This window comes from Coturnix japonica, unplaced genomic scaffold, assembly GCF_054131305.1.
Source record: "Coturnix japonica strain WE unplaced genomic scaffold, WE-NBRP24 Scf048, whole genome shotgun sequence".
Taxonomy (NCBI): domain Eukaryota; kingdom Metazoa; phylum Chordata; class Aves; order Galliformes; family Phasianidae; genus Coturnix; species Coturnix japonica.
The window spans coordinates 942,237-1,003,424 of NW_028188951.1; the positions used below are offsets into that span (position 1 = coordinate 942,237).

At 46.6% G+C, this 61,188-nt stretch overlaps 1 protein-coding gene across 7 annotated transcripts; it reads left to right on the plus strand.

The window, feature by feature from the left end:
• Positions 1-2,902: 2,902 nt before the first annotated feature.
• On the plus strand, positions 2,903-46,266 carry KLHL3 (kelch like family member 3). 7 transcript variants are annotated; one of them, XM_085532084.1, is made up of 15 exons: positions 2,903-3,042; positions 12,287-12,403; positions 14,854-14,960; positions 18,872-18,993; positions 25,022-25,184; positions 28,149-28,258; positions 31,471-31,587; positions 32,561-32,710; positions 35,373-35,490; positions 36,141-36,338; positions 37,073-37,174; positions 39,205-39,333; positions 41,288-41,428; positions 41,586-41,729; positions 41,982-46,266. In XM_085532084.1, exons 2-15 carry the CDS (start codon positions 12,366-12,368, stop codon positions 42,008-42,010), a joined length of 1,668 nt encoding a protein of 555 aa, XP_085388210.1. In that variant the 5' UTR covers positions 2,903-3,042; positions 12,287-12,365; the 3' UTR covers positions 42,011-46,266. The 7 variants fall into 7 exon arrangements, 5 of the variants coding, with proteins under 5 accessions (XP_085388210.1, XP_015731168.1, XP_085388212.1 ...); XR_014940698.1 differs by lacking the exon at positions 2,903-3,042 and adding an exon at positions 6,149-6,363 and having other exon boundaries at positions 37,045-37,174; XM_015875682.3 differs by lacking the exon at positions 2,903-3,042 and adding an exon at positions 6,149-6,363.
• Positions 46,267-61,188: the final 14,922 nt, after the last annotated feature.

Genomic DNA, 61,188 nt, shown 5'->3' on the forward strand with positions numbered 1-61,188 from the left:
CAGCTTTCAGTGCTGCATTCATTTCTGCTCGGAACTACTGTGTATGTAATGAATAGAGCCTGCACAGATCAGTAGCAGCACACCTCTCTGTTCCGTTTGCTGATGGGGAGGTAGTTTGGAATTGAAGCAACAGCTGAGACTGCTTTGATGTGCATGGAACTCCGTAGGTCACCAACTGTGGTACAGCTGTGATTGCTGGAAAACTCTGCCCTGCCCTTTGGGTTTAGAAGGCTTCAGTGGACAACGTGTGCTCTCCAGAGCTGAAGCTTTCAGGTCTGTGTGGTGTCCGTAAGTAGCTGTAGGCATCGGGCTCCCAGCTGTGGGTACTGGGCTGTTGGGACAAGGAGGAGTGCTTAGGAGATGCAATTGAACTGCATCAGACGCTTTGTGCACCTTGAAATGAGTTAGAAATACTGACAGTGGTTACAAATGCGATTTAAAGTTCTTAAATGCTTTATGGTGTGTTGTTTTTTTTTCTCCTCACAAAGTTGAATCCCTTCTGTAAAATGAACTTTACTGTCATTTAACATTAAAAGTGCATAGTGTAGGTTGGAGCACGGGTTTGCTATCCTGCCATGCCAGCTGATACTCTTGTTGCAATATAATGGCGTTCCTATTGCTACTGAACAGGGTCTGAGCGGTGTCTGCATCTCCTTAGGATGACTTTTCTGCCTGTTATTATATTTCATTACACAAATCAAACAGTTGCACCTCTGTTTCCACTTCACAACTGGAGAGCATCAGCAGGAGCTTTGAGCCAGCCTGAGCTAGCACTGCTTGCTGCTCTTGATGGGCTTTTTTAGGTGAAATATTACTTGTATTATCTCTGGTACACGTGTGCATACAGACATGTACAGAAACTCTACTGCTCACCTTTAATGAGTAACTTATTTCTAGTGCAGTGTGAGTGCTACTGCTGGCTGCTGGAAGGTTATGTCTTACAGCAAAACGAATAGGCTTTTGGCTGTGTATCTTTGCTGAGGTGTTTTCTGACTTGCTCACCTACACGCTCTTAAAGGAGCCGGCAGCATCGGGTGCTTCCCTCCTTGATGTTCCCTTGGCAAATCCTTGTCTTCTTTGCTCCCAGAACTCTTTCATTTCTGCAGTATGCAAAGGGGAGGAAACATGTATAGAGAGACATTCTTCAGATCCTTTTATTTCCCTAAGATCTTCTTTCTGCTGCATAGATTGAGCCCAGTTCAAAGGATTAAACACTTCAGGTGCATGGTAGAAAAGGGGGGAAAAAGGAGGAAAGAAATCAAGGTCTCTGTTCAATCTTTGCCTGAACTAAGCTAAATGGTTCAACAGTATTGTCCCAAGTGTTCCCAAACACAGCTGATCTTAGCAACCAAGAGAGAAGTTGTGCTGAAAGCCTGTTCGGTGCTGTTGGCTATTGGTGTTACAGAGCACAACGAGCTACGAGCACTGGCTGGTCTCAGATTATCAGCTCTCCAACCAACCAAAGCTCCTTAACTTTGGAATCGAGATGCCGAGCCCTGTCAGACTAATAGTGCCATCTGTCTGCAGCATCTGGGTATTAACCCTCTTAGCCTGAGACGCAGTTTCATTCCCGAGTGCTTTCACAAATGGAAAACACAGTTCTGGTAAGAAGAGCTCTTCTTTGATAACTTTGATACATACTGCATTAATTAAACAGCTTTGGATATCTCATGTGCAATGCAGCAAGGAATCAACACCAATTTAGAAAGCTAGCTGTGCATGTGGCAAGGTGCACGTTTGCTTACAACCATCAGTGTATCACTGATGAACACTGCAGGAAAAACTTCCTAGCAGCAGAATAAGCTGATGCATCTGAACACATTTCTATACTTAAATCTTCCTCCCCCAGCCATGCACCCTGATGAACGGATGATGACAAGGGAGGAGGCTGTGCTTACATAGCTGCTGAATGGAGGCACAGCACTCTCAGCTGTGTTTGGAAATAGTTTACTCCTATTTCATCTTCCAGGTCCCCCCTCCTTAAAGAGGCTGCTCCTTGGCTGGGTTGCAGACACCCTGTGTGATCATCTAATATCCTTTTCAGGTTTTAGCAGTCCTTTAAGCTCACTGGCCTATTTTGCTGGGTGATTTCATTTGGACTTGTTGAATTCTGTCCACTGTTGCTGGAATAACAATGCTTGTTTTACCTTAGAGAGCTCCTTTGAGTCCTGATGGCAAGTTCAGGGCTTCTCACCTGCAGGGTGGTTGTGGTTACAGTTGCTAAAGCGTCTAGTGTGGGATATTTTGTTAAGTGCATCCTACCAGAAAAGTAATGCTGAATTTTCAGTGTTAGAGTATTTTCATGGGTATGTATCCTCTCAAAAAAGAGAGCTCCCCATGAGCACAAGGGAGGGCTCAAGTCTTCATAGCAAGTGAGCTGCAGCACATCACTGTGCATCTTTCCTTATAGTCTCACTCATCTGTTATTTTATTGAATTTAATAAAAAATATATATTTTTTTCTGTGACTTTTGGGAGTTGTTATTGGGAAGTTGTTTCTTCCACTTGCCCAGCACCAGCTGGGATTGGGGCTTCTACTCTGAGGGATCACATTGGTTTTCAAACCAATCTTGGCATGAATCAGCGCCACATGTGTTTTGGAAGTGTTGGGCTGGGTTTGTGTGCAGCTGATGGCAATGGGAGCTCTTGTTTGCCGTGCACTCAGGAGCTAACTGAGAGAGCTGGGAACCATTATCTCTGGAAGGAAAGTTAAGAAGGAGTTGGCCCAGAGCAGCTCTAGCACTAAAACATGTGCCAAAAAGTAGCAAGGAGCTGGTGCTCTGCGCTATCTACCTTCTCTAAGTGTGTGCTTTTTCCTCCCCGCAGGGTCCACGTCTTGGGGAGAGGATGAGAAGATGGAACCCTAAAAAGCTCACTACGAATGTTCAGTAAGTGAACAGGAATCCCAGCAGAATCGCAGTTCCCATCTGGATATGCTACGGAGACTGAGCTGAAAAAAAGGCAAAGTCTCAAGCAGGACAACTAAGGACAATCCGTTATGTGCCAGGAAGCCACACTGCAAGAGGCTGCTTTTTCAGTTCAGGTAAAACAATGTGCCTGTGGGAAGCAATCTTGCCAGTTTTTTCACCTGTGGCATCTCTGTAGTTCACTCATTCTTACTAACATTGCAGTTTACTGTGTTTGAATACCTGTGCGATAGGCTGCATTTCTTGGCTTTGCAAAGAACAAAAAGGGAGATTTTTGAACAAAATTCAAGAAGAGAGTGAGTTAATGGGTGTACAAGGAGCGATAAGGAACAGACCTTGGTTAGCACAGGGAGCTCCTGAATTAACATGGGCTCGTTTGTGCCAGTCTCTGTGTTACAGTATACAAATATTAATCAAGCTATGTAGCACGTAGTTTCCTCTTATTATTGAAGGTAGTCATGAAGGAAGAAAGGGATATATTAAAAAGAACCACATTAAAACAATCTGTTTGCTTGGACCATAGCTTAGATTTTTGCTCAGGTTCACACGGCCACCCTGTAGTGAAAACAGGACGATAGAAATGGGAGGCAAAACCAAGGACACATTAAGCGGAAGGACCCAGCAGCATTTTGGCCACCTGAATGCAGGCCTTTACCTTTGTTTGAATGTCTACAACAGTTGTTTGTACAGCTTTCTTCCTGAATGTTATGTTTTCCCTTTTGTGTGCTCTATTCTAAACCACAGAATCTGTCTGAAAATCTTCCAGCCAGTCTCTGACACAGACGTGAGGTGGTACGAGGCAGGAAGCTGCTGCTGCTGGTGTGGCTGGTGCTGCTGGTGTGGCTGACTGCGGGTGACATCAGTGTTTTGTGCTACAGGAAAGAACAGGGAGGTTGTTTTTACTAATGGTCACTGCTGGGCAGGCTGAGCAATTCAACAACTCCTGCTCCAGAAACGACAGCCTGGGGTGAAGGTGTCCGGTTGTTAACTGTTCTGAAGTTGGCAACGTTATAATGAAGCTCTTGGAGTAAGAACTCTGTTCTTATAGGAATGGTGATTAAAGGAAAATGTATTTTGTAAACTATTTTGCTGGCACGTGGCAGATGGGAGCGGGGAAACAGCAGAGCTGCCAGTAGAGGGCTGCAACGGGAGGAGACAGCACGAGGAGCACCTGTGCTGGGAGCAGGACTGGGGCTGGTGTGTGTGCTCTGCTTCTTGCTAACAGCATCATCCTTCAGGGAACGCTGCTCCGCAGTGACTCTAAGGCTTTCAGAACGCTGGTGATCGCAGCTCGGGGCAGGTCCCTGCTAGGAGGTGTCCCAGAGCTTCTTTTTGAGCCCTGGGTCCTTCATCCAATGCTATGAAACATATTTATCTATCCATCCTTTAAAAAGTGAGTACATGATGTAGGCTGAGAACACCCAACCCTGAAAAGCTTACATGGCTGCAGTGCTTTGTCTATGCCCTTCACAGCTCTTCAGTGCAGTAGCCGTAGTGTTTTAAGGAAGCTGAGAAATAACGTGATTACACAACTAAAAAGAAGAGCTGCTGAATATATCGGATATATCGGTTTTGGTATGGAACTTTGGAACCTGTGCATTGGTATATACATGGAAATGGGTGCATGCAGGGGGGAAGGGTTACTGAATCACTCAGTGTTTGTGCGGTATTTGAACTGTTTGCACCTGTGGTTCATGGCTCCTGTCCTTGGCCTTGCAGAGCCAGAAGGGCGGTAATTCTTTTTACAGCCTTGTTGCAGGGAGAAGTGGAATGTCTTCTGCTGGGTCTGGGCTGCAGAGACCCTCCTGGTTCTGCTGAAGCTTTGGAGTTTGATAGGGCACTGTGTGTGTGTGTGTGTGTGTGTGTGTTGGTGCCAGGCACAGAATTAAGTTCCCAGAAACAGCAGGTGCTTTACTTACAAACTCAGGGTTAAACAACTTGCCAGGCTTTGGGCTGGGAGAAAGGTTTAGATCAGATTGGCAGGGACTGTTTTTATTCCCTCCCTTCCTGCCATTTTTACTGAGCAGTTCCTCACTGTTGTGGGCTCCCTGGCGATGCTCCGACCTCTCCTCATCTACCCCTGTGGCTCATTAGAGCTGTGGGGTTTGGTCATCTATTGTAGATCTGAAGATCATCACAGGGATCTGGGAAGGTTTTGGTGGGCTGGGGTGTGTGGTACAGACTGGCTGGGTGTTCTATGGACCTTTCATAACTGAGTGTTGGTTATACAGGTGGCTGGGAGCAGATTAACTATCCCAGGTAGCACTACATTTCTGCTACTAGGAAAAATCCCACGCATTGCATGCAGTTAATCCCTTTGCTACTACTTTTAGTATACTTTATTCCTGACTTGAAATCTCACCTTGTATTGTTACATGTTGTATATCCAAAATGATCATCCGGGAAAGGTCTTTGAGGATCTGGGTGTGTTAAATGGATCAACTGGGATCCTCAAAGGGATTATATCATTCCTGTTACCTGAGGAGATGTGTGAGGTGTGGCTTCACAGCCTGGTGCTTATGGGAGAACTGCCAGGTGGTGTTTGAACAGCAGGGCTCCAACTCTCCATCCCCATACAGCACCGATAAAGTCCTTTGGCCTCCGGATGTTCCAGGTTCTCTTATCAGAAGAATGGCAACGAGGATTTCTAACAAGCTTTTTAACTTCTGCACAGGGTGCATTAGAGTCTATGAAATCGTTATCACGGGTAGAACTGAACATATATGGAATTTAACTTGGTAAGAAGGATGTGATTTGAGGAGAAAAGTGAAAAGCTGGGGTGGTATTTATGGGGAGAGAGGATGGCTTCTTGCAATAGGAATTACTGACACTTCTCCAGACTGTTGCACAAGAACATTTGGTGAATCCTAACGTAACAAAGCAAGCAAACCTTTCCTCGTCTTTATATCCTTAACCTCTAGGGCCTCGATATGGCACAGTAAGGTGGGTTATTTCACCCGCTGGGCTGCGGGCTTTGTGCTGGCAGGCGGGAGAGGTGCGCTGTCACAGGCTGCTGTCAGTTACAGGAGGATCCCAGCTGCGATCCCGGCTGCTGTTCTCACTCCGTGCAGTTGGGATGGACGCCCTGTTGGTGCCCGTCCCGGGGGGGGGCACGGGGCAGCCCGGCCACGCGCTGCCAGCAGCGGCAGCCCCGAGCCCGGCGCCGGGCGGAGCATCGTGCCGCCCCCGCTGCCGCCGTTGCCCGGAGACGAGCGGCGAGCTGGCGGTGGGAGGAGGCAGCGAGGAGGCGGAGGAGGCAGCGAGGAGGCGGAGGGCGGCGCGGGTTGCGGCGGCAGTCGCTGCGGCGGGGCGCGGCGGGGACGCAACGCTCCGCAGCCGCCCAGAGGAAGCGGCCCCGGGGCGGGGGCGGCCGCTCGCAGCCATGCCGGGCCCGGGGCGCTGAGCCCGCCCCGCTGCCGCACAATGGAGGAGGAGAGGTGGGTGCCGCTTCCAGCCTTCGTGGCCGGCCGAGCGGAGCGCTCCGGACACAGCCCCGGGCCGGACGAGCCGCGGGAAGCGGGTGCACGGGCACGGAGGGGCGGGACGGGGGTCGGATCCGTGGGCGCGGGGCTGTGCTGTGCTGTGCGGGGCTGGGCTGTGCGCCGTGGGACCCGGCAGCCGGTTGGGGTCACGTCTGAGCCGTCCCCGCTGCGGGCTGTGCTGCCGGTGGGATGGGCGGCTTTTGGGGCGCCCTGGGGCTCGTCGCACCTTTGTGTACGTGGGAGCCGGGCAGCAGCGGATGCTGAGCCGTCCTCGCGCCGTGGCTGGGCCGTGTGTGTTTGATCCCTACAAGGTGACGCTGTAGCTCCGAAAGCTGCTCTCAGCGGTGCCCTCCGAGCCGTCCCGGTGCCCGCTGACCGCATGAGGTTCCGCTCGGGGCTCCGAGGTGCTGCGTTCTGCTCCTCCCAACGCCTGGGTGCCTTTCTCACACCAGCACCACACTTGCACGGCTTCAAACTACACGCGAAGCCGTTTCTTTTCTTTCGTATTTCTCTTTTAAACAGGATCTGCCGGGTGCCCCTTCTCCAGCCTCCAGCCCTGCTGCTGTCCTTGCAGGCAGTGTGGGGTGGGCTGGGGGCTTGGCCGGCTGGTAGAGCTCATCTCCAGGGCTTGGCACCGGTTGTGTTTAAATGTGGTCCATTGAGACTGAAGTGGGGTCAGCCCCACGTTGTGTGGATTTCCCTCTATTGAGGTGCAGCAGTGTGTCCAAATTGCTCCCCAAGCTCTGGAGGGCAGCTCGGTACCCTTAACCAGCCCCATAACTGCAAGGCTTCGTGTGTTCAGCTGGCAGCACGCAGCTCTCACCCGCCTCATCTCTGAGTTGCTTTAAAATGGAGCTCACGTTCTATGTAAGGGTGTGAATGGTCAGCTATGGATGTAAATCCAGACGTCAGTATCCAGGTGCTAATTGATTTCCAGTGCCTTGAAATCTTGTCCTCTTAACTATTAGCCTAATGTTTGAGGGGCTGCAGAGTGGTCAGCTGGGTGCCCCAGGCTGTGCTCCTCCTTGGTGCTACCACGTTTTATCTCTTGCCATGAGACAGCAATGGTCACTTCAGAACGAGTCCTGGGAGGTTTAACGAGCTGACCTTGCTTGATGAGTTGCCATTGCAGCGAGCGGGCTGGTTCTGCTCCCATTTTTGTACTTTTTTGCGTTTCAACCCAAATATATGTCATGCAGATTAGGTCTGAAATTTTACATGCCGTGTCCTTTGTGACAGCAGAATTCCCCCTCGTTTTTAATTTTCCATTTTTTGTAGCTCATGAGGAACGTGTTATTGGTGCTTGTATCACCTCTGACTCTGGTCCCAAGCCGGCCGGGACTCAAATATCCTGCTTATTCCTATACGTCTGGGTTGTGCAGTGGTATCGTGTGCCCACATCACTGCACATGGGCAGAAGCAGCCGCGGTAAGGGGGATTTAACCTGCAACCTCCACATCTGGCAACGAGTTCTCTCAGACCCCTGATTCTATTTTACTGTGCTGATAAAGGCTTTCATTTGATGGAGGAATTGCGTAATGGTGTCTGATCCAGCAAGGAGGTCTGAATCTAGATGGGAAAAGATGTGTAACAAAGTAACAAGGTAACAAAGGCTGGATGGTTATTTGTTAGAGAAGTCTTACAACCTGTAATTTCGGATCTCTCTGGAAGTGGGAACCTTCTCATCCAGCTGGAGGCTCTTCGTAGTATTGGTCTGAAAAATACCAAGAAAGCGCATAGTATTCCTGTCACACTTGAGTCATTTTGTGCTGCTTCCATTATTGTCAGTGAAGAGTTTTATTCTCGGTGGTTCCTGAAGTCTCTTTAGATATAAATTACCTTGGGGAGGAGGGTCTCCTGTGTGCCTGTCATATGTTTGTCTAAGCAAACGTCTCCATTCCCTCAGAAACCATCCAGGTATTTGGGCTCCTTTAGTCACATTTTTTACCATCTTTGTATACACCTACGGAAAAAATCAGCAATTGAGGTCTTATAAATATGTAACTACAGCACAACCTTTTCTTGCCGCCTGTCTGCCTCAGGGAATGACACTGCTGGCCATCATTGCCTTTGCTCCGTGATTTTGAGACCCACTTAAACTCCTTTCCTTAAGAATATATGAATTTTTAGCTCTTCCTTTGTCTTTATGGAGGTGTTTTAGATTTGAAGACCAGTAACTGCTGTTGGGTATCCTTGAGATTTTTAGATCAGAGCTATGTGGCACCTGTCAGAAACTTGAGAGTGACATTGCACAGTGATGTTCGTAGTGCATCCTGGAGAGAAAATGTGTAGCTGGCTTGTTACTCATCTTGGAAGACAGAAATGAAGGAGGAGGGCAACTCACTGAGCCTGGGGAAAGCCAAGGTGCCAACAGGGGGCTGTGGCAGCACCCAGAGCCCCCCTAGCACTCACTGTGAGGACCCAGCAGGTCTCCAAAGCTTGGTGTCCCTGAGGACACCAGGTGCTGGAATATTAGCAGGAGCTCATCCTTTCCTATTCCAAAGCAGAGCTCATTTGGAAACTGCTCCTCCTTTAGGGTGGCTCAACTAAAGCCGGCATTAGAATTGATTTTGGCAGAGGCGTGATTTTTGTTCCTGTGGTTTACTAGCTCTCTACATGGCAATAACCTTGCAAGGGGACAGTTTAGCTCTAAGGGAGGCTTTTATTCTTTAGCACAATCTACAAAGACATCTGTAATTACTGCTGGTAACTAAGGCAACCCAACTTTACGAGTGATGCCTGCATGCGGCGGAGCTGTGGGTTATGGGCTGTAAGTGCTCTCTGCAGGCTGGGACGTGGCCCAGCTCAGTCAAAGGAGCTGCTGAGCTTGAGCTGAGCCTGCTGAGCTTGGAGAGGGGGAAATGGCCGTAAACAGTGCTCTGAGCTTCACTGGCACAGTGTGGGGCTCTGAAATTGGGGTACGTTTGTTCCATTTGGGGATGGCACCGGAAGGCTGTGCAGAGGGACAGCAGCACGGTTGGCGTGCTCTGAAAGGAAGGACTGCATGGCTGGGCTCAGTCCTGCTGTGTCCCTAACGAGGGTGTTCATCTGGCTCAGGGAAATTAAATCATTTGTCCATTCACTCGCTGCACGGCTTCGGGTGGCCCAGGGTGGGACAAATTGCTCCTGGCACCCGGCCTGCTGTGTGCTGGATGTCAGCTCCTGGCGCAGCTCAGGGATGGGCAGGATGGCATGGCCCACTCTGCTGCGAGGACTTGGTTCTCTCCTTGGTTTTGCTGCCTTACTGAAATAACAGAGTAATTCTGAAGTGTAACAGCTCTCTGTGTAGTGGGAGAAGCAGGGTTACGTAAGTGGGCTCTGTGGTCTGTGCAGCTCAGTTCTTTGAGGCAGGTTGTGTTTGCAGGCAGTGGAGGATCCTTGTGTTTCTGATGTTAGGAACGTGTTGGTGTTATCTGTGAGTTTGTGTGGGGGTGTGAAATCTTTCTCCTCTGTATTAATGGAGCAAAGTTCTGTGGAAGCTGACTCAGTTTGAGAGATGAGTTAAAGGCAATTGGCCATTAATTTTTTTTAAACTTTTATTTCACATTAGTCATTTGGGAAGAGCTTTAAATAGCATATATTGATTTTACTTATTTACTTAAGCGAGTTGCTACCCAGATAAAATGCAGTATTTTCCTATGGCGAGCTCTTTGGTATAATATGAAATTCACCATTTCTAGTAAACCTGAGAACGTTCATCAGGATGCTTTAGAAAGAGCTGCTTTTCATGCTTTATAGGAAGATCTGGTTGGTCTTTTTCAAAAAGAACAAGGTTTTGGCTTTTAAAATACACAGACCAACGTGGTGCAGTGGAGGCTCAATGGAGGCGTGTTGTTCTGACCTTTACTTTGGTGTTCAGTAGAACTTGCTGTGTCCTCTCATCTGCATCTCTTGCCTGCTGGGAAATAATGAGTCTTTGGATGCTGGCATCGGAGTGCTAACAAATAAATCTCAGTGGCACGCTGCTCTGGATTAAAGAAGCTGTGTGATTTTTGTGTGCAGTGCTTGGTCTGGGATCCTGCAGGGTTGGTCTCTGACTGACTGTAAGCAGCATCCAATGGGCACAGGTGTCTGCTCACCTCTTTCAGTTTCATTTTCCCTTTATTTGTTTGCTTCCTGTATGTACTTCTGCATTGGAGACTGAAAGCTTGGAGAAGCCGCTCATGCTTTCACATCCCTGCTTTGCCCCGCTTGGCATGGCACAAGGGAAGGCTTGGCTGTTTGAAAAGCAAGGCTGAGATTTTAGAGCTATGGTCAAACTTCACTAGGCCAAAGGTTTCAACAGAGGGTGTTGATCAGTGCAGGGTTTTGATCAGTGTAGCACGGAGGTGCAGCTGAACGTGGTCACTTCCCAGTGGTGCTCGGAGGCTCCTGGCTGCGGTGGGGCTGGATGGGAGCTGGATGCTGTGTGTACTGTAGGCTCACTGCTTTCCTCAGGACACAAAACCTGGCTGTGTCATTGTCTGCTGCCAGCCCTGTGAGTGCTGAATGTTTAACAAGGGGTGCCCTCCCTTCTGGCTTGTCATCTGGCCGTACTGGGCTACTGGGATGAAAACCACAAGAATGTCATGTTTGATAAAGGGAACACATCGCGGGCTGTAAATAGTTAATAATTGTGTTTTGTAAGGGAGAAAATCACTGTGTTTGAAGATACATATAATGTACAGGCATTGGCAGGGGTCAGCAGGCTGTTCTGGGGAATGACCCTACCCTCTTTGCTGGCTTTATACCCTTCTTCAGAGGCCGCCTGTGGTACAGCCTGGATGTGCAGCTGTTGGTTTAACCAGCTTCAGCTTGTTCTGTCCTGAAACAAGCACAGTAAGAAAGGCGACAAGGAGAAGGGTACGAAACCTGAAGCTGATGGGGACCGTCCTTTGGAAGGAAAGCTCTGAGCAGGGCTCCAGGCTGCTGGGTGGTGGTGATGGGGTTACCTCCCAGAGCCAGCCATTCACTTGGAGCTGATATTCAACAAGGATGACCTTGCTCAGCTTGTTTTATTTGCTTTTGCCTGCTGGAAGGCTCGAGGTATGAGCTGTAGATTTAGTGGAACAGTTATCTCACTAAAATGCTGCTTTGTTTTACAGGTGGGAACCTTAAGCTCCGAGTGATTTTGTGCGTTTTGGAATCATAGAGGTGGTGATATTGACCTTATGTCAATTCTGTGCAAAGAGCCAACACTCAGAACAAAGTAATGAGGACACGTATGTGCCTTAGGCACCTGTTGGCCTGGTTAAACACAGCACAGAACTGGGTGCATCTGGTTTTACATTACCTATACAGCCTGTAGTTCTGCTAGGAAAGCCAAGTTTAGTAATTCTTTCTATACATTTCAGTGGCACTAAATAGACCTATTTCTAGAATGGAAACGGAACGTGGCTGCTGCAGAGCTAATGCTTGGAAAATCTGCAGGTAGTTTCAATAGTCCTTTTCTATTTGCCTCTATGGAAGAAGATGTATTGTATGTGTTGTTTTTTTAGATGAGATGTGAAAAGGTAAAACTTCTCTTTCTCTACAAAGTATATCCATGGAACTCCTGCAACTCCCAGCGCTGGAGTCTATTCCGATTCAGTCAGGCAATTATGTTCTGGCTTGAATTTCAGCTTACGCTGCTTTCCTGGACTGCAGCCTGTAAGACTGGGCTTTGTCCTCGAGTGTTTGGCACTTCTTTTTCTTCCCTGCTGATTGGGTTGTTTGGCTTTCCACATCAGTGCAGAGGTAGCTGCGTTTTGTGACGCTCTTCATATGGCAAGCCTGGTTGGACTAACAAATGTGCAAGCAACTCCATGAATAATGCTCTGTGCTGCAGTTTTATGATACCTGTTAGTTTTGGAGCATCACAGAATCAGACTCTGTGCTCTTGTTTTGTTCCTCTTTCCAGCATTAAGCAGAGTTCCCGATCCTCTGAGGCAGGTGAAGATGAAAAGGACCAGCGCACAGTGACGGTCAACCCCTCACACATGAGAAAGGCATTCAAGGTCATGAATGAATTGCGGAGGTACGTTTCTGACTTAATGGGCATCCTCTCTGATTTAGCAGAAAGGTGCTGATTGAAATATAAAGGCTTTAAAATAAATAGAGAACTCTAATGGTTGCATGGAGGGTATTGATGAGCAAGTGGAAAGAAGCAGCTACAACATAGCTGCATTGTGGTGGGGTGCTGTGCCCATTCTCGCATTGCCTGTCTTCTGTCAGAAGGAAGCCAACAGCAGCTCAAGAAGTTATTTGAGTGATATCCTTCACTGTAGTGATGATAATTCATGTAGCATTTTCCATTACTTACAGCAAATTTAGCTGTAAACTATGTTCTTAGCTGGGCTAATGGTCTGAAAACCAGTAACAGAACATTGCAGACAGAAAGACACCTACACATAATTACAGACCAGGGATTATGAATGTACTGTTCTTATTCCGTTGAACCGGGGCTGTTGCTCAATCTGGGCTGAGCACTTCAAAGTAGGAAAAAAGCCCCACTAACAACTCAGGTCTCTATGTGGAAATTAAAAAAAATGCCATTGTCAGTTAAGAAGGAACACCCTGGTGTCTTTAAACAGCTGTGTGGGCATAGGGAGAATGGGGGCTGAGGAAATGTAAGCAAGCACAGTCCTTACGAAGCAGTTGCTGGTGTGATGGCAGTAGTTAAAGCTGTGCTGGTTTTCAGCTGTTCCCCCAAGAACCAGGCAGAGGCTCAGGGAGTATTTCTAACAGCAAATTCATCTGACTTGTTTGCCATTCCAGCAGTCACTTGAAAGAAGTCCTGTGAAAAAATACGTGTCGTACACATTTGTGTGCTCCCTCTCTCCAGATGGCACGATGAAAGCAGATAACAGCCTTTACTCTTTCTGCATGCTCAGAGTACTCCGAAGAGGCTGCTGTAGCACCTCGCTTCTGTGGATTTAGTAGTTTCCCAATGTCTGTTTTCTCCAGTGCAGAGAAGGGTGAGAAATGTCTTCTTCCAGATGTCTCATAGGGATTCTCAGTTGCGTAAGGAGCAGAAAATGGAGATGTCCGTCCCTTGTAACAGTTAAATGAAGCAAAGTATGGTTTTTTAATATTGGCATCCTTCTAGTCGTCTCTTTGTACTGAAAGCAAAAGATCTGAAAATAGAGGTTTGTGTGGCTATATTCAGAAATCTATTGTGCTCCTGTTATTCCTTTGTTAATTGAAGCACAGTGGGAATAGCTGGAGACTGACAGTGTTTCTCAGTGCCTGCAGTCAGCTAGGTCTTGTGTAATGGTGAAGGGATAAAACATACAGGATAGAATAGAAAGCTGCCCTTAAGAACCTATTTGATGTTTTCTTTTTCTAGGTACCCTCCTCCTCAGCCCCTGCTGCTGTTCTGGAATATACAGTTCTCATGTCTATTACACTTGTGATCCATTAAGCTGTCGATAGTCAGTGTTAATAGCTACCTTGAATAATTGTGCCTTAGGTCAAATGCACAGAGAAATCCCGAGTGGAGATGGAGCAGTCCCAAGCTGAGGGTCACCAAGAATCTTGCTGAGCCTTTAGCCTATTTGCAATATATTGCTCACTTGGAATTTTTAGCTTTCAAATGTAAATTGAATTAACTTTAACGAGCCGTACTTTAAATAACTGTAGTCCATAGAGGAACTGAATGGGGCATCTTTTACATAAGTTGAAGGAAACGGAAGCTTCCCTTAAGAGCCGATTCAAAGAGCTCCCATTACTGCCCTCATCCCTTCCAAAGGAGGATGAAGGTAGAACAAAGATTGTCAGTTCCTACTTTCATTCTGTTTTCCATCAGTAACCCTCCATTTCACAAATCATTTTGTTTACTTCTTCCATGGAGTAGGAGGAGGAGGAGACATGCCAAGACCATGGGGAGTTTTGTATGTATTTATTTGATGTGTAGTTTCCCGGGAGAAAGCACAGCATTTTGATAAGCATTTCTGATGAGACGGCTCCATCTAGATTTGCAGGCACTAAACTTTTTTTTTTTTTCAGGCTTAACATTTGAAAAGAACGCCTTTATTTTTGCATTTGTATGCTCAAACATCTTAAACCAACTTATTGGGAGGCTGAGCACTCCTCACTGTCTGCATCTCCAATCCTTGTACAAACATTAACTAATGAATCCTCAAAGGACATACGTGGGGCTGCTAGGAAAGGTCACTGATTAATGAAGTGGCTTTTCTAAAGCCATACAGTGATTCAGTGGGGAGCATAGAAGTTATTTGGTTGTGTTTGGAACCCGTTGTTTTATTCCTGTGACTCTTAATCCCACCTAAGTCATGGGGTAGGGAAGTTCTCAGGCCCAGGGGTAAGCTGCAGGCCTGACTGCTGTCCCCTAAAGGCTCAAGTGCCTTGTTCCTAGCAGTAGGACTTCTGCTTGCTTCTTCAGGCATAAATTGTACTTGTTGTGTTTGGGTTTTTTTTTCCTTACCAGTTCTGAAACAATCTTTGTCTATTCTGGTGTTTTTCCAGCAAACGACTGCTCTGTGATGTAGTGATTGTGGCAGAAACTGTGGAGATGGAAGCGCACCGCGTGGTCCTGGCAGCCTGCAGCCCTTACTTTTGTGCCATGTTTACAGGTACTCTGCAGCAGACCCTGCACTGGGGCACAGTAAATGGGCTTGGGGGTGGCATCAGGCTATGGGGGAGCATGCAGAATATCACTCACAGGAAGGTTACTGTGGGGCTTGGTTTGCTGTGGGTGGTTTTTTATTCCTCAGCAAATGCTTGGGTCGTGAAACCACACATTGTTAACATCAGGCACACGTGCTGTGCCCTGTTCACATCAAAGAAGCTGCTGGCACAAAAGTTGTAGTTTTGAGGCCCAGCCCTGCAGATGCTTATTCGTGGTCACGGATGTTTAATCTCCCATGGCACTTGTTGCTGCTGCCCAAAATAACACTGTGGTTCTCTGGATCCCAGTGTGCATTAGTAGCTCTGTGTTTTTACTTTGTTTTCTTGCAGGGTGCATTGTTACAGCCCAGTGTATTTTGGTAATGGCAGATGCAACCTCAATGTGAAGGGAAGGAGGGGGCAGAATTCTGGCCCCGATCACCTGATCCCTATAGGCCATGGCTGTCAGTGGGTGGGACAGCAAGAAGAGCTGTGTTGGTCCCAAGGCAGGCATTAGCCAACTTATTTAGGTCCTTCTGGTAATGTCAGTATGGTCAGGAGCACCTTTGCTTCCTTTCCTTTTCCTTGTCCTCCTTTCTAGGATAGGAACTGACATAACCAAGGTAAATGTATGCTGCAGAGAATGGTTGCCATGGTCTCAGAGCTTCAGCTCTTTATGGTGTTTGCGTGTGCTTTGTACTCCTTGGTCTATGGCCTTGAAGAGTAGAGAGTAGAGAGTAGAGAGGTCCAACAGGGTCAGCTTGGCATTGTGGGTGCTTCTTGCTTTTACAGACCTTGGGGTTATGCTTGGTTTTATTTGCCATACTAGAAGCAAAAAGTGGAATTTCTCAGGAGAAAGCCTCTCGTTTGTGCATCTTTCCTTCCCTTCCATAATGGAGGGGGGAAGAAGCTTAAGTGTGAACCAATGTCTGAATGTTAGACAAGATGTGAGGTTTGCCATCTGTGTGGGTACAAAGGTAAATGGTACTGCTGCTCTGTGGGGAGCATTGGCACTGGGTGCTTTGGGGAGGGGAGTGTTTGTGATGCTGGTTCCTGACAGGAAGGTTTAGAAGTAAAATATCACTGGAGAACCCTCTGATCCTTAGAGGTCACCTGACAGGAATGCAGTGGTGCAGAGCAGGGCTGGGGCTGCTCATGTTTCCACGTAGGAATTCTCCAGAAGTGTAATCCCTCATGCAGCAAGTTAACCAGTAATCAGGCCCCGCAGTCACGCGGCTGCTCAGTGTGCCCTGGGATGGGTGGCAGCCGTGGGGCCCCAACACAGCCCTGCAGGCAGTGGATCGGGCAAGGACCAGTTGTCCATTCAGTTCTGATCCCAAATTTCTATGGACTGGGTCTTCTTGCAAAGCTGTGTTGGTTCAGTTTCCAAAGGCCAAATGTTTAAAGTCTCAGCTTGGCTATTTGTTGGGATTTATTTTTCAGCTATGTATTGCACATCAGCAGTGTGACTTGGCAGCTGCACCTCTGTGTGTGCATGCTTGCAGAATGGATGCAGGATGCAGGGGTGCGAGCAGCTTGGGCACACTGTCCCTGCTGGAGGAAACGCTTCTTGGGGAATGGGGTGGATCCTCTGGTCAGGATAAAGCCTTGAGCAATGGGAAATGAACCACAGCTCAACCCCAGTGTCTGATATTGAATGCATGTGTGTCGCTCCCTGTAACTGGCCTGATCTTGGACTAATGGATGGCCTTCTGATGATCATTCCTTTGCCATCTAGTGACCTGTGGTTAGGCCTGTCTCTTGACGAAAGCCTTGGGAAGTCCTGCAATAAACAGGCACTTGTTCCACTTGCATTCTCCACTGCTTGAAGGAGACACAAGACCTAGCACTTCCTATTCTTTATTGGTTTTCTTGAGTGTTTCAGGTGCACGGTCCTTGTTGGCACCACAACTGGGGGTGATTGGTGACAATAATTTCCATCAGTATGGGAAAACAAAACCACAGTAATCATCTCAAGAAGTACTACAGATACTATGGAGGTGGGGCTGTTACTATGAGAAACATGGGAGGATTTCAGCATTGCTGTGGGAGGAGGCATCGATGCATCAATCACAGAATGGCTTGGGTTGGGAGGGATCCATTCCTCTGCTTCCAAGAACTTAAGGGCTGAGGTTTTGGGCCTTTGTCTTATTGTTTTCATTAGGACATGTGGCTGGAGGGCTCAGGTCCCAGCCCCACTGCCCCTGCCCTGGGACACAGCGTGACTTTCTTTGTGGCTGTGGGATGTTATCAGAGCAGAGCCACTAGAAGATGTTAGCATGCAGGGCTGGCAGCTTGCTGGTGGGTGTAGAAGCCCACACAGCCTTTATTTTTGTTGGCTGTGTCACGTGAGTGCACAAAGACAACCAATGTTATCAGATCAGTCCCTCTGGGCTATTTCTGCATCAATCCTAGAGGAGAGTGTCCCAGCCCCTCTCCTGCCCACTGGTCCCAATGGGCGCTGTCAATGCAGCTCTGCTTTGCCCCTCACTTGTGGGATTTTGACTGGGTCCTTCCAGGCGGCTCCAGCTCCATGTGGGCTGAGCTGAGCCCTCTCTTCTCTGGATAGATTTATATATATATATATATAAATCTATAAAATATAAAAATAATATATACTATATATATATATAAAATTATTTATTTCACAGGGTGGGGAGAAGTTTTGGGGCTGAGAGGTTTATTTCACCAATTACAAAGCCCGACTCGTATCCCTTTGTATATTTGTATTCATGGGCTTCTCTTAATAAAACTGTTATCAATTAGTTTTAAAAATTGAAGTTGGAGCAAATATTATTTCAGCCCGTGTTTCCCTTGGGATGTTGTTGGCCCTTCTCATGCTTATGGTTGACCCAGCTCCTGTTATCTGCCTCCTCGTTGGTATAAGTGAAGACCCAAAGGTTTAATGTCCAGGACCTGGGCTTTGCTCAGGGTCAGCCCCCTGTTAGCACCCTGCTCCATGCTGTGTGCTGTGCACTCAGTGTGCCTGGACACGTCCTGTGCTCCGTATGGAGCTGTAGGCTGTAATTACTTCTCACTTAGGCTGCAGAAACTATTTTTCCTCTTAATCCCACAGCAGTATTGAGTCACCACATTTCTTAGCGTAGTGATTATTCATGCTCTGGTTTAAGAATTAGCATTTATTCAAGCTCTGTTTTGTTTAGATTTAGTTTTTTGTTTATTGTTTCCTTTTTGCTTTGGAGCTTGCTCTTTCTGTTCTGTGCTTCTTGGAGATCCTGCTGGCCAAGCCTGGGCTGGGTGATGTCACTCTGTGCATGAAGGCTGGAAGGACCCCAGGGGGTCCACTCTCCTTCCTACAGCACACTCTGTGCACACTGGATGTACTCTTGTTTCCTTCAGCAGGTTTCAGGTTATTCATCAAGGAGGGCAACACTACCCTGCCTTTATTTTGTGCAGCATGCCACAAAGCACCTGAACGTAGCTGGTGCAGCTTTACTTATCTACCTTTATACATGTATTTATTATAAATAGTTGAATAAAATGAGCCCTGCTAAGGCTTGTCCAAAGTCTCTTTGATCCTGTCTCTGTGATGAGACACAGCAGAGGGCCGCGCTGCTTTTTCAGTCCCCATAGATGTTTAAATACAGCTGAATTTGGCAGGTTGTTTTCCTGCAAAACATCAACCTCTTTGTTCTTATTGATGAGTTTTATCTTGTGTAGTGTCTTCTAATGTTGAGATGCTCTTTAGGTGGCATTAAGAGGCTTCTGAGAATCTCAGTCTTCATCTTTAGATGGTCAGGAAAAGGGTCAGGGCAGTCATTAGGTACCAGCAGGATGTGCTGGAGGTGGGGGGGAACAATGGCCTGAGAAGAGCTCCTGCACAGCAAACTGACTGTCCTTTTAAAATACATTTCAGGAGACATGTCTGAAAGCAAAGCCAAGAAGATCGAGATAAAAGACGTGGATGGGCAGACACTGAGGAAGCTGATTGATTACATCTACACAGCTGAGATAGAGGTCACGGAAGAGAACGTGCAGGTGAGTCTGCTTCAGCCTCTCCTGGAAACCCAAGTCAGAAGCTGGCACCTCAAAGGCCTTTGGGAATGAGTGATCTCTTCAGGCTGCGGAAAGTAAAAGGTTGAACTTGAAAAGAGCTCTTTCCAGCCTTGTTTAGTCTTGAGGCAGTTTGCTGATTTGCCTGCACTTAAGTCTTATTGCATTTAGCTTTTGTATCAAGCTCTTGTAATGAGCTTAGGCATTTGCCTTCCAAGAAGCTGTGCTGCCCTGTGGGTCAGTCTGTCAAAGGTCAAAATACACTCAAACAAGCAGCCAGTCAAATGTGGCTTAAGGTCATGGCAGAGGAATCTGGCTGTTAGTTTTTAAGTTCTTCTGGGGAGTTTGAATAGTTTGGCAGAGCTTTGAGTGGAATATATTGTTAAAATGAGGGCATTCTTCCCTTCTTTGTGTGCATTCTGTCTTGCAGCTCTTTGAGGTAAATATTATTCTGGAAGTGGAAGGAGTAATTGAAAGGCAGCCTACAGACAAAGCAGGATGCTGAGGAAGAGTGTTTTGTTGTCTGTGTCACATGGCTGTGGCTACTGGTAAAGCTTTTTCTTTGTGCTAGTATTTATGAGAAGAAAAGGGCTGTGCACTTAGCTGCTGATGTCTGGAGGGGTTGCTGGGAGCTTGTTGCTTGTTCCTCATTCCTCATTTTTGTTTGCAAGTGACAGTTGGAGCCTGGTGTCTTCCTGCTTGTGATCTGAGCATGGGATGGGATATCAGCAGTCATTGTCACTGGAGAGGGAGAGGAGAAATGCCACGTTTCTGTTGACCTAATTAAGATAGCAAGGCTAGACTAGTTAGAAACCCATTACTGCTTGAATGCAAGTTACTGCTGTGGATGGGACATGCTCGTCTGCTCCAGGCCCCTGCTGTGCTGTAGCATGTGGCTCTTCCTGCATGAATCTAACAAGTACTGTTAAACCAAGGAAGTCAATGCTTAAACCTGTTGCAGATCCTCTCCTTCATTGCAGTGTGTAGTTGAGCTTGTAGAGATCTGAGATACCACATAACATCAGTGATTTATAGTGGGAAAGTGAGGTGAAGCTCCTTAAATTTATGGTGTCCTCCATTGCTGGAGGAAAAATGGCATTTATGCACTATCAAGCTGGCATTTTCCTTGGGGAAATGTGAAGCCCCCATGAAGCATCTGCTTTCCTTCCATACTGCTTGTTGGTAGGTGGCCAGAAGCACCTACTCAGCACATGGAATGGGCTGAGCTCAGGCTGCTGTTTTGTGTGCTGGTGTCATTCAAACTGCTGAATGGAGCTCACTGGAAGTTACCATGCGTGCTCCAGCTTTCCTTCATGAGAGCATCGCAGTGCTCGTGTGCAGCTGCACCTGGCACAAGCAGCATGGCATCTGGGGCAGGCTGTGGTGCCAGCTCAATCCTGCTCTGAGTTGGCAGGAGAAACCAGCCTCCAAAGCCCAGATGTTGTATTTTCTGATCAAACAGAAAACTCAATCTTTTTTTTCAGTAAAACCAAACGATATCCTGCCTTGCAGTGGCCTGGGGATTACAAGGAGTTGAAGTAAGAGCTATGCAGGTCTTCATATTTTGGCTCTCAGCTCTTGGACAGTAAAATCAAAAGTATGTTTGGTGAATACTAATCTTTAGGCATAGAGATTTTTCCAATCTAATAAACCAGGTTTTTTTCTCTGTGATTTATTTAAATAACCACCTTGTGAGCAACTGTAGGCTGGAGTTAAATTAATTCATGAAGACTAAGAAATGAAGCTGATCTAGGGCAAGATTAACAGACTAATCTAAATTTTATTATGTGTTAAAAACGTCTGTGCTTAAAATGTTTTATGGCATTTAATATCATTTTATGAAGAAGCCCATCAACGTTTTAAAGAGAAGTTTCCATCCTGCCTGTGGGTTTTTTGTTGCTGAGCAGATTGCTGTAAGTGGGTTAATTTCCACCTGTGGCCACAGGAAGGTCAGCAGAAAAGAATTTTCTCTTATTCTTTGGAAAGGTTCACAGCAACGAAGGCAAAGCAATGAAAGGAAAATGGAAGAAGCGATTCCTGGATTGATGTGCCAGTGAACTTCATTACAGAAATGACAAGAAAAAAGATTGCTAAGTGGCATGAAATAAGCAGATGCAGCCAGTATATCAAACACATGAATAAATGGGAAGGCCTTGTCAGTTCATTCAGGCAAGAATGGCTTGGGTTGGAAAACACCTCAAAGATCATCTAGTTCCAACCCCCTGGTTGTGAGCTGGGTTGCCAACCACTATATCAGACTGCCCAGGAGCCCATCAAGGCCTTGGACACCTCCAGGGGTGAGGCATCCATAACTTCTCTGGGCAGCTTGTGCCTCACTGCACTCTGTGAAGAATTTCTTCCTAACACGTAACCTAAACCTCCCCTCTTCCAGTTTAAAACATGGGTGAGAGCCAGCCTGACCAGCTTTATGTATTGGAACCTTATTTTCAGAGGGATCATGAGGTGATACAGGCAGCAGTGGGATGGCTCAGGGATCACTGAGGAAAAAAGCTGTGTGGTGCAGTTTGTGCAAAAGTGAGGAAAACTGATAGGAGTGAATTAGGGAAGTTCACTGATGCTCACTGAAGCCCTGTTTGGGCTGCAGATGTCCAACAGAGTTGACCATGGTGAATACTGCCCCTCTTTAGCACGTCATACCCGTTCTTCCCAATGACACTTAATTACTTGCAGGCAGCCTGAGAATTACCCTCCCAATTAAGAAAGTCGTTACCATTAGGTTTGTAACGATTCCCTGGGAAAAGTGCTGATTAACCCGATTTCACAACTAAATGTTTACTGATGGAGCACAGAGTACTGTATGCACGGTGTGTCCTTGTCTGCTGCCACAGTCTGAGGCATGGCTCAGATGGAAAAGAAAATGAAGAGATGTCTGGAAATCGGTTTACTGGGGGAAATAGATGTTGAAACTGCCAGCTTTGCAGACACAGCAATCATAATAAAAAATGACTTGAGAAAGGAGGAATAAAGCTTTGCTGGAATCAATAGCGCTTCCTATTCAGAAGCGTGTTTCTGCACCTCAGGTTTCCCAAAGGACTTAAAGACTTCAAAAGAAAGGAAGGAGAGTGTCTGAGGTAGATGCAGTTTCAATACAGTCGCAGTACAGGGGTGCTAAGTGGGTCATTTCATCTCCCTTCCTACTGTGTGCTTCAAAAGCGACAGTAGGTTCAAGCCGAGGGTAAGGCAGACAGCCTTTCAGCTCAGCTTTAGGAAATGCAATGAACTAGGACTGTTTTCTCTCTGCTGCAAATGCTCCGTGATTGGCATCATCCTCCCGGAGTGCTGCAGGCCTTCAGCTGCAGGCTGAGCTCTGCTGGCCTGCTGTTCTTCCTATGCCTTCGGGAAGTCTTCTAGGTTGGATTGTACCTGTGGCACCGGGGGCTGTGCTGGGAGCCCGGCAGGTGTTCCTCTGCTTCCTTATCTCACTTCTCACAGAGAAAAACAGCTCGGCTGTTCTGTGTGAAGTCGGAGAAGGTAGATCAGGAGGGAAGCTGCAGGCTGCTCCCTGTTTTCCCTCTTACCTTTATATCCCTTCTTATGCCTGTTCTTGGAGGTTTCTGGCTTCCTGATCCCACATGTGCTGCTTTGGCTGTGTCACCCAGGTGGAGCAAATCAGCAGAAGCACTGTTGTTCATACTCAGCACTACGTGGTAGCAACCAAGGAATGGTAAAGGTTTGTTGCCTTCCTTACACTGAAAAGCCACGTGACTGTAATGTCATTTTATATGTCATTTTATCTCCATGTTCCGTGTGCAGTGTAGAGCTATATGATGAAAACTGAGTGTTTAACCTGCCCTGCAGATGCAAAATCTGCTTGTTTCTCTGCTCATGACTTCCCCTTTGAGCTGTCTCCCTGTTTGGACAGATGTGCGATCCCAGCTGTGGCTCTGGATGTGCTGCTGAGGATTACAGCCAGTACCCTTCCTGCCTTCCAATTTGACTAAATTGTCAAAGCAGCTTAAAAGCTTTAATATCTTCCTTTCCTTGGGGAAGTGCTCCTCTCCCCATCTGCAGAGGAGGAATGCTGTGGGTTGCCTATTGGCTGAGGTTACGTGCAAGCTAACTTTGGGCTCTGAAGTCCAGCGTTAATGCCCTGAATGTTGAAAGAACCTTACAGCAGCACAGATCGCTTTTGATGTCGCTAAACTAGAAACATCTTTCAGCCAAAGGTTTATGAAAGTATTTAATAGCACAGACAGTGTTGTGTAGAATGTGAGGCTGGTGCAGAGTCTGTAGAGAGCACAGCTGGAGAAATAGATGGTTACTGCTGTTCAGTGTCACAGATGAGATTCTGGACATAATGTATTTAGCAAGGAAATCAGTCTCAGTAGTATAACACACGATTTTGGTTCAACTACAAAAGACAGTTGGATTTGGTAAGGAGGTTGAACAGTATTTGTTCTAAATTGTTTGCAGTGGTTGGCGTTCAAATACTAGGAGCTGAATTCAGACCCAAGTGAGTAACTTGCCTGGGTGTTAATGAGGCTGGAGTTGGGTCCTACTGCATGATTAGGCAGGGCATTTCCTCCTGTTATTTCTAAAGGAAACAGGCATTGTGCTAGCGGATATCCTTTGCTTGCTTTTCGCCTTCCCTGGTAAAAAAACAAGTAGAGTGGTGAGATCTTCAGCTGGGAAATGAGAAAAGAAAATCTACTCATCTGTTGATAAGCTATTTTTATCCTTCTTTTAAAGGGTTATATGATAATGCTCCTTTTGAAATAACTGCAGTGGTGTGAGGTTCCTTCCCTGCTGCCCAGCCAGGCAGCCTGAAGCTGCAGTAGGAGAACTGGGATGTCCGAAGGGATTTAGACATGGGTATCAGTGATGAGCATCCTCCATCCTGAAGGCAGCACCCCAAACGTTTGAGCTCTGCAGCACACCTGTATCTGCGTAATTAATAGGCAGAGCATGTGTAGAGGAGTCTTTGGTTGTGGGTGGTTTGTAGGCAGGTCAGGCACTTGCCTTTCTGCTGATAGGAGATGGTTCAGCCAGATAGTAAGTTGCTCACAGCTAGGTTCCAAAGCCACAAGAGCATTGCTATCTTGATTTAATCAAAACCACAAACTAATCTCCTCCTGGCATCGAGAGGCTTGGGCCAAAATGGGCTCCCAGGTTAATTGTTTTCTTTTTCTATTTACTGTTGCCCGTTGGAGTGGCTGGTGGCAGCACTCAGATAACACAGAGCTGGGCTGGAAAGTGCCAGGGGCTTAAAAAACACCTGGGGCAGGCTATGGATGTCCTGCCATGGTGGGAAATGGGAGTATGGGGGGAGGTGAGCGGGGAGGGCTTCTTCCCTTCCCTGGCATTGAGATCCAGGGAGGTGAATGTTGCTGACCTACTTTTTGTTGAGCAGCTATTTGATGCAGGGGGTTTTCATGGTGGGTTTTTTGTTGTTATGTGTGTGCGTGTGTTGGAAACAATTTTCCAGAAATCTGTGCTCAGATGGTGTGCACAGATGCCCAGTTTGAAGGCCACGTGCAGAGCAGAGCTGCGGAAGAGCTGGGATAAGAAACGTCTGCAGTTGCTGTAAGACGTAGGAAAGGAAGTACCTGATGTCACAGGCTACAAGATCTTGACCCATGTTGTTCTCTACTTCCTGTCCTTGCTCACTGACCTCCAAGATGGTCTTTCCAGCGGATGTTGCATTCTTGATCCATTTTTGTCTTCTTTTTCTGCCTTTGATTCTGTAGGTACAAAGCAGTACCTCACTTACAGATGAGCAGTGCTGAAGCATCTACAGCATTTTGTGGGGGGTGGGATAGGGGCCAGGCTGTTGATTTGAATGGCTGACCATGTTTTTCCTGACAGCTCTGCTGTCACCAAAACCTGCTTGAGCTTGTTGCAATCCCTTTTCATACTGTGGGGTAGTTTGGGCACCTTGCAACGTCCACAGTGATGCCTCTCTGCCTGGAGAAGGGATTACATTGAACTTCTGCAAGTTGGGTGTCAGATTTTCTCTGTTGCTAACTCTAGTTTTCCTTTCTTGTTGTTGCAGGTATTGCTGCCAGCTGCTAGTTTATTGCAGCTGATGGATGTTAGAAAAAACTGCTGTGACTTTCTTCAGTCCCAGCTGCATCCCACGAACTGCCTTGGAATTCGAGCCTTTGCAGATGTGCACGCGTGTACCGAGCTGCTGCAGCAGGCAAATGCTTATGCAGGTGAGCAAAAGGTCATCCCTTTGTCAAGTTAAACCTGCTTGTAGTCACAGCAATTTGTAGCTTGAGCAAGGTGTGCATATTCATCACGCTTCTAGTATCAGACCAGCAAAGGAAATTGTCTGTCCTGTTATTGATTTCTGACTTCTTGTGATACTACAAATGATGAAATGTAGTTTGGTGGCAGGGAAACCAGGAGGTGAAATAAAAGCAAACAAAAAAACCCAACAAATGAAACCCCAAACTCTGTATCCCAGCTCACAAAGTGTAGTTCCTTAGTATGTTCCTCTTTAGCTCTCTGGCTTCCTGCTGAGCAGCACAGAGTTGGTGTCCCATTACCCTCTCAGAGGGTGGATTGCTGCCTGTTGAATGCAGCAAGCTGTGGTTGGGGGATTTGTGTGTTCTGTGAAAAATTGTCAGCGGGCAAAACTAAATCTTGTGGGTGGGAATGGGGACACTCATCTGAAACAGACTGTTGTGCAACTTGAGCCTCTGGTCTGCGGAGCAGTGGCAGCTTAAGCTGTGGGTAGGTGAACTCTTGTTTCTTTAATTCCTTGTTAGTGGGTGTTTGGTTGCAGTAAGTAGGTGCAGGCAGAGGCTTTCAGCATTCCTCCTCTACATTGTAAATGTGAATTTGTTTCAAGCAGGCACGTGCTCTTTGCTCTGCAGCACTTTCCAGTCTCCTCTGGGAGAGTTGCCCTTGAATTTTGCTTGGGATTTCTCTGCTCAGTTTGTTTTTCTGTGTTTCTGTCTATTTATATAGGCAAAAATACACCTGCTCTCTCCCAGAGCACCTGCTCTGTCCTGCAGTGTTTTCCTCGGTGTGTTTTTTGTCCTTAATTGGGCCATAAGTAGGCTCAGTGGGATAAAAACATGCCTACTGAGTCCTCCCCTATTCTCCTGCAAATAAAAGTAAAATCTTTTCAGCTGCTCTGGCTGTATTATCCCCTAGAGGAAAAGGTACCCTGGAAGGAATGGTTAATTGTGTAAAGGCTTGCTTGTAGTATCTCATTATCCTTGCTTCCAGGCCCTGTTTAATCTTTAATTCAACAAGCAGTGCATTCACTGTATATTTATTTGGTTGTTTGGCAATTAGAAAGTCTGCTTTGTTGTTTTATTGGCCTTTATAAGTCCCAGTTAGTACAGTAGCCCATGTAATGTTAATGGAACTCCATTAATAAAAATGCCATTAAAATTCTTTTTGCTATGTTGTTTATGCAATGGCCTTAAACCAAGACAGAAGTCTCCAGGCTCCAGTGTCCATGTGTATGTGAACTCAGTTGCTTGGGCAGTGCTTGGTTCTGCCCAAAGGAGAATTTCAGTAGGCAGAGGAGTTGCCTTAATGGAAGCAGGCACGAGTTACTTTATTAAAATACGTAAACATTTTTACTTGCTTCCAACAAATAATAGAGTTCAAATATCTTTCTGCTTCCAGATGCCAGTCCAGAATGAATAGTAGTTTGTGTCCAGAAGTCAGAGTGCACACAGATCACTGTGTCGGGAGCGTTTCCTGTTTTTTCAAGTATTTAAGGCCAGAAGATCAGTAGATCTTGTATGTTATTTCCAGCATAACACAGAATATTAAGCTTTATCCAGATAGTGATATCTTTAGTCAGAACCTTTGGCTTAGCTGTTGAGTTTTAGCGCCCATTGGGTTAAGTGGAGTCTATGACTGGGGAAACCAAATGTCCCCTGCAGCACCGGCATTGGGAAGGCGTGGTTTGGGTGAGTTCTGCAAGGAGATCCCCTCTGCAAGTTGTGCCAGCTTGTGTCCATGTGGAGCTGCTTTTTGGCAGGCAAAGCTCTTTGCAGAGGTGAAAACAAGAAGCAGGTCCCGCTGCAAAGGGAGCTCTTTGGGTATGTGAGTGTGAGCTGCTCCAAGCTAAAGAGCTGTGTTTCAGTCAAAGGTAAATGGGATGTGGCAAATGGCAGGATTAAATTGGTGTAAATTGTTAGAAATTATAGGAAAACTAAAATTGCCTGCAACTGGCTGATGGCCATTTTGACCTAGAAATTCTTTCCTAGAAAATGCCTTTTGGTTAGATGTAAAGCATGACAGATGTGATAATGATCCCTTTTGGATGTGTACTGCAAACTGAATTCTTCCAGTTTAGCATTACAGGCAGAGATGTGAATTGCTGTATTTTAAGTGGCTCCCAAAGTTACAGCATGGAGAGATTTGGAGGCATAAAGGAAGAAGAAACTTGTACATTTGCAGTCTAAGTGGAAGGAGGCAAAACTGCCCAGGAAGGTGGGTGATGAGGGTTTGGAGGAGGAAGGTGAAGTTTATGCATGCCCAGAAAAAATTAGAAGGTAGAAGCAGAGAAGGAGATCTGATCCCATTTGTGTGTAGGGGATGAGGTTCCACTCTTGCCCATCTCCCTGTGTTCCCCTTTGCACACACAGATGGAGCTGGATGCTCTGGGTCCCCTCACTGTTTGCTACTGACATGTATCCGCCAAACTGACTGTATTTGGCTGATGCATGTTAGAAGTGGGCTTTGCTTTGAATACCTACACATGTCAGGGACCCTTGCTGGAGTCTCCCAGCCCAAGTATTGGGCAGGTTTGATTATGTCCAAGCTGCTGAAATGGGTAAGAGTTGGCTCTCGGGGTAGCTGGGTTGTTTACTTTTCTTATGGAAGATATTGACACTTATCTCAGTTTTTACCAGTACTCAAATTTACCCCTGGAAGGAACTTTGTGGCTTTGCAGAACATTAAGTTCTAGTTTATGATTTATTGTTATTTATGAAAGAGTCTTGTGGGGCTTGTGTTACTTTAAACAGCATCACATTTCTCAACCTCCATGCAACTGTTTTCTTTTCCTTGTGCCACCATTCAGATGTGGTGTATTGTTTGTCTTGGTTGCTCAGAGCTGTAATAATAATGGTTCTTCTGAATGCTGCAGTCCTTCCATTGACTGAAATCATTATAATTTTCTGTTCCCCTTTTCATCTGTTGAACAGAGCAGCACTTTCCTGAAGTGATGCTAGGAGAAGAATTTCTTAGCCTTAGTCTGGACCAGGTTTGCAGTTTAATATCAAGTGACAAGCTCACAGTCTCCTCTGAAGAAAAGGTACAGTAAATTGTGTAGCAATGTTTAAGAGTGTTGGAATGTTTCTAGATTTTTACATTGGAAACTGTTCTTGCATTATGCTCTTTAGGGGCCATTTTCCAATAGGGCTCATGAAAGGAAAATTAAAAATAGTGCAAATCCTTAAACCACATTTAAATGACCTTCAGTTGGTTGTTCTTTATAGAAAGTAATGATTCTCTGATCCGTATCTCTTCCAAAAGCCCTGGGGGACAGAACTGAATTCCAACCTCCCATCTGCTGTTGGTGCAAAGCTCATATTACCTGCTGTAAAACCTCAAAAATAGGTGAATTGCAGTAGGCCAGGGAGGAGTGTTGCCTTGTGTTGCACTTTGGACAGAACAAGGAATAGAAACCCGCAACCAAAATGGATGGAATGTTTTCCTGACATTGTCAGTTGTTTTAATGGAAGAGAAATAAACCACTGTTGTGGTTGATGTTTTGTGGTCGAAATGTTGAACTCATCTCATGCAGTCTGCAGTACTGGATAGGAGCGGGAGCAGTGGGTTATGGCACCTGGTTTGTTCCATGTGCAGCCCATTTTCAGCCTGCAGTAGGGCTGTATGTCCCAAGGACAGGGAAGTGGGATGCCTGCAGGGGCTGCAGGAGAGCTTGGTAGTTACCTGCTTTGGGCCTTCAGGCCCTCTGGTGAATGCCTGTGTTTTGGTGGGGTTGGACCCTAGTGTGTTGGGCACTGCCATTCTGTCCTCCAGTTTCACACCCATCCACCCCAGCCCATCAGTGCTGCAGATGTCCATGTACTTGGGCTCATATGGTCCATGTAGCTTGCCAGGAAACCTGCAGCACAGAAGGTGTAGATGCACATAGACCTCATTCAGATCCCAGCCTGCACACTGGGAGCACGGAGGCGTTTCAGCAGCGTGCTGCTGCTGCTCACACAGGGCTGGAAGGGGAAAACAAACCACATGAGCTCCTGGCAGAATTGCTTTGTATGAGCCAAGCTGTGTGCAAAGAGAAGTGCACGTTTACTAACCATTTTTTCCCAGTCTTCTGCAGCATTGTTAAAAAGCTTTTATTGGCCTTGAGCCCAGAGAAATCAAAGTGCTCACTCCCTCATCGCCACTTTATACAGCCATGACCAGTATTTCTTTAGCTGGTTCTAAACGTTGAATGTGCAGATTGGTGGAAGGAAATAGAAGCATAAGCTGCATGTTCCACACAGCGTGCTAATAACAGGAGATAAGCAGAGAACAGGGTTTGAACGTAAATGTGAAATATGTGCTGGAGTCCAGTGAAGTGCTGAGAACTGAGTGCAGATGGGCACTGCTTTGGATTAGCTTCACTATGGTGGATGAGCATGTGGACAAGCAGTTTTCCTGACCTTTCCTATCTGCTGATGTAATTGATATATCTGTACCTGTACATGCATGTACACCCGTGTGTAGATAGGTAATTATTTTTCAGCAGCAAAATATAGTAGATAAGTACCTGAAACGTTTTAGGGCTAAGTTGTCCTAACAAGACTTAATGAGAGGCCTTCATGCTCCTGTACTTGCTGTGTCCCACTCGTCTGCCAGAGCATCACCACCTCTCAGTATCACAGCTGAGCCCTGGCAGGGCCAGAAGGCAGCAAAGGGTAGGGAGAGCATTGCTGTTACAGTGCCTCAGGTCCATGTATGTGTTCTCTCCTTCTGCCACCCCTCAACTGATACTAATTGGCTTAATAGATTGTACTCCTTAACTCTTGGCATGCTTGCATCCCTTGACTCTCATGACTACAGAAAATTATTTGCAGCAGGGTAGTGTAGGTGTGTGCCTACCTCTGTATTGTTCACCAGTGCCGAGGTGGTTAATTCCTCATACACTCTTGCTGCTTTACCTTCCTTTCAGAATATTTTGCTGTCATGTCCCTCTGTACCTGGATTAATTGCTCCAGTGCCCTGTTGGGCTGGTGCAGAATAGGTTAATGCCAGCATGTTTGTGAGCTAAACATTGCTTTCTGCTCCTTCCACGCTCATTTGCAATTAAAAATCTGGTAACAACCTAGTTTCCATTTTAAATGCCTTGTAGCCAAAGTGAAATTGTTTGTTTGTTTATTTGCATTTGAAAACTCTTGAAGCTTCTGCAGTGTTTTCTTCTGCTGATCGCTGGGGTTTGATTACCGGGCTCCCTGTTGCTTGTTGAAATCCTATTGCAGCTTCCTGAATTCCAAGCAGTTCAGCAAGAGCATTTGTTGGCATAGGAAATGAGGCTCCTGCTTTACTGCTCACTTTGTTTTTTTTAAGAGCATAGTTGAGCAAAGAGGAGGAAACCCCTCTGCTCTGTGTGTCTGTCAGTGCCTCCTGCAGATGCACTTACTGCAACTACTGGGGAGCGAGGTGGTGCCCTTGGTTCCTGTTATCAAGTTACTGACATTGGGACAAAACCAAAAGGTTCCTTGGGAAAGGATGGGAGAAAAAGAAAAGTGTCTTTAGAGATTGCCCTGAGCACGGGGTGACCCTGGTGAGCAGGCACTGGACAAGGGCAGCTGTGCAGGGCGATGCTCCCAGAACCTCACCAGAAAGCAGAGTGGGGTCACAGCTGTAATTTTTCAGTAGATGCAAGCTGAGTGTCAGACTGTCATTTGGACACTGGGATGCTCCACTGCAGAGATCAATATCCTGCTGTATTACAGCTGAGACTGCACTCCTAGCTGTCCTGACTGCTCAGCATGCCCTTGTTTCCCTGTGCCTGTCTTATCTGGGTATTTTTAGATCTGTCCTATGGGTTTCTCACTCTGGGGGACATGGTGTGTTGATTAAGCAGAGAGGTGAGCACAGCAACTTGCTGTTGGAGCTGGCTGCTCCAGGAGGGGTATTTGTTATCGGTGGTAATGGTTGTGGCTGATTTAATGAATAATGTCCAGTGCAAATGTCAGAAGGCCATTTAAGTTTCCTGGCTGCCTTCCAGGAGCTCTGTGCAAGAAGAGGTGTATGATTGTCCTGGACACATGCTCAGCTCAGGGAATGATACAGCACAGCGACATGGGAGGTGCTCGTTAACCTGCATGCTTAACTCACCTCTTGGCTACTGAGGTGATCATATTAGCTATAAGCTGTCCCCATTTCTTCTTCTGTTTGTTTGGTAGAGGTCTTGCATCTCCTTCAGTATTGCAGAATGCAGTGCTTCTGATGTGGGCGAGATGACTGCAGGCTTGTTTGTTCTCTGCATTCATTGTGTTTTTATCTGCGTAGGTCTTTGAAGCGGTTATTTCTTGGATAAATTACGAGAAGGAGTCTCGCTTAGAGCACATGGCTAAACTGATGGAGCATGTTCGCCTCCCCCTTTTGCCCAGAGATTACCTTGTACAGGTCAGTCTGCAAATAAGTAATGAATATTGCACTTAAGCTTCTTAATCGGTGGCGTGGCTGTTTGCTTCTGAGATGGCTAATTTGGCGTGAAGCAGAGTCTGTCAACAGCGGAATAAAAGGGAAAACTGGGTGGACTCTGAATTCTGTGTGTGTTTGTGTTCATGCATGCAGAAACCCTGTATAATGTGACCTGTGCTCTGCCCAGCAGTGCTAGGAGCCAAGTTCCTGCCAGCCTTGGTGGAAGCATTTAGAAATAAATATATTGGGATTTTTTTGCCCTGAATACACTCAGGTGGTGCTTGTACAAGGCTGCATGGTTTTCTCAATGGTGTATGTGTGATAATTTTGGCTTAAGAAGAGTCCTGTGCAGGAGCAGGCTCTGTGGAGGTGGGTTTGTCTGGTGGTAGGTGAGATGTGCTCTTAGTCTGACTTAGAGATTGTTCTTGACAGCTTAATCCCTTGGATCTGGGCCTCGATAATGAGATGAGAATCCCCAAAGAAGGGGTTGGATGTGGGCTTTTAGACTGCTCTGCTTTCATCTTCTGTCTAAAAAGTCAATGCAACAGGAATAAAATTGATATACAGAAGATGAATGCATAATGTCTTTTTTTCTTCCTTTTTAACTGTATCCTCTGATGCAGGAACAGATATGGCCTTTTCTTAAAAATTATGACTCAAAAAGAGGAATTACTCATTTTATATGCAGACTCCTGCTGAATTCTCCTCTGCTGAGATATTAGGTGTCTGACAGAGGGTGATAAAATAGAGGGAGAGCTGCTGCTCTTTAATGATTCTGGAAGAAAGGGAGCTTGGATGTGAATGTATTTGTTTCTTTGGAAAGAGCTGGAATTCTCTGCTTGTCTTCTGTATTGTTTGTGTTGGTGCTTTGGAAGAGAAATTCTGGTTTCTGTGTGCTCCTTGTGGCCACTAAGTGCTTCGCTTTAAATGACCTCTGGTGTGTGCATGCTCTCAGACAGTTGAAGAAGAAGCGTTAATCAAGAATAACAACACATGTAAAGACTTCCTTATCGAGGCCATGAAGTATCATTTGCTTCCTCTGGATCAAAGGCAATTGATCAAGAATCCCAGAACAAAGCCGAGGACTCCCGTCAGCCTGCCGAAGGTAAACCGAGTTCCCTTCCAAACACAGGAGGGAAGTTGTCACCGTGTCACCTTGCACAATATTACTGGTGGCATTTTCTGTCTTTGAAAGGAGCTTATGTGCTTTTACAATACTTTCTAACTCTGAATTGTTTGCATTTCAATTGCTCTGAGCCTATTAGAGAAAGTCCCCTAGCTGGATGTGAGCTGAATTTCCACTGTCTTGCAGCCAGTCCTCAATGCTTCTCTTGGGTGAGCAGAGCAGGGGAGGGAGCTGCTCGGGGAATGTGCCATGTCATCATAAAACTGGTGCTGCTGCAGACCAGGGGTTAGTGCAGGTGAAACGTTATCATCTGATTCTGAGCAGAACTGCAGACACAAGCAGAAATCAGCTGGGGTCAGGTGTCAGTGCAATCAGTGAAGACACCAGTTTACATCAGAAGAGCAGAAGTCATTGCTGCACATGGACAGCGTCTGTCACCTGTGTGACAGTCACTGTTCGCAATACTTTGAGTTGCTTTACTGCTTCTTCTGGTGCTGCGTATGCCCATTGTGGGTATGTAAAGAAGTTCTGAGACAAACTCTCAAAGGAATCAGTATCTCTGTTCCAGGGACAACTCTCTGCTCTTAGAACATTTTCTCATCCCTGAGTGCTCTCGGGGAGCGGCTGTGGCTTCGGAGCTGTGGCCTGAGTGTCACTGACCGCGGGCTGCGGGCAGCTGCTGGGAGCTCTGCTGGATGTGGCACAGCGCTGGAGCCTTGCTGAGGAAGATGGTCTCTGCTGCCTGTTGTTTTTCTGTCTCTGTAATCAGAAGACAGGAAACAGTGGCACCCAGATGTGCGAGCAGGAAGTCTGAAGCAGATTCCTATGAACATGGAGCAGCTACTGAATAAATAATCCTTGTTACTCCCTGCATTTATCCCAGAGGCATGCGATGCTTTCACCTCCACTTTGTTAGTGAGGAGAAAATGACAACAGAAGCTGTTTGACCTGTGCTCCAGAGATAAATGCAGTTGGTCACTGTGCCTCTCAACAGAGTGCCTCTGAAGTTGGTAGAAAGCTTTTCAGTGATTGTAAGACTCCAGAAGCGCAGTGTATTATTTGTCTAAGTACAAATCATAGGCAGTCCAGTTAGTGAGTGGGATGTGAGATCTGTGCTATTCACATGTTCAGACTCTGGAAAGTCTCAAGGAATTGTAGTTCTGCAGAGCACATCAGTGCATTGTCTGCTCCTCCTGCAGGGACTGAAGGGATGTGGGTAGAAGCCTTGGGGTCATGAAGGGCAGTGTGACCCTTGCTCAAGGATTAAAGAAGTTAATGAGCAGTGAGTCAGTGACTTCAGAGATTCTCAGCATCTACTGATAGCACAACCTATGAGTACCAACCCAGATCATCTGTGGGGCTGTTAACCCTTTTTTTGTCATTCCTTCTTTTTATCTGTAAAGAAATGGGTGAAGGTGATGATCTCCCAGCAATCCAGTTACTGGGAAACTTTCATCTCATCCGCTGGTCCTGCTGTGAAATCTCTTAAGTCTATAATCACGTGAGGCTCTGCAGTTTTCCATGAGAGGCTGCTGCACGCTTAGTGGTCGGACTGCTAATTTAGGCTGAATTTACCTCCTAAGGTCACTGCTTTCATACTCTTGTAATAACTTAAAGCATTGTCTAGCCCTGGACTTTGGTGGCAACTGTGACAGGAGTTGAGCTTGTTACCTACTTGACCTCAAGTGATGTCTCATCCCCTCAGCTGCCCACAGGTGCCTTGCAGAGGCTGATGCCAGTATCATCTTCCCTTTAACTACATTTGAAGCCCCCTTATGTCACTCGCTGCTCAGTGGCCTTGTAAAAATCAGATTGTCGTAGTGTTTGCTCCTGTGATAAGAGGAACAAATCCTCCCTCTTGATAGCAGTGGAGAGACAGAAGGAAACATGTTCAGACCAAAGTGCAGGTAGAGCTGTTTGTGAATGCCAGAGTTTTGGATGCTGTGTGTGCATGTGGCTGTGGGCTGCCCTCCAGAGCTGAGGGCTGGCAGCAGGCAGGGCAGGTTTGTGAAGGACAGAGCAGAGCATTTCTCAGGCTCCTGAGATCCACTGTTGATCAGCTTCACGTAGATCTTCCCTTTCTGTGTGGAGTTTAAGGCTTAATTACTAGATTTGCATGAACACGTGTAGCAGCCAGAGGCTTTAATGAAGCTGACAACCTACTTCCTTCAGCAGCACTGGGTCTAAAGTCCTGCTTTCCTCGAGTGGCATCTTCCTGCAGGTGACAATATAGCTGGCAGGTTTAATTTGTAAAGTGGCATTGCTCATTTTTAGCACCATCATGGGCTGAACAGTGGGCTGGCTGTGGAAATTATGCTGGGATCTCCTTCATTTAAAAGTTCTTCAGCAACAAACTTTGTATGCACCCTGCTACAAACTAATTCTGTGTTTCATGGCAGGTTGCCTGCTTGGGAAACAGTGAGGAAGGAGTTAATGGGGGTTGTCACATTTAGCGTGCCTTAAAATGGGGATAAAGTTTTTCTTTTGAAGGATTGACTGAAGTAACTTTGCAGAGGCTTCCTGTGGGCTTACAGCTTTTGGCTGGCAGCTTTTATAGACTGGGGTGGGCTTTTGGTTTCTGTTCAGAGCAGCTGCCCAGGCTGATGTCTGAGGTAGCCCAGCTCTCATTTTCCCCTTCCAGGTAATGATTGTGGTCGGTGGGCAAGCGCCCAAAGCCATCCGCAGTGTGGAGTGCTATGACTTTGAGGAGGAGCGGTGGGACCAGGTTGCTGAGCTTCCCTCCCGGAGATGTAGAGCAGGTAATGGGAAAGCTTGCTGCAGCTTTCTTTGTGTCCAGCTCTTCAGGGCCAGATGGATGTGTCTTCAGTCATCACTTCAGCCTTCCTCTGAGCCTCCAGCCTCAAGCCGCTTTCTTTTTGCCATTCCTTCTCCTCTTTCCCTATATATATACCCTTGGTGTTCAGGTGGATGCCCTGCACTCTGCAGGGGTTGCTCTCTGCCTGTCTGCTCCCCTTGGCTACTGTCCCCACAAGTATCCAATTTTCTGTGGTTTCCTAGTGAAAAAAATCAGAGGAGCTCAGTGAAGCCCTCTTGGTCTGTTAAGGGTCAGTGGAGCTGAAAGGGGTCTGAAAGCTGGGAGCATTCTCCTGAAGATACGGGGTAGATGTGAATGTGGATCACCATTTGGTGTCCTCTGTGACTCCAAAAAATGTTTCATTCAGATTTGAATCCATCTGTGCCTTATGTTACTGTGTGTTTATGTGCATCCTTATGACATGTGTATTTTATCATACTTGGCTCCACTGCTCTTAACCTGCAGAAAATGGCTCAAGACTTGCCCACGTTGTGCTCTTCCCTGCTGTCTTAAGCATCCTGGCAGCCATGTGATAATTCTTGGTTCTTCATCTGTTTGTAAAACCTCCATAAAATGTCTCTCTTCCTTTATCAGGTGTAGTGTTTATGGCTGGCAATGTTTATGCTGTCGGAGGCTTTAACGGCTCGTTAAGGGTACGCACCGTTGATGTGTACGATGGCGTGAAGGACCAGTGGACATCCATAGCCAGCATGCAGGAAAGAAGAAGCACTTTGGGTGCAGCTGTGCTCAATGATCTCCTGTATGCAGTGGGCGGTTTTGATGGCAGCACTGGTAGGTGGCTGAACCTACCCAAAGCAGTGTTTTCAGAGACTGCAGAGCTTTAGTGAGGTTCCAGAGCAATTCCTTTATAATTTTAGGGAAGGAGCCAGAGTCTGGGTGGGTGCATTGTGTGCAATACCAAACATGTGCACATTTGGACCATCTGGTAATTGTAGAGTATCTCATCCTGTTTCTTTTTCTTTAGTGATATGGTTCTTTCGGTCTTGTTCTCTACATGAACATACTGATTCTAACAAGGGATTTTTCCTGGTTTTAGCTGAAATTTGCACAGCAACATGAATGAAATGTGAACAAGGCGTTTTATGGGAGTTCTGTTGATAGAACTGCATGTTTAGCTTCACACCTCTGCTGCAGGGCACTGCCACCTGGTTTAGCTGTTTCAGCTGGTGATGAGTACAGTGCAGAACGCTCTGGGGTAATTTTTAATCCTTTGCATAGATGTAATACTTGAAAGGATATGAACCTTTGGGCTTGGGATCTGGACTCTGCTCCACCTTGGTGCCCCAGGGCAAGGGGCCGTGTGGTGATTTTTGCAGCTGCTGGAGAAGTAGAATTGATGTGGTGCACCCAGCTTGAAAGGGAAGGAACTGGAAAATCGGGTCTCAGGAGTGTGGGGGGAATTATGAGCTTGGGTGGAGGTGGAAGGCAGATGAAAGTGCAACACCAATCTTTTTCTCTTCTCTTTTTTTTTAATTAGAAAACCTGTGTATCCCCTTTTTAACTAGGTCTGGCATCAGTTGAGGCCTATAGCTATAAAACCAATGAGTGGTTTTTTGTGGCTCCCATGAACACAAGAAGAAGCAGTGTTGGAGTTGGAGTTGTGGAGGGTAAGAAAACCATCAGCCATTTCCATCGTTTCAGTGTCAAACAGAAGCCTGAGTGATTTAAGTGCAATAGGAAGTAACTGCAGGACCTGTTCTCTACACTGTCTTTGATTGGTAAAGATTTATTTTATCAGACCTAATTGCTGCAGCGTTTTATGTTCTCCTTTATATATAAAGTGAAAAATCATGTGCTGCTTTCCAAGAGCCTCAGACCTGTACCAGACCAACCTGTGCCTTCTGTGAATGCTCTTAGATGTGTGCAGGTTTCTCTGAATCCTTATTCTTCATGTGTTGCATCTGATGACAGCAAGGAGTGTTACGCAGTTCACTGTTGCCATTAGCAGACAGTGTGTGGATGGCGCACCTATCACAAGAAATGTTCTCAGCAGAACAGGAGCATGGTTCATCCCACAGCCCCAGGCTGGTGTTTTGGCAGGAACGTTAAAACCAGGCTTTCAGGCACGTGCAGCATAATTTGCTCTGGTTTGTAAGTGAACAGGGGCTGATGATTATGAATGCTGATACTGGGGCAGCTCTCAGGAGTGGGGCAGGTGGTGCAAGGGATCATGAAGTACCTGTTGGCACAGAGGTGCCAGCAGTCAGCTGGAGTGAGCTGGAACCAAGCAGCTTAGTTTGCAACTTAGATAGGAACCTTTAGCAAAATCAGTTCTGAAGCAAGGGAAAGTTCTTGTTTGACCTTCTCTTAAACATGGCGTAACAGTTTCCAATTAGTACCCTGTGGAGCAGCCAGTGGCACAGAGCTTGTTGTGTACTGTGCTTTGAACTCAATTGGTTTGAATGGGAAACGTGTGAAGTGTGTTTGCGAGGAGAGGAGGATGGGGTAAGTCAGAATGATGTGTGGGGGTTGTGCTAAATCTGCATGTTTGTTAAAATAAGCATCTCATTCAGAACTGGCCCATTCACATGCCTGTGGAGTGCTGGGCTCCCAACAGGGTTTTGTTTTGCTGAAGAGGGTCATTTGAATTCCAAACAAATACTTAATATATACCTGAGAAATACGTTTCTGTGAACTATTTTCTACTGGATGCATATGAAATCCTTTTGCTTTGTTTAAAGTGTGAGAAAGTGTTGCAAGTGTTGGAGTTCACAATAGTAAATCAGTGTGTGATGGAGAAGGAAAGCTGATTATGATAATGTAGGGAACAAACTGCAGCATGCATTTAACCCCCAGTGCTCATCTGAATAGGGTAGAGATTGATCCAATGCCTGTGGGTAGAAAAAACATCTAAGAATTGATGCCTACCAGGGAACTTTTATCTTGTCCTGCTTTGTCTGGCACTCTTGCCTTGGTTGATTGAGTAACAACAAGTGGCTTCAAACAGCAGCCCACACAAGAGCTTGAGGAGGCTGTGAGTGAAGCTGTGACCACAAAGGCAGGACCACATCATTACCCTTGAAGCCCTGAAATATCAAAGTATCAAGCATAAGACTGTAGGTGATAGCTGCTGTTGGGAGGCTTGGATGACAAAGAAGTGCACAGGACAGACATACTGTACTATTTCCCACCAGATTTTTGTGTCATGGTCTCTTGGCACGAGTGAACAGAGTGGCCTCAGCTGTAGTAGAAGCTTTGGTTTGCCCTGGTTTGTCTTAGGATCTTCAAAATTGCGTCTACATTTCCATGGAGGTAGTATATTAAGAGGCTGTTGCAGATTTATTGCTCATTGTAATTACTATAAAGTATTTATCTTTGTCAGCTCACCTTGCAAAGTGGCACCTGAACAGGAGGAAGTGATTCAGAAAACCCACAAAGCTTTTGGCTTCTAATGAAGCTGTTGTGTTGTGGTGGTTCCCTGTCTTGGATGGCAGCTTTAAAAGCAAACATGCCCACTGTCTGTGATCCTGCTTCAGATCCTTTCAGTAGGGATTGCCCCAGGCATGCCAGGAGGCTCTGGCAGTTCTAGCAGGGCTTTCCTAGCCAGGATCTGACCTCAGTGGGGCTGCCAGGCGTGGTGGGAGCATCATACATCAGTCATAGCTGTGATGCTGATGCCAACATGTATCTCTTGCAGGTAAGCTCTATGCTGTGGGGGGTTACGATGGAGCATCTCGCCAGTGCCTTAGTACTGTAGAGCAGTACAACCCGGCCACCAACGAATGGACCTACGTAGCTGACATGAGCACTCGGCGCAGCGGTGCAGGTACTGGCTCTGGGTTTGTTCTTATAAGAAATCACAGGGCTCTCCTCTCTTTGTGAAAGGAAAAGTGTGTTTTGGCAAGTGAAGTCTGTTATTTCCCTCCCCTCCCGTGAGGGGAAAAGCCATAACTGCTTGGAATCTCTCAGCATCTCTTCTGACTTCATTATCATCTTTCAAATTGAAATTAATTTCTGTATTAGTGAAATAATGTCCGTTGTTTCTATGTAGCTTCGCTAACAGATGCATCTCAGTTGTATGCTGAGAGTTGCCTTTCCAAACTGCCAGGTGCAGGCTCAGCTGGGCACTGGGAAGTCAAGCTGCACTGCCTTCTTGATCCTGTTCTTAGGGGGCTGTCAGATGCATTTTCATTTTGGATCCCCCCAACTCTCCCAGTGCAGCACATCCTCTGCACTGGGTTACACATGGATCAAGGAGGATAACAGAATTCAACTCAGATGGCCACTGCTAAGCCAGGTTTTAGTGTACCTTTGCCTAGAGCTGATGATCTAGAAGAGGAGAGGAAAGGACACATTAAAGGAAGTCTTGATGGCTTCTAACTCACATTATGTCAGGTAGGCACTTGTCTTTTCTGTGGCTGTTCATCTCCTACAGGGGTAGAAGCTCCTAACTATTGCATTTAAAATAATCTTCAGATGAAGATTTCCTTCTGAGCTGGGTGGTTGCACACAGTCTTTCTTTTCTTACCCTAATGCACTGTCTTTAGCTCTTGCTGAGGCAAATACAGTCACATGCTGTTGATTTTAATTTAGTTGAAGAGTTTTATAATACTGGTTTGATCATAAAACCTATCCCAAACCTATAGGAAAACACTGAAAATCTCACGTTGTTGACGGTATATCAAAATAGAGCAAAAATGTGCCAAGCAACCTTGCAGCTTACAGTTCCCAAACTGAGCCGAGCCCATCAAGTGGTCGTGATACAAACACTTGGCATGCATCCCTCCAGCAAGCACCAGCTGCCACATGGAGAGCAGAGAGCAGTGCTGCAGCGTGAGCTCTGGTACAGCTTGGGAGATGAGAACCTGAGCTCCCAGCATTGCTGTGCCCATGCTGACATCTAGCGGAGGTGAGGATGAGTGTCCTCAAATCCCTGCCATGACCCCAAAGCTGGCAGCAGGGCTGTGTTGGCAGCGTTCTGCTGGAGGAATGGCAGTCCCCTGGGAAGGGACAGCTCTTTCTGTGCCCCCGACCTCAACATATATGGAGTTATTTCAGGTGGAGAAGCCATAGTGTTCCCAGCCTTTTGACTCTCCTACTTGCTTAAATTGGCTTACTGACTTTTTTATTTTGTAGTATAAATCTGTCGTAACAGCTGAATGTGGTCAAATGGCAGGGGGTTGCAAAGCAGGTTGGATGGGCTTAGACATGGCAGGCTTTCCTTGCCAGCTGGGTGAGCTGCCACTTTTTCATTAACTGGGGTGTGCCTTGACAGCCCTGTGGTCAGATCTCTGCACCTTTCTCTAAATCATCAACACGAGACCATCTTTAGGTCCTGGGGGCTGTCCTGCTGGCTAATGTCATGCTCAATATGATGCAATTCAGATTCGTGTTTCTGTTTTACTCCAGTTTGAGGTAGGAATGGTGAGGGGAATGGGGGAAACAAACCCAGAGGCAGTGTGAAGAATTGGAGTGAGCCATAGGTTGCTGAAAAGAGGAACGGCGTCGAAGGGATGAAGGCACAAAGGCAGCAGGAAAAACAAAAATAGAGCTCCTGGAACTGAAAATCAGGCCAAATGAAGAGAGACCAGTGGCAGAAAATATCAGGCGGACAGAGATAAAGAGGGGTGAGCTGCAGCAGTCTGTAGGGTTAGGTGAAGCACATATAACCTATGTTCTAGAAATGTCATGGAGAGACACCCGTGCAGATTCCAGTAGCAGATCCAGGCACATGCAGCCTTTCCTGTGTACAGCTGGCAATGCTGGGCTCTGTTTGGCAGGTGTTGGTGTTCTCAGTGGGCTGCTGTATGCGACGGGAGGGCACGATGGTCCCCTGGTCAGGAAGAGCGTGGAAGTCTATGATCCAGGAACAAACACCTGGAAGCAAGTAGCAGACATGAATATGTGCCGAAGAAATGCAGGTAAGCACAATAAGCCTGTCTTTGGCGCTTGGTTGCCTTTGTCTGTGTTTTTTAATGTGGCTGTTGTTCTAGTAATATAAGTATACAGTATTACAAACAAGTAAGAAAATGGAAGATGAGAGAAGTTAGCCTGTTTAACTCTGTGCTCTGCTTTGAGGTGTGTGTGCGGTGAACGGTCTCCTCTATGTGGTGGGAGGAGATGATGGTTCGTGCAACTTGGCCTCTGTGGAATACTACAACCCCATCACAGACAAGTGGACATTGCTGCCAACCAGTATGAGCACAGGGAGGAGTTATGCAGGTAAAGAAAGAAATATTTAAGCATTGGGAACAGCTTGGGTCATTCATAAATGTAAGGGCTGCGCCTCCTGATGCTTTAATCTTAAATCCGTATGCCCTTTATTTGGTCTTCAGTAGAGGATCCCTTCATGGGTGCAGTAAGCAGCTCTCTGCTAGCTTGCTGCTGGTGTTAGTTCTTGCAGCACGGTCTTAGCTACAGGGCAACCAGGAGCTGCTCCTGTGATAACAGCGTGTCTGTGCATTCTTAAAACAGGTGTTGCTGTGATTCACAAACCATTGTGACACATAACCAAGCCATTGCAAGGAGCAGAAGTGAAGTGGATCCAGCTAGGTGGTGTTGGGAAGATGACTGACCTCTGACTTGACCCGTCTCATTGCTGTTACCATCTTCACGTGACAAGTGCTATGTTACAAACATCATCTGCTCTGCAGTGGATTGCGTAGCGAAGCGAAAGTCCTTCTGGGGACACGTTCCATGCTAGACACGAGGTGTTGCTTGTTGTCTGTGGTGCAATCAACTGTTTTTCTCAATGGCAAGTGTCCTGGGATAAACACGGTGCTTGAACTGCAGGCACTGAATTTCTTGTATGAAACAAAACTGCTACATTTGGGCACGTGAGTAAAAATGAACACTTCTGGATTTCTTCACTACTGATGCTCCGTACCCACTGTTGGTTGAACTGTTTTCTCACTGTACCCAGAGGGCAGACCTTACTACTGACAGTGGAAACTTCTGAGTACCAACTGAGAAACGCAGTCAGCAGGAACGGACTGGAACAGGGTGCTCTGGCTTGAGTGTGACGCTGCCTGTCATACGTCTGTACATGCCACTGGACTACTGTATGTGTCCCCGAAATGCGTGTCGTATGGTGGAAATAAATACCATGTGATTTTTCTACTCGCCATGAATGCTGTTTCCTATACATGCTGGGCTATGCCTTCCCTGGGGCTGATATCTCAGCAACACTACGACACAAAACCTCTCAGCCCCACAGAAAACGTGCTGCTCTGACAGGGTTCATTGCTCCTGTGAAACAAATACCGCTTGAATAGAAACTATTCCCTACCCGTGCATCTCCCCAGTGCTGCCAGCTGTGCTGAAAGCCCCAGTTCTAACTCTGTCCAGCATTTCAATGCCATTTCATAATAGAGCGTTTAGATGTCAAAAGAAAGATCTTATGGTGCCACTGATGTAACAGTGATGCCCGTCTTACAGTCGGGCAGTGGTTAATGAGCATGGTAACGAACGTGCAGTGTCTTAATGTTTCCAGAGTGTGGAGATCTCTCTAATCACTGTCATTGTAACTGTTAGTTTAATCTTCCCTGTACTGAAATTGTTCTGCTGTCAGTACAAAGAATTTATATGATTATTCAAAGCAGACAAATCTAGATATAGCTGTGATGCGGTCATCTTGCTTACATCACAGATTCTCTTTTCTGTTTAAGAGGTTACTTGACTTGCAAATACCTTCATTTGCCTCCTAGTAGCTCTGACATACACTCTCCTGATGTATTTTTTTTTTCACTCATTTTCCATGTGGATCAGCTGAGGTTCTTCCTGCTGGGGGCAGTTGGCCTGCAGGACCATATCTGCTTGTATTACTGTTGAGCTCCAGCACTAAGTGCTGTTCTTTCCTGGTGTCTTTCTCCATAGATCTGTCTAAAACATTCTAGGCAAACTTCTGCAGTAGGAAAGAAAATTACCTAAAAATCGATTTCAGAGGGATCTAAGGCTCAATCACCTTGTGCAGCTTTAGTAGGTGTATATGTTAGTTCTGTAAATAAGCACATTCCAGTGTGTGAGTTGACATGGTCCTTGTACCATGAGCACCTGCTGTCACTGGGGGAAACAGTGCCTGCCCTTGCTGCTTCACCACCTCCCACAGAGGAGGCCTAACAATAATAAGTCCTTTTTATAATGTCCTTTACGTCTCATGTTGGGTTTTACAATTTGCCATGAAACGTGCCAAAATAATAACATAACATGCTGCTCTTTTTGATGGCTGGTCTTATTGCAAAAGCTGTTGATGTTGGTGGCAATGTATCCCAGGCTGAAGCTGGCTTCATATCAGAGTCCTGAGATACATCGTGACAGTGACATAAGCAAGGTGATGCCTTGGCTTGGAGTGACTTTACCCCTAAAGTTGGTTGCCAGGTGTGTGCCTCGCATGCAGCATTTGGGAATATGGCATAAATGGGATAGGCAAAGCTTTTTCGTCCATTATCATCCCTTATTGGATGGAGATCAGTCAATAGGATGGACATGTATTCGAGCATGCCTGTCTCTTGTTAGGTCTCAAATAAATGTAGGAAATGTGAAGCTAAAGAGCTTTGTTATAGCCAGGTATAGCTGCCAAACTGATCTCAGTTGTAGCATCGCTGGAACAAAAGCAAATGTTAGCAAGAGAGTAAGAGCTTTTTTAAATCTCTATCTCACAAAAAGTGCTGAAGAGATGCAAGTCTGAAGCTTGCTGGGTTGATTAGATGTCATGAACGGTGAATATGCTTGAAAACTGGGTAATATTTTCCCCAATGTAAATTGCTTTATAAACTTTCCTTGCTTAGAAGGCAAACAGGTTTTGGTGACTCTCTGTTATTGCAAAATGGCATTTACTGATGCTGGTAAGACCTGTGTCCTGCTGGACAGGGTTAGGGTTTGGCTATTGCTGGTGCTCCTGGCTGCAGCCACAGCTCCTCCACCCCAACCAATTCCCCTTCCCTTCTCAGATGTTGCAGTGTTATGCAAGCTAAGTGACCTCGTTTTCCAGCTATGCAATATGAACAACTGTAACACACCAAGAACCAGCTGTATCCCCTCCCCTCGAAATGCTTTAGGAATCTGTTTGTCTTTGGTGTGTTGTGTGTTTGTATGATCCATCCTGAGCACCTGAGCCAGCCCCATTAAAGACTGCCTTTTCCTAGGGCTGAAAGCTTAGCGTTAGTGCTAAAAATTGTACTGTAAATATCTTTTTATAAGAATTTTAAATGACGTTTGGATTGCTTTTTATGGCCGCTGATGACACCTGTGTTAAATTCTGCATCGGATTCTTACTCTCCTGTGCAGTTCTTGCTGGCTGTGATGTGGGTGTGAATTTGTACAGATTCTGCACAAGAAGTTTCATGTCGTAACCAAGATCTGGGATAGCTCGTATGTTGGTTCTGACACAGAGGAAGGACAGCATTGGGCTCAACGTTCTGAAACAAAACCCGTTACCTCAGTCACCAGCACGCTGTTCCATTGCTGGCTGCTTGAAAACACTTTCCGTGCTGTGATTTCACTTTGCTTTCTGGTCAGCGAGGCTGATGAGCTGCCTGCGTTGGTATGAGCACTGCCTGTGGGTGAAGGCGTAATGTGCCCATAGGCTGCCAGAACTGAGTTACTACAGGAGGTTTTGTGAAAGCTTTACAAACTGAACCCAGGCAGCTCCTTGCAATGGTCTGTTGGGAACTGAAGGCTTATCTCGGCTCTTTGGGGGTCTCCATGTGCTGACCCCTATGGGACATGGCTTTGGGTTTCCACAGGCTGACCTGGCACAGACCTCGTGATGTCAGGCTGGTGAAGAGGCTCACACACTGCTGGCTCTGCCATACGTAAAGCGGGATGGATTTGCCTCAAGCAATCTGCTGTTTAAACAACTTTGAATCGAGTCCATCTTTTCCATTTGTGCCTAATAGATAAATTGGGGGTGATTAAAACCAATTTTCAGTTCATTCAGTTTCTCCAAATATTTTTTTTTGGTACAGATGTGCACTGTGCTGTAATTACCATCAATTTACTCGGCGCCATTTGCATGACAACACCGTGAAAGCTTCATACTGTTCTCTCATTTACAGCCTTCGGAGACCACAATCTTTGCTATCCAGTGATGTGCGGTGCCTGATTCACCCAGCTGAGGTGGTGCTTTGGCAGGTAGCTGCAGCTCCCTTCTAACCTGTGGGATCCATCGCTCATAACCCATAGCATCAGAGCAGTTCCCCCCCAGCTTTGCATTGTGCCCCTACATCCCATGCATGTACCTACAGCCCGATGCTCAAACAGCAGGGCTTGGGAGTCTGGTAGATGCTATATGCTATGAGTGTTTTTTCCCTTCTGCCTTTCTGGTTTAATAAATCATTTTCCTTTACAGTGACAATAAAGAAGCAGTTGAGGCTTTAATTTGTATATTTTATGTATTAAAGGAAAAAAAAACCACAACACCCCACCAACCAACCCACCACCAACCAAACGACTTTAAGAACTGCACAAGGTTGTGAAGCACTTTACCTGGGGGTGAAGTTCTTTGCTTGTGTAAAGCAGCCGCTGTTGGTTCCGTGGCTGACAGTATCACAGTGAATTGTGTCACCATTCGAGCCCATTCTTTAATTAAAAGGTTCTGAGTGTGCATGAATGTGAGGGGTGGAGGATGCTGCAAAACAGCTCCTAATGGCGGCCTTGTCCAGGGCGATGAATGGTGCAGGGAATGGCCTCCACTGGTGTATTTATAAGAAAATCACCCTGTTCTCCGTACTTTATTTGAATAAAAACTGGACTAATGTGACTCCTCTGGGTCTGCTTTGATTTCTTCAGCTTCAGGCAGCAAGGAATGTACTTGTAAAATGCAAAAGATAGCTTAGATCATGTATGTGATGTCAGAGCTGCGCTGGGACAGGGACATGCTTTAATGTGACTGTATTTGATGCTGAGGATTTTCAAGCTCAAGCCATTTCTACCAGCTTGTCCCATGAAGCTGCCAGAGCTGTGCAGGCAGCATCAGAAAAGTTAATCCTGTTGATAAGACAGTTCATTGCATTGCAACCCAAAGCCATGCAATAATGCAGACCCTGGGAATGAGCAGCTCCTTCCATTCTGCTCCTCACTGCTCGGCCTTCCTGCACCTGCCCACAGAAATCCCAGCTCCCAGCTGGAGGAGCAGCAGGAGCCACATGGAGGAAGGTTTTGTTTTCCTCCATGTTTGCCTCACACCAAACCTCTCCCTGCCTTCCCACAACGTTCTGCTGTGGTTTGTGATGCAGAACCAACAGCTGTGGGGTGTGAAGCTGCCAGCACTGCCAGGCTCCAGTGCTTGCAAAGTCACCTTGCCTGCTCCGAGGCAGCACTATGAGCATCCTGCAGCTGCACCCTGCACCGTGGTCTAATTAGTGCTCAGCTCTTAAGGAATGGGGGAACACCGTGCTGGGAGTGTTTGATTTTAGCTGAGCTGACAGAATCACACAGAATCACAGAATGAGCCGGGTTGGAAGGGACCTCAAGGATCATGTAGTTCCAACCCCCCTGCCTGGCAGGGCCACCAAACATACACATTTACTAGATCAGGTTGCCCAGGGCCCCGTCCAACCTGGCCTTGAACACCTCCAAGGACGGGGCATCCACATCCTCCCTGGGCAGCCTGTTCCAGGACCTAACCACCCTTCTAGTAAAGAACTTTCCCCTAACATCCAACCTAAATCTTCCCTCTTTTAACTTAAAACCATTTCCCTGTGTCCTGCTATTGTCAGCCCTTTCCAAGAGTTTACTCCCCTCCTGGGAGTAAGTTAAGCTGACTTTTCGGGTTGAGGTGAGGTTTGTAGGTTTGAGTAGCTGAGGCTTCCAGGATTTGGGGATCTCTCTTTATACTTACAACAGGGATTGTGTGGGATGTGATGATCCTTGGGGTCCCTTCTAACCCAACTCATGATTCCATGAGTATCTCCATCATGAAGTGAGGAAATCACAACCTGCTGCTCATTCCCAATTCTTTTCCAACTGCATTTTACTTTGGTAGGGAGCTGCCTTACACAAAGTAACTAAAAGCGAGAGCCAGGTGGGAAGGAATCGCCCCCAAATGAGGGCACCTGTGGGTCACTCAGCCGCGCTCCGCTGTTCCCAGCTGTGGGGTTGGGGGGGGGGGGGTCACTTTTGGCCGTTCTCTGTCCCTCTATGAGGTCATCTCGAGCTCGTTGTTGCTCCTCGCGGAGCCCCGAAGGAGCCGCAGCGGTGCAGCTCGTGGGTCACGTCGTGCGGGCGCTGAGCTGAGAGAGAAGGGGGTAAGTGTGGGGGTCTGTGTTTGGGGTCTGTGTGGGGGTGGTGGTTCTCAGCATTGGGTTCTCTGTTAACGGGGCGGCTGCTGAGCGAACAGGCGCGGAGTTTTGCTCGTGGCTCTGAGCTCCGGGACGGTGTTTTCTTTGGTTCTAAGTGCCCTCCACGAGGTGCTGCTCCTTTGCTTTAGTGCTGGAGTGATTATTAGCGTTACAGTGTTTGTCAGTGTTACGGCAATAAGGAGATAAGGGTTGGCGTAAGGATCCTGGTAAATGGGGAAGTAGAGCGGAGGAGGGGGCTGTCCTCGTGGTGGAGCACTGAGCAATAGCACAGTCCTTAGCGGACAAAGCGGAGCCAAAGAGCTGTTAATGGAGGTGACACCGCCGTGGGGAAGTAAAGCGGACGGTAACGATGTTTGTCTTTGTTTCGGGTCGTCTCCAAGTTGCACGGAACTCAGGTTCTCAGCATACAGCGGTTCCATGGTGCAGGAGGAGCGGTGCCGTGCCGGGTGCTGGGCTCTGGGGGTCAGCACAGCCAAATGAATGAGCCTGCCTGGTATAACGCGTGTCCTCCTCGGAATGGTGCTTTCTCAGTCTGAAAGCACACGGGTGCGTTTTGTGCACGGTGCGGGCTCCTGAACTTTGTTTTGCATATAGATTGGGATCAGATGTGCTGTAATAGAAATCCTTCCTCAGCTGTTTTCCATCATCTGTGTGCTCGAGTCCTGCCTTTGGTGTTCTGCATTAAAAATACTTTGCAGGAGAGAAGCAGGGATTTCTAAAGGGACGTTCCCTAAGCAGGGTGGGGATTGCAGCCTTAGTTAAGCTAATAGTGACTACCTGTGAACTCATCACGTGTGGTTTACTCCATCTCAGGGTTTCAGTCCCCAGTATTGGGTACCTGGGAATTTCAGAGGTGTTAATACAAGTGCTGTGAGTCCCATCTGCTGCTGAGCTCCATCTGGAGTGAACTGACTCCTGGTGTTGTACCCGCAGCTGCTGTGGATTCACAAAGTGATTGGGCCCAGGATGTGCATAATGTCTGATGTGCTAAAAGTCACAGATCCTGTCATTGCTCTGGAGTTGCCCAGATCCATAACAACTGCCACATGGCTCCTTCCCTCCCAGCGAGGCTGGCAGAAGCTGCAGTGCCGTGTGGGGTTGATGGTGGTCTCACACTGTCCACATCTCCATCCCTCTCCCCAGACACCCAAAGAGCTGCTGCTGGTCCTGCTGTCCTGAAGGCCTCTTGAGGTGTGATGGTGGGATGGGATGATGAGGCACAGGAACTGGTGGTGATGGGGCTGGCACTGAGCACAGGGGCTGCTTCCTGCACCAGGGAGCTGGGTTGTCTTTTCCAGTTCTTTGCTGCCTTCTCTTCTGGAGAAAGTGAAGGACTTGGAGGTCCCATTTCAGTCAGTGAAACAAGTGCTCTCTAACTGCTGGGTTCTGGGTTTATATCTAATAGAAACATGATTTTAACTGAAGATTCCACAATGTTACCTAGAAGCTGCTCAGTTTGGTAAATAACACTCAGAAATTCCTGCAGGTCAAAGAATGTGCTTTTGTAGAATGTGTGCAGGTGGTTGGATGGCAAATAATGACTCCTGGCTGAACTTAGGGCTCCTCATTTGGTTTGATCTGTTTCCCCCTCCACCCCCTTCTTTAAATTCTGAAATACAAACTGAATAAAGAAGGCTCGAGGGGTCATTAGCATCTTACCTTGTAGTCAGACATTGCCCAGGAATGGACTGATTGCCTGCGCTGTCTCTGCGTGCTGATGAGCTGGAAAACCTTCTATTAGTTTATGGAGATGAGATTTAGACTTACACAAAAGCTGGACGCCGTGTCATGTTTTTAATTAGTTTGCTGAAGAGATACGTGAGGTGAGACGTGCATCCACTGCCAGTTTGTCGCATGGCTGCGAAGGAGGAGGCCCTTGGTTCTGAAATGTGTATATTCTTGCATATAACTTACTTTATATTTGTATATTTGGCATTTAAATATATAGGGGCCAGGTTGCTTTAGTTTTACTTACCTGGAAGGCACCTCTACTCTTTGGCTGGCCTGTTGCTTTTAATGAGGAGCTATCTAGGTCTGATCGCATGATAACAGGTGAAATCAATACCCAACACTCTTCTAAGACAAGTATGCTGAAGGATGTGTGTCTGTACAGGGTGGTGCCTGGTGGTAGGAATGGGGCATGTCACAGCAGCTGGCTCCTCCCCAGCTTGGTTTAATGTTGGCCCCAACCAGCTGTGAGATCTCTAAGGGGAACTGGGAAGGGCTCGTTTGCAGCCCTGCAGGTGCCTGAGGTTGGATCTCTGAAGGGATAGAGAGGAACTGAGCTGCTGAGTTAAGGGAATGCATCTTCTGCAGTATCATAGGGAACTGTTATTTGAGTGATGTCTTCCCTCAAGCAGGTATTTTAAGCTTAATAAATAGGGATTGTAAACTTCTTTCCTTAAATGCATTTTAAGTTCCATTTTCCTTCCTATGTCTGAGCTCCAGCCCTGGAAGACAAAGCACACAAACGCTTCCATGCTCTTCTAATGCAGGTCATGTTTGTGCTATCGAATGAAGCTGTCTGTAGCCTGAAAGTACACATGAGTTGTGCAGGATGTAAGCTCTACAAATGTTAGCACTTGAGCCTGAAGGCCCATATTAAATTGGCCCACGTATTTGCGTGTGTATTTACTGAATTCCTTCCTTTCCAGCTACTGAATCCTGCATTTCAGGGGGGTGTTGATGTGGTTTAGGTGTGTGCAGGTTGGCTGTGCAGCGGGCATTGCATCATTTCTACATTGATGCTGTTGATTCAGGGAGAAGCTGTAAGGCTGCTTATAACCTTGGGTTTATTTGTGTCCCAATCCTGTTGTTGGTACCTTCTCTGCCATGGTCACTGAGCCTTGAGCTGCATCACATCCAGCTGTTTCTCTGTGTTGTGTACGTGTGCTTCTTAGTGGCCGAGGGTGCCCTGTAGAGATGTGAACTTGTTAGGTAGTGTTATGATCACACAGGAGCTGTGTGAAAGCCTTTATCAGACTATTCATTCCTGCGTGTCTGTTCCTTACAACCCCTGGGGGGGAGCTTTGTGTCCAGAAGGTTTCACCTTGCCATGGGAGGTTGGGCCTACACTGTCATCACCTCACTGTGCAGGCATGTGGATGGACTCATGTTTTAAGGACAAATATCACAGCACACCCATTTTCCTCTACTGTACCTCTAATGACAGCTCAACCTGTGTGTGCATCATGGAGGGGCTACACCAGCTGTGGTTTGATGGCTTTGCTGTGTCTGTAGGCATCACTTTTGTCACTCAGTTTCTCTCCAGCTCATAACCTCGGTGGCTGCTTTCCACCCCTCACTGCTACGACTGGACCATCTCAGCCCCCTTCCAACGGGGTTTCTTTCTTTCATTCACTGAGGACTTAAAGGAAAACCGAACTCCTTGGTCCTCTTGTTGCAGCATTGCTTCAGCAGGGACTGGGAAACCTCACCAGGGCTCTGGGTATGGCTGAATGTTGTCTTTAACTGTGCAATGTTTTGCACACAGAGGATGAAATTAATGAATCTGATGATAATGAAGGTGTAACTGAATGAGATGAGTGTTATGCCTAGAGGCTAATCATCAAGTAATTCAAGTGAGGCTGCAATTATAAGATTAAGATTTGTGTGATAACATTGTTTACCGTTATACAAACCAAAATTCAGTCTGTAATAAAGCGACAGCAAATTAAGTTAGAGAGGAAAATGTAGGGGGAGGGAGGGATCTGCTTAACGAAGCGGGTGGGTTTTTAGTTCTATTTGCTTAGAAAAAGCCAGAAACAAAACTTCCTGGGGGCTGCTGGTGAGAGAGGGTCGGTCTCATCAGTGCACAATCTTGGTGGGTTGTATCATCCCTTCTGGTGCTGCAGTGGTTGGGGTGGGATTCCAGTTGTTGTCCAAGGTGGGTTTAGTGAAGCTGGGAAGGATCTGCTGGTGGTGACCCAACCCCAGCTCATGGTGCAAAGCACTGTGATGCCATCCTGTTCTCAGCCTGTATCAAGGATGATAGTGACGTGGGAATGAGGCTGTTTTATTTGCTTGTATCTCATGGCTTGTGTCAATGGGGATGAGGCCAGAATATTGAGAGCAAAGCTGGCAAAATAGGGACAGAACACTTGGGGACGCACAGAACATCGCCAGGTGACAGGAAGGACACTGTAGAGCGGTGTGTGCTGGATTTCTACGGAAGGAGCCAAAAGGAAAGCAGGAATCTGCTTTGCAGAGCCATTTCCACCACGAGATGGCATTGATTATGCAGGGAAGGAAAGTGAGGCTGCAAAAGGAGCTCAGCCCAGGGACCAGAGTGGGTTTAAAATACAAACACTGCTTCCAAATTAATAGCAGATGAGTATGAAATGAGCGTTTGTCACATGGATGTCTGGTATGGATTTATCCAAGAGCTTCTTTCTGATGTGCCACATGAAATTGCTGCTCGTCAGATGAGCTGGAGCTACTGCTGATGGTGATGCAAGCACAGTTTTGTTTGCAAATGCTTTTCTGGTGTATGGGAGTGTGAGATCTGAGCAGGTTTCACTTCACTCATAGGTTTCATAAAGGCTATTTGGTTGTTAACTGGGAGCTAACAACGATTTGCCCTTGTCTAACGCTTTTCTAATGTGTTGCTTTAGGTCTTTGCTGCAGTTTGTGGGATGTGAGTCCTCATTTTGATGCTCTGTGCTTTGCACATGTGTAAAAATCCATTTTCACTCTTTTTCGGGGCTTCCTTTGATCTCTCTGTGGCCTTATGACGTTTGTTTAGAGTACAAAAGCCATCCAAATACTCAAGGTGCCACATAGATCTCTGCCCATTGTCACTGCCTCTCCCACATCCAGACCCTTCTGCATGTATTACTTCCAGTGATGGCAGACTATTGGTACTCCTTGGTCTTCTCCCTTAGAGGTGTCAGAGGTGTGAAGTCAGTGCTGGAGCTGGAGGGCTCCTGAGCCTAACTCACCATCACTACCTGTGACAGTACTCAGGCTCAGTGCTCTGCATATCAGTGTGCAGGAACTTGTATGGGAGAAGCTGATGTTCACTTCTGGTGCCTGCTCCCCTCTTTCCAGCAAGCAGGAACACTTCTCTCCATTTTAAGTACCCCAGGAGGCTGCTTTTCTCTTCTGATCTCAGGAATACGTGGCAGCTCCCAGTTTGTGTTACCTTCCTTCGGTGTGAAACGAGCTGGAAATAGTCCTGTTGTTTTGCCTTCGGTCCTGCCTTCCATTTAAACTTAGTAATCATGTAGATGTAGGGCATTGCTGTATAATTTCCCGTTTGTGCTCATTTGGTGGGTTTTTGCCCACCTTGGTTTGAGGCCCTTTTCTTATCAATTTATTTTAAGCATTTCTTTTCTTTTCTTTTTTTTTTTTTTTTTTTTTTTTTTTTTTTAAGTCAAGGCGATAAGGAAATAAAAAGGCAAACGATATAATTGCAGGCTCGGTTCTTTTGGCATCAAAGCTTTGGTGTCTCTGACAGAAAGCCTGCAGGACTCTGGAGCCTGGTGTGTGACAGCACTGCCTCCAGCAGCTCCGTGCATTTACATTCATGGCAATGCAGTACCTGTTTATGTGCAGTTTGGGGGAAGAGTTTGCTTTATTTTTGTGCAGCAGACTGCTCTGCTTTTTGGACAGCAGCCGCACAAACCTTGTCCCATGACACAGTGACTCACTTTGGTTTTAGTGTAAGTCTTTACTAGTGGCTCTGGCAAAGGCAGGGGGCAATGCTTGTGTTCCTGACCCTGTGTGTAGCTGTGCATCACAGCTGGATAAGCAGCTGGAGATGAATGACCTCAAAATGTGCCTCTTGTCTGACAGCCTGGAGCCTACATTGCCACCTGCCCATCCACTGTACCATGAAATATATTATTTGTATTAACTTCATAATGTTCCTATATTTGGATTGAGTGTAGTGTGGAGCAGAAAGTAATTTGGCTTTTTTTTTTTCTTCAGCTCTACTTGTACAGCTATACCCTCATACATCCCTCTGCTAGCCATGAAAAGGAGCTGCAGTCCTATAAAGGCTCCCAGCCCCATGGCTCTGCAGTGTTAGACTTCCTCCCAGGAGCAGCCACATGCGAGTGTGGTATGGGTGGTGAATGGAGCTGGGTCAGCCCAAAGCTCTGCCAGGGCTGGTTTAGGCTGCAGGGGTTTGTTGAGTCCTTTCCCATGGTAGCTATTTTCCCAGGGCTTTTGGTAGTGAAACACTGACTTGTTTAGAAGTTGAGAATGAATGGGGCCCTTCTACCTGCACATGGATTTGTGGGGTCTGTGCTGCCTTTCTCTGTAGGCGGATGGTAAGGAAAGCTCTTCCATTGAACAAGAATGATCAAGCCCCTGCTGATCAGCAAGGAAGCAATCTCAAATTCCTGGAACTGGCTTTAAAGTGAGAGATGGGCATATGCTGGTGATTACTTAAAGCCAAATTTATCTTATAGCGGGTCTGTTGGCAGTAACAGTTGTTGGGAGTTTTCCCCTCAAGTCAAACAGACTCACCAAATTAAATTCAGCTGTAGGCTGAAGCCCTCTGTTCAATACCTTCCTTTCCTCCTTCCTCCACCTCTGCTGCAAGTTCCAAACAACCAGAGCATCCCTTGGCCAGCAGCCCTGCTCTGCAAACTTCTATGTGAGAACAAAAGCTGTAGTGAGCCTGGAGCGGTCCCCTCAGACAACCAGCATCCACAGAACAGGCAACAGATGCTGCTGTTTTTTGTAAACCCAAAACTTCATTATGCTTGAAGCAGTCCCATAGGTGTAGGGAAAAAATAAAACCCAACACAAAACCAGCACCAACAACTTGATTTTTAGATTGAAATTGTCACGGTTGGATTTTAAAGCAGCAGGATGTGTTTCTGGTGAGGGTCCCACTCCTTGACCTTAGGAAGGTTTGGGGTTGGGTGTGATGGGTGAAGGGGCTGAGCTCCCCCTGGAGCATGGAGTGGGAATGGGGGAGCTGCTCCTGGAGTGCTTTAAGGATGTCTGTCAGGCTGCACTGTTAATAAGCTATGCATAATCAGTGGAGTTTATGTTGCTGTTTCTTTGTGGGTATGCCTTGTTTTCACTGCTTAATTCCTATTGCAGCATCTGTGCTGCAACCTGAGTGGCTGGGGAGCCTTGACCTTTTTGTGAGCCAGGCTTCCACCAGAGCCAGGAAGAGCTCAGAACATGAAAATTACCTCTGAAGAAAACACCAGTTCTAAAGTTAATAACAATTTCTCGCTGTTGATATACATTTTGGCAATGCCCAAAGCAGGAAGGTGCAGATGGAGGAGAAGCGCAGCATTTTGCAAGGCCTGTGGGCCTTGCTGAGCTCCTGGTTCAGATGGACAAGCAGCCCAGGGGCTGCTTTTGCATAGCAGCTCCTGTATCTCTGCAAATCTCGTTTCAGATGCAGAGAGCTGGGGATAGGCTTTATTTTCTTTTCCTGCATATGGAGGCTAAAAGATTTGTGTGCTGCGTGCTCTGCTTATGCATGATGGAGGGGTAACGTTACAGCCTAGAGAGAAGATTACTTGGAACTGTGCTTTGCAGAGCATGGTAGCAATAATTAGAAAGCAAACCAGTCCCTGCAAGCCACCCAGATCTTCTGGCAGGAACCTCTCCTTTGGGGGCAGTGGGGCTGCAGCCTTGCTGGGAGGCATTGCAGTGTACAGAGGGCTGAGTGCTGCCTGGTGTCTGTCAATAGATGCTCTGTGCTGATTGTGAATCCACTCGTTAGGCACTAGTTTGCCCTGGGTGTTGCGTTAGGTACAGCCTTGGCACAGCTGTAGGAAAGCAAAGGCTGAGACAACAGTTGGACAAAGCTGGATCAGTCTTTTTAGTACCCTGGCATGATTTGTTACAGCTGAGTCCTTCCAGTAAATCCTGAAGGTTTTCAGCAGCCATAAGCTTTTTATAGCAAATCAGATTTTTGCACCCATCTGGTTGACTGGCTATAAACATACAGTTTGCAAGTTGGCTTGTTAGGCTTTCTCAGAATTAAAAGAAAAGGGGAAAAAAGCCCATTGTGTGCAGTGGAGTGTTCAGCTATAGCTGCCTGTGATGGGTTACGTCTCTCACAAATGAACACAAGTAACCAAGAAAAGTGGTTTGACTAAAAGTCCTGAAGGCAAAAGCCTCCAACTCTGCAAAGCAGCAGGTTGGTTTATTGAGAACATCCAAGCAAGTCAAATCTGTGTTTCGTGTGCTGTGAAGGTGAGGAGGGCAATGTGTTGATCAGGGTTATGGTTTGTGGTAGGGTACTGGTGTACATTTCCTATTGGAAGCTAGGGATGCTCTGCTTACTGCTCCTCGTAGTCAGTTACTGATGCTCTTATTGTAGGTATTGTTCAGTGTTGTTGATATTTTGGATGTATTCAAGGGTCTAAAGCGTTTTTACCTATTGTGGCTCTAGCAGCTTATCTGTAAACAGCCTCAGCAGCTTTAGGAGACCTCAGTGCTGGTTCAAGATGTAGCCCAGAGAGAATTTACAGCAAGTCTCATCGTATTCCATAAAACCAAATGTTTCTTCAGTTTAAGGTATGGAAAAGGGCACATCTGCATTTCAGAGCAGTGCAGGGCAAGCAGGAAGGATCTGGGTTAGTGTCTGCCTCTGGGTGACAGTTGGTTCCAACCTCTCCTTGGTTGTGTATGTGACTTGAAAGCATTTGAAGCAGCAAATGTGAGATGATTCAATACAACTTATTGTAAGAACACTATTTCAACTGGGCATCCAGTGGGATGAATGCCTTAGCGAGAACCTCTGCCTTCCCTGTGCCCACCCACCCCACACAGGAGGAGGTTTGGGGGATGTAAAAACCAACAAGAGGCTGCTATGTGAAATCTTTGCAAGGGGAACATGCTTTGACAACAGGGTCTTCAGCACCACAGAACTTTGCAGCCTGCTCAGCAGTTAAGGGGTTTTTATAGCAAGTCAAATTTCTTCACCCATTTACTTGGGAAAGTGAATCCTGGTGCACTTGTTACTTTTCATTACTATTAAATAAAACATAAAGTCTTGCCCTATTGGTTTATTCACCCATGTCCACCTATAATAAAGGTGTGCAGGTGCTCTGGATGTGCACATCACTTCCAGGCTGCTAATAATGCATCAGCATCATTAATGATGAGTATAGGAGCAACACCCCCCCAGCCAAAAGAGCCTCACTGGGCAGCTTTCCAGGTAGGTGTGTGTAGGGTACGTGATGCAGATGTTGTCTCTCGTGAACAGTTAAATTTCCCTTGGTTGCACCCAACTGAGGAAGAGAAGGAGAAATAGATTCAGTGTTATGAATAGTCAGCCTTACCTCTGATTGCTGGAGTGCTTCCACTAGGGAGAGATTCAGTAGAAAAATCACTGCAACCATGTGAATGGAAATGTGAGGAGTTTGCCTACACGTTCAGTGTATGGAAGGGATCCTGTGCTGTTGGTGCCATTCCCTCTGCATCACTCTGCTGCTGGAGGATGGCAGCACACAGCCCTGCTCCTGGAGGGCGGCCTCAGTAACTTGTTCTAATTTTGTCTCATTGTCTGCAAAACCTGAGAAATTAAAAATGCTGGGCATGTTTTATTGCACCGAATATAAACAGTCAGCCCTCAGTGGGGAAGTTAATTAAAATGGCCAATGCATCATATTCCCAATCATCTGAGTGATGCTCGGTGCTCACTGTGCTCTGACCCACGTTCCTGGGTGTGCTGCTGGGATGGGGCTGTGGGGATGCAGCACGTGTGGGGTTGGGATGTGCTGAGGTTCATCACGTGCTACAGCGCAAACGTTGTTTGTTGTAAAGGCCACTGTACCTGGGGTCTAATCCAGGGCTGTACTACAGAGTAACGCTCAGCTAATGAAACTGCCTCAGATTAAACACTAATCCTTTTTTCTTCCTGTCTTTCTCTTTCACTGTGTCTAATTGCCTCCAAGTTTCCAGGTTCACCTGCTTGATGTTAAAAGGGCTTGATCTTGCTATGTATTTTCCTGTACCTTTCCATCACCTTATCACTGTGTTTTTTCTTTCCCTTTGTAGGCATTTCTTACCTGATTGATGGCTAAAGTGGGTTGTTACAAACCAATTTTACGGCTCATACATAAGCATTAATATCCACTGATATTTGCTTCAAATCTCTATTCAGGTGACTGTGTGGCCTCCTTTCACCTCTTGTTTTATTTGGGAGCGGTGTCTTCCCCACCCTGAGCCTGTTTGTACCTGGGCAGCTGCCACCTTCCCATTAATCAATGGCGAAGTGTCTTTTGGGTCTTTGAAGTATATTGGGATCCTTCATGTGAGGTGTCTCAGGGCACAATCCAGGTGCTGAGGATGCTGCTTATTGGATACAGGGTTTTATTGCCAAGCTCTTATCTGAGGTGGTGGGAAATGATACAAATCCTTGAAAACAGTACTAAAAATCAGTGCTGTGGTGTGTAAACCTTCATCCATCCACCACAGTTTCCCTTTAAATAAGCCTGCCATTATAAAGCAATAACTGATGGTGTGGTCCCTTCATCAGCTGTGGGTGCTGTGGCCCCATGCCGTGGTGCTCTCCAGAATGGTGGTTCTCCTTCTGCAGGGGGGGATCTGCACAGGCTCCAACTCTGCTCTATCTGTTTGTTTATAGGATCGAGATTAATGTAGCGTGGATGAGAAACGTGTTTATTTAGAGGATTGTGACTAATGTAGTGTGTGCATTGTACATCAGTAAGCACTAATGACTCTTCCTCTGTGTGCAGCTCAGGGAATGCTGATGTCTGGTTCCCAAAGTGGAAAGTTGGATTCTGGAGCTGCCAATTTTGGGGCTGTCACAGGGGCCAGAATTCAGTGTTCCCACAGTGAGCAATGACTTGGGCACTGTGATGCTTGAGGTTAACCAGAAATAATACTAAACCTGCAGGGTGACCCTGATGTGTGAGATCCGTTTTTTCCGTAGTACCCTTCAGTTTTCAGGTATTTCTGAGTGTCTGAAAATAACTGAGATCCTGAGTGTTTGGGAACATTGACTGCTGTGATGCCAGCTGTGTTGTGAAAGATCTAAAAGGATCCCCATAACCACTGGTGACCACCACTGCTACATAACCCTGTCATGGCTGTATGTGCCTGGACCACTTGGTGCTGTCTGCAAAGCCCAGAGGCTGTCTATGGTAGACCCCAAAAACCAGCACAAAAAGTCATCAAAAATGAAACAAACACTGAATGATCTGGGGTAATAACCACAATAATGCAGGCAAGGGAGACTTATCATATTATTGTATTTGAGCAATAGGCTTTTCCTGCGGAAGCTTTGCTGCCTGTTGGTAACTCTTTGGGTCTCAGTCCTGCCTGGAGTGCTTAGATTTGTTGGTGGAAGAACCTACAAAGTGGAAATAGACAGCACTTGTCCCTTATGGTCTTCATGGAGCACTGCACTTGGGGCTTTTGGTTTTGGTGCATATGAGCAGGGTGTGACATGCTGTAGTGCTGCAGCTTGTTCTGCCAGCATGACCTCACTTGGGTTGTAGAGGAAGCATGGTGCAGGTAACATAGCACTGGCCATGGCTTGGGAAACAAGTCGGAGAGCTTCCTGCTGCAGCTTCCTTGGCAGCATGGCAGGATCCCGAGGCATTGGCTGGGGAATGTGCTGCTTGCCAGCCCCAGAAGATCTGTGTCCTGGGCTTCTGTGCAATGTGTTATTTCCCATTAATATTTTATCAAGCAGAAGAAGCAAGTTTCTCTTTGAAGTTGCACGCTACTAAATCAGCTTCTTATTATAGCATTAAAATAGTGGCAGTTTTGCTTGGGGGAAAGGAAGGCAGGCAGCCCAGCTATAAATACTCTATCGGAGCGGTTAATAACTTTAGGAATAAGCAAGTGCTACAAACCAGAAATTTACTTTCTGTGCCCCCAGAGGCCAAACCTGCAGCAGCTCAGCCCCTGTGAGTCGGTTCTGTTATCCTTTGGAGCTCAGTGTGAGCCTCCAAGGCTGGGTCTGGATGGCACTGCATCCTCAGGCACCATGGAAAGGAACAGAGGTTTGGGGATGGCGATGGGAATGTGCTGTGCTTAGACCTGAGGTTTTTCTATCTGGTATTGTAATGTGGGAATGTGTGTGTCCTTATCATGCAGTTACATCTTGCCCGGCTAAAAGCTTGCCTGGGAAAAAAACCTTTCCTGGCAGACAATGAGGGAGGCACTTTGTCTGGCAAGTGTAATAAAAACTGACCAGCACATGGAATTGTAAAGATGAAAAGTGCTGTAAATGTGTCACTACCTGTTATATGTGTTAGATGAGAGATTTGTAGCAATTGAGACAAGCTGCCCATGGGGAGGACACGGGGAATTTGGGGGAGAAAAAGGATTGTACTTAGAAGAGACGAGGTGTGCACAGCTCCCTGTGTAGCACTTCTTGGAAATCTCTGTAATTAGTGGCAGGGCAGCGCAGCCTAAATGTGGAACCATTTGATTGCTCTTTCCCAAGGCCAAAGCAACCCCAATGGGATGGGTCAGCTGCAGCCCTTCCTCCTGCCTCTGTGTGAGTGTGGTGCTGAGCCTGAGTGCTGGGGTAGGCAGGAAAGCAATGCTAATGCTGTTAATGAAGCCCAGTTGTCCAAGTGGTGCTCTGCAATCAAATCTCTTTTGATGGTTTTAGCTGAAAAGAAAACTTCATGCTGATCAACTGATGGCAAGTTTAATTTCATCTCCTCTTTTTTTTCCCCTCAGGATGTCTTGTCTGCCCCATTTCGTTATCTCTCCACAATTTGCTCACTCAGGAAGGGCTTTTCTTGTTGTTGTTGCTTTTTTTTTTTTTTTAAACCATGTTAGCATAGCTGCTGGCCTGGCCTCAGGTGGGTCCATCATTAATGGCTGTATTAGAGGCTGCATCTGAGATGGGTATGGGAGGAGATCAGATGTGGGAGCTGGAGCTGCCCCAACCCCAGGAGAGCTCTGTGCCCCCCTAGCAGTCTCAGCAATGCTCTAAGAGCAGATCATGTTATCATGCTGGATTCATGTATGTCTTCAAAGTCCCTCATGCTTTGAGCCAAAAGCTCAGCATCCCTTATCCCTTATTATATCTGCCTAATGTTTTATCCTTCACAAAAACAACGTGAATGAGGTAATTCCTTAAGTTAATGATTTTAAGGTGTCGATCATAATTCTAGATGCCTCAATTTGCTTTCTGCTTTGAAATGCAGCTTAGTGAGCTGTGTACCTCCAGCTCCTCCGCTAGCAGTCGGCCTGAAGATCCCCTTTGAAGTGATGGGCTCTTTTATGGCTTTTTATCTGCTAATAATATTTATAATCTAATGGGGAACAACTTTCCGAATCTGTTTGAAATATTTCCAAGCTGCTTATCATGATGTAACATTTATAATCCAGCACTAATTCGCATTAGCCAGGGGTTGGATTTCAATTAATAGTTGCAATACTTGTTTATTTAGCTCATCCAAAGTATTTTT

Coding starts and splice junctions, on each gene's coding strand:
- KLHL3 (XM_015875682.3), top strand. Junction 32,711..35,372: donor CTCCCGTCAGCCTGCCGAAG/GTAAACCGAGTT, acceptor TTCCCCTTCCAG/GTAATGATTGTGGTCGGTGG. Junction 35,491..36,140: donor CTCCCGGAGATGTAGAGCAG/GTAATGGGAAAG, acceptor TTCCTTTATCAG/GTGTAGTGTTTATGGCTGGC.